The sequence below is a fragment of the Larus michahellis genome, chromosome 5, assembly GCF_964199755.1.
Source record: "Larus michahellis chromosome 5, bLarMic1.1, whole genome shotgun sequence".
Taxonomy (NCBI): Eukaryota; Metazoa; Chordata; class Aves; order Charadriiformes; family Laridae; genus Larus; species Larus michahellis.
In genome coordinates, this window is record NC_133900.1 from 61385879 (window position 1) to 61457967 (window position 72089).

Here is a 72089-nt window from a genome sequence, read left to right on the forward strand (position 1 = left end):
GTTTGCTTAGGAAAAAAAATTACGCGTGCATCTGCTTCTATAGTATACTAAGCCTGGTAAATGGTTAGGTCCTTTCCCTACTGTTTATATACCTAAAATATAAGCACCTGTAACCATTTAAAGACACTAATCAGGTAAAGCTTATAGATACGGCTCCAACCAAATACATTTGTAAAAACCAGTTCCACAGCAATACACAGCAAAATTAAAGGATAATAAAATATTGCAACTCAGATTTTTGGCAAACATTTTATAATTTTTATATAAAAATCTCAGTAAGAAACCAAGCAGAATATCTGACGGAAACATCTGCCTTACAACAAGTTCAAAAAAACCTCACAAAAGAAAAAGTGAAAAAAAAGAAAAAAAAAAGTAAAATCCCCCCCAAATCTTTTTTAATTATAAAGCAGAATATCAACAAAACACTTAAAATAATCTCAGATTGTTTGGCAACTCATCACATCATAACAAGAGACACATTTGATCATAAGAAAAGTTTAACTTTATATACAACTTCACTTGAACATTTGCTCTTACCAGAGTTAATATACATTAAAAAAAGATTCTGGCAACAATACCAGGTTCTATTTTTAATACCTGCGTATAAAATGTAACATAAAATGCTGAAGCTCTATAGTTAGGAGAAGTGACATTTGCTTTCAATGGGTCCCTCTGCTGAAAAAGACAAATACTGAAAGAACAGGTGTTTAGTTGCAAAATGAAACTGTCTCATTTCAGGGTAGTGTTGGCGGACTGTGAATAAATCTAACCTAATACTATTTATTTCTTGAGGTTGGTAGTAAATTCACAAGTGAAAATATAATCTAGGAAGATTACATTTTAAATTTTATACTTTGTCACAAATGTGAACAGAAAGGAGCCAAGTCCCTTTCACTATGCTAAACTACTTTAACGCATGCGAGAAAATATACTTTACCAACTGTCTGAGCATATTTTAGAGAACTTCAGGTTTTAAGACAGCCCTGGGGGAGCGGAGGGGAAGTTTCCTACTGACATCTGCATAGAATGTAAAATATATAATTAAAAAAACCTAAGGTATATACTAAAGTTTACAGAACAATGCTTTCCATATAATAAATAAAATGTCCATCATTGATTAGATTCATACACAGAGTAAAATACAACCTATTTTTACAAGTTTATATACAAAGTGTATTAGTAGGCCCAGGGGTGCCTCATGGGTTGGAAGCATCTGCATTAGCATGTCACATTGGGAAACCCCAACTTTCCAAGTCAGTGATAAAATATATAACTACTTTGTTTTTCATTCAGATACAAAGTAAACTTATATTTCATCTGAAATAAATGTACATAATATTCTGTATAAACAATAGTTTATAAAGCTGTTTAAAATGTAACTTAAAAGTACTGCATTGTTTAACTTAGACCTCTGAAACAAGCACGTGCAAATCCCTTTGCTTTAAAAAAAATAGAAGCACAGATGTTTTTTTTCTTTTTTTTTTTCCTTTTGACTCTTCCATGAACAGTACTAGCTGGTAAAGATTATCGTTTTGCTTTCTTCACTGGTGTCTCCTCTGTTTTCTGCTGGCCTTTCCTCCGTACCACTGTCGGGCTGTCTTCCCTTTTACGCTTGGTACACTGCACCTTTAACCTGAAAAACATTATTAATAATTATTTAACAATGGTAGGACCTGTAAAACAAAAAGGGTGGTCAGTCACAACCCTGGTCAGAGGATGCAATTGTCCATCTCTGATGAATTACCTGGATATATTATCTAAAAGCTTATACTAAAACATTATATACCAGCAGAGACCATAGGGAGACCCTGCACTCTCCCATCATGTCTTAGCAGGGTACCACATCCTAATTCTGTATGTTGGAGAGTGCTCCAGATGTAGACTCTGAGGCTAGAGCTCTCCTCCTTCCTCCTCTTTCTCTTGGAAAGACTTGTGGATTCTTAACAGAATATAATGAACTACATTATCTTGTACTCTGTCTCACAAAGACAGAACAGCAGCAACAGTGGCTTGTCTCACATACGCAAGAGGGAGTAAAGGGCAGCCATCATGTACCCTTATCTCTAAGCATCCGTATATAAACCCACCATGTTTCAGCTGCAATCAATTAGAAGTGTGGCTTCAACTCTTGGCCATTCATAACCATGTGAAGAAATTAACATGAGGGGAACTGTGACAGCTGATCAGTGCACGATACACATGTTCCTGAGGTTCAGTTTGAAGACACTGCCACTTTCCAGAGTGGATGACAACTAAACGTACTTGGCACATAGCCTATTTTACAGGTAAACTACAAGATGAACAGCAACCGTGCCTCACATTTATTACTCCCTTGGCATTTTATACTGGGATCTCAACTTTGGAAAGTGTACAAGGGAAGGACGGAAAGGGAAATATTTTCAAAACTCGATACAGGGACTTTCAGAGCTTCTCCTCTTTTATCAGCTGATCTTAGAAAGATCTGACACATTAGAATCATGTCATCGTATGTTGCTTTAACCTGAATTACAGCTGCTCTTCCTGCCATTCAGGAAAGAGTCACAGCTCAAGTTAAAATACTGTATAACAGCATTTTCAGATTCTCCCAAGAGGTTTTTGAGGACTGAGAGAAAAAAATTCTAGTCTTCAAAATGTTAGGAAGTGAAGAAAAAGAAAAAACGTAAACAGAAGAAAATCCTTTAAAAGCTTTTATATATCACAAGAGGAGAGAACAGCGCGAAGCTAGACTGCTGTTCAGATTGAGGCAGTATATCGCATATAAGGAAAGGATCAATGTAGTGGTTTCCAAAACAAATAACAGAAGTGGATTCAACTTTAATACTTACTGTGTCAATGGAGGAGATTTATTAATTTTTGTATCACTTGGTGATCTTTTTTTTGCTGCTAGGTTCTGTCGTTTTCTAGGAGAAACTGAACTTGGACTGCTGCCTTTAGAAGTTGCACGTGTGGTTGGCTTGCTGGGCTGCTTTCTGTAATACAAAAGAATGATGAATGTATATATAACAAAATGCTTTTACCAAGTCACTTTCTTCTTGCATTCCAAGTGCAGAAAATTAAGACTGCACAGTATTTGCAACACATAAATCAAAGTTGCCAAAAGAAACAGTGAAGAAAAAAATTTGCATGCTTCGAGACACAAACTGCAATGCCAAGCTGTGTATTTTCAAATCAAATGCAGAATCAAAAGGCTACTTTACTGACTACAGTCAGTCTTTAACTAAATAAAAATCTTAGCTCCAAATCTGCAATAATTCTGGTACATAAGTGCCCATGTTTGAAAAGAATAGCTTGTAGCAGCAGCAGCAGAACAAAAGAAGCAAAGGCAAACAGGCTGCAGAAGAAAAGAGAATTTGCTTATCCAGCATAAAGAACTCGTCTTAGCTTCAGTATCCACCAGTTCAGAAACATGAAAAACTGGTTACTGGTGATCAACTTCATAGTTTGGAAAACAGGTTACTTAAGTCAGAAAAACTGATAATCCAACAATACTGCAGATGAAGAAGCAGCCTCTTCCACAGAATTATTCCCAAATGATACTTATAAAATGCAGACTGTTTGCAGCACCTTAAGATAGAGATGCTTTGTTACAGTCAGAGCTAAAAGATAGCACTGGAAAGCTGAGACACAAAACAAACGCACACATCTGTAAGTCAAAAAGCAGATGCTTCCACAAGCAATTAGAATGAAAACACTAGTTTCTAAAATTTCATTACAATTTAGTGGTAAACCTTCACAATTTTTATTTAAATAAAGACTACGTAACTATTTTCTGATTCAGCTCTGAAATTATGAATTCAAGAGCATACTGTGAATAGTGCTTCCAATAAGCCCCAAAGGCTAACATATAATATTATATCCTTAGGAACGAAGTAAATCCAGTGATTTCACAGAAATCTCACGACGAACATAAAAACCAAAGCCCGGACTCCAAATCTGTTATGAAAGGCAGCAACATAAATTAAAACTTCCCAAAGCTGCTATCTTTCTTTCTTTCCATAACAGAGTCAAGAGGATGAGCTCTATTACAATTCAGTTTGCCTACAAAAAGGCAGACCTAGGCTAAGGGAGACGAACGGCTTCTTGAAAACAGAACTCTCGCTATCACACTAGTCTTTTGCAGCAAGATTGCCTTCTGGGCTTGCAGATCACCATACTGGAAACGAAATCCTCCAGTGCTGCAGATTCAGATATTAACTTGGATAATATTTGGAAAAAGAAACGGTCATTGAAAATTACACTTTCACCTTGTTCCAACTCCAAATATCAAATGGTCAACTGCACAGTCAAGTCAGAGGTCCTTTTTTGCCTAACAGAACCGAGTGCCCTTAGACACAACTTCTGAGAAATCACTAGGATGAAGACTGCCAACAGGACCAGTTCTTACCTTCTGACATATTCAAGTACATCTTTTGAGACCCTAACAGTTTCCTGCCTCCCCTTTTGTCTCTATATCCCTAGAAGAATGGTACTAGAACCAAAATTATTTGGGAAGCTCTCATCAATTTAAAAATAAAATAAAAAGAACAACCCAAAAACACACATCAAAACCCCCACAAGAAACAAAAAACCCCAAACAAACCCCACAACAACTGAGAACAATGTAGAAACCCCCCTGCTATTGGTGTCTCTACACGCAGTTACCTTTGAGCCTCTAATCTTGTGGCTGATCTAGTTGTGGCCCCAGAATGTGCTTCATCGTCTTCCTCACCATCTTCTTCCTCACCTTCCTCCTGCTCTTTTAGTTCATCTTCAGAAGACGTTAATTTCCGACGTTTTCTTTCTGGCTCCAGTGTTTCTGTCCATGTAAAATTTTACACATGTGCTATAATTTTCCAAAAGCCCTCCAAAAGGATATGGACACTTAGTTTAGAAAAGGTATTCTATTCACAAATCCCATTTTAAGTAAGTAATTTTCCATTTCCTTTATCCTTCAACATTTTTAATTCACACTTGTTTGACTTAATCTTGCTAACACATTCACCATGGTTTACTTATGCAGCTCATAGCCAGAATTCATAGAAAATTCATGAGGCTTTATAGAAGCATCTGGGATGTAGCAATTCTGACATGAGATTACAGCAATTTACACATATTTACATAATATTTATACTAGCTGTAACTCAATGATTTTTCCTCAAGAAAGGAAAATTGAATAAAGCTTATCTTGTTGCTATTAGTAAACCGAAAGGCACAGTAGTATCTTCTCATTCTGTCAGCAATAGCACAGTTTCATGTTTTTACCAGTTTCCTCTGACTGAACCAGAGAACGCCTGGGCTTTCTTCCTCTTTTACGCACAATCATTTCTGCTTTCTCAGCTTCATCTTCCTGACAAAATAAAATGGAAGCAAATAAGACAAGAACAATTTCATTTAAATAGAAGACAGTCATTTTTCATTACATACTGCTTATAAACTTACAAATGAAAATCGTTGCACTTACATTTGTTGTGTCTTTCTTATTAGATATGTCTGCACCTAAAAAGAAAGAACAAAACTTAATCCTGAACTTCAAATCTTTTGCCAATCAGTTTAAAAAGGAGTTCTTTCAAACTGCCAACTTTGCATAAACATTACAGCAGTTCAGAAAACATTTAAAGTCTATCTAATTTAGAATATGGCTTTGTTGTATTTTGTATATACAGAGACTGGGACAATGATTAATTTTTTTTTAAAGTAGTAAGGCTTTATATGACTGACATTAATTATTGCTTTGTTGCATATGCTGTTTTAATGGAAAAGCAAAAGTTACTTACCCCTTTTAACTACTGTTAACCAATTACAGAATGACAGAAAAATTTAGCTTAGAAAGGGCCTCTGAAGGTCATCTAGTCCAACCTCCTGTTCAAAGCATGGCTAAATTAATGAATCTGATCATACTGATGAAGATCACGTTCAATCCAATTTTGAAAATCTGTGAGAACACGGTCTCTCCGGGCAATCTGTTCTCGTGCTTAACTATGCCCGTGGTGAAGCACCAACATGGCTGTAGCTCAAAAAGACAATAGTTAAAACCCACCTAATACCTGGTACACAAATTACGCAACCTTCTCTGTTGAAGTACTTCTTATTTCCAATTCAGTACTTCTTACAGACCGGCCTGTGCATGTTAAAACGCATTTATAAACCTACAACCCATGTCTCTGGCCTCTCTCAGTGGTGGATGCTTACCACTTCTACCCTGACTAACTCTATGATAAGAAAGAGATTATTTTACAAAGCTTGAGCTTTGTCAAACGGAATTATCTGCAACACTGCAAGGATAAAAATCCTTAGGAACAGAAGGAGCGAAGCAACTTAAACAAAAGCAAGTTTTTATACCTTTTTTCCCTGCCATAAAATTGTTGCCTATTTTTGTTTTCTGAAAGCTACACAAGAGACAACACAAACTAAACCCATCACCAATCAGACTGATAGAACAAACAGAAGAATGTCAATGCAATGGCTCAAAAATAGACCTCAAAGAGCAGAAACATACTAAAATTCACACACAAGTTTTTTGGAGTTTCTCTGTCAAGATTATGGCGAAAAACCTTTTACACAAAAGCAAATGAAATAAAACGCAAAGATGTCTAACTATTCAATAAAGAAACGCAATCAAACACTGGACTGTCCACTGTATTAAGTGGACGTTAAGTGTATTAAGTATTTTACACAAAATACATCTAACATACAACCAACATTTACTATTTCTGTTCTGTTCAAAAGACAGATACTTCAAAATTCTGGTACTTTTTGGCAAATTTGTAGCAAAATGGCTTTTGATAGAGGAATACTCCATGTAAGTACAAGACATGCCTTTCTTAACAGACACAACCCTCTTTAGAATATGAAAATGCCTCAAGACAAGTATAAAAATAATAAGCTATAGTATTTAAATATCTTACTAACTTTACAGCAGCAACCACTGATTAGCGCAAAATAACTTTAGTTTCAAGTTCAGTGTCAGTATTACGAGAGAATGCTGCCTTCAGAAACCAGATAGATCTTAAGTGCATGAGTTGTACTGACTGAAAAGAAACTCTCTGCTGCCCACTCTATATGCGAGTCTGTCCCTGTTGCAAACCCTTGTGTGGAACACCCAGAAATTACCAGAATAAGTGAACTGCACAGAGGGATTCCACTTTGTTTTCTTTTCACTGCAGGGGTTTTCAACCCCTTTTCTCATATGAATGCTAACATAGGATGAAAAGCTTAACAGTGTATTTCATCCACTTTATACACTCTTCTTAATGTCACTATGACATCAACAGCCTTTTACCTGAAAACCAAAGTGTTACTTAACAGACTAAATCAAGCTTTAAGCACACAGGCAGGTGTCTGTCCTTTTGAATAAAAGGCAAGCCAGAATGCACTTTTACATCTTTCTCATGTTCTTGTCTGTTCTCTTTGCAGCTGATAGAAACCAAGTACCACACAGCCAGCTAACCCTCCAGCAGCAATTTTGGGGCACATGGATTAAAGCTGACATCTTAACAAATGCGGAGAAAATAGGAAATAGTCCATATGTGCAGTGCAGCCAGACTAATATCTCTGCAGAAACCTGAGCTTTTGGAAACTCCAGAAGATTTGTTTTGAAGACTTGTTTTCTCAGATTTGTTGCATGAATGTTTGTATTTGTTTACAAAGCATTTTTTAACCTGCCTTTCAGGTTCGTCCACTTCCTTTAAAGTATATTTTATGAATGCCCATAATTAAAAAGAAACATTGAAACAACCAGTGCAGTTTAGACTCCATGCATGCGAAAAATTAGCTATGTCACCTAAAATTCACCAAGGTTTGACCTCTTACAAATCACAGATGCTTGAATGGGAGAGAGAAATAGGAAAGTATCTCACTTTATTTTTTGAATAGTTTGAAGCACTAGAAGTACATTTCTGAGTAAAGTGAAGTGGTCATCTTACAGCACTTGTGAAAGGGGAAAGAAATACCCCCCAACTAAGCTCTTTGGACACATATCCACAGATAATCCAATTAACTTAACGAAGTTTGAAATTTTAAAACAGTTAATGTAATACGTATGAAAGAAAATAAGCAGAAATGGAAAACAGTCACTAAGAACGAGTTTCGTGGGGCACCTACCTACCTCTGAAGCTCTGCCATGTGCCTATGTATACAAACAAATTATTTAGTATATTTTGCAATGCATTATTCAGCACTTCACAGTGCTGCTGCATCTTTGAAATAAGTTCTGCTCTTTTTTAAAGTAAAACTCAGTAGGAATTATGGACAAGTCTTCACTGTTCTGTTTACTCCTATGTTTTCACACGTTGATAATACTGACTGCCAGAGATGATGTTTAGGAAGGACCCATGTGATTTTCTTGAAAACCGTCTTCTATTTCTTCCATCTTTTGTTTTATTTGTTAAAGTAGGTATCATTTGCTTACCTGTTTGAGGTGTTTTTCCTCTACTTGCAAAGATGGGAAACTGCAGCTGAAAAAAAAAAAAGTTGTTTTTTTAATTTAAAGAAAATCAGAAAAATCCAGGATTGTAGTACATAAACACTGAAGCTTGCTCTCATTCATAGTAGAACTTATCTGCAAATTTAGAAATCATATCAGTTCCAGTAACCTAATTGACACTAAAGTCATTGCAATAAAAGACACAAAGTTAAAAGCAGTTTCACTCAACCACACTTCTTAAAACTTAATTGTCAACAATACAAAAAAAGTTCAGTGCAGTCACTTTATGTAATCATCACACATACAGATTTGCAGAATTATAAATCGTGAGAATCTTGGATTTACTCTGAATGTAGAAAGAGCTATGTATAATTACATAATCTCCTATGATGACCGTCCAAAAAAAATCCCGTTGCTTTCATCACTGAACACCACCACTAGGACGTCTACGCTTCCTTTGAACTAGCAACATGTTCTCCAAGCAGCCTAGGGGAAACTGTCATGCAAAGATAACAGCTCACCTTACAGAACCCTTATCTCAGATGGAGGGGAGATATTCCTCCTCCTGGAGCCAGCCTGTAACTGACTGACACACCAATCAGTCAGCACTAAGAGGTACAGGACCTTTAAAATAGTCAAACTAGAACAAGATGATTCTGTTCCAGTACTAAGGGTGTCAAGGTATATCTATTTTGAGGGGGATTTTAAAATTAGACTTAATTCTTACTTAAAAAAAAAACCAACCACCACCCCACAAAAAAAATCAAAACAAAACAAAAAAACCAAACACCAAGAAACACACCAGTTCAAATTAGATTTCATTAAATTAATATTGTGGAAAGAAAAAAATTGATTAGGAAAGATTAGGAATTCTGAAACAAAACTCCAGCAGATCTGTAGAAGGGACAGGACTCAAATGGCTGCCTGAAAAGCTGCCGGGACAGAACAAGCAGGGAGGAGAACTCCTGCTATCTGTAGCCCTGGGAAATTCCCAAGACTTCTGACACCCACGCCAGCTGGCACAGCACCAGGCAAGCCGACAGAAAACATGAGTTTCAATACAACTTCATTTTTAAAATCACCTCTTTTCTATGCAATAACTCTGATTCTGACATACAGGAATTCCAAAGAGAGGAGCCTTCCACCAGAAGAAATCCAACTAGTTGTACTCCACAAGTATGCCTGATCCATTACTACCCTGTGCTGTAATCCAACTGGATTACAGAAACACTCCCAACAGGATACTTTCTTCGCGGTCCATGTACTTCATGTGGGTTAAGAAATTAAGATATTGTTGAGTTTTAAAAGACAGAGGTATGTTTCATGAGCTCTTAAGTTATTAACCAGCATGTGTCTAATCTTTTGAAGGAACCGTACACACTGTAATATAGATAATACAACTGCATTACACAATACTTTATTTTACAGATATTAAGAGTTACTATGAGCTATTATTAAGATAGGTTCAGTAGAGAAAAAATAATAATCTCAAGTTTTCAAAGCAAAGTCACACTCAATCTTCAGGCCAAAATGACTCTCAGCACAAATTAAAGACACGTGTGCACACGATCAGAATTGCACCCTGCATACAAGTATATTGCTAGCCAGTGTAACACTTAGATTTGAATTAAGTATGTTGTACTAAGATTGATTCTGTTCGGTTATTTGCAGTGTTAATAATATAGAATTAATAGTATAATTTGCTTACAAAGTTCAGTTGTATTATTAATACTATTAATACCATTAATAATTTTGATTTGCTTAGACTGAAGTCAATTATCAAGTTTTCCATAAGATGTTTCTGACATACTGCTAACTGTTAAACAGATAAATGGCTCTTGAATCACTGTGTTTAAACGCACCCAAACAAAATAAAGGCACTTACATTCCCAGTGCTCATATCAGCTTTTGACTCCCCACCTGAGGGAAGAAATACGAATTCAGAACTTGAATGTCACTATTTTCCTTGTTTTTCCACACAGGTTATTATGAACTACTTACCACCAGGCTGTACAGCTTCAAGAGGGTATTTACGAGGCCTTCCCCTTTTCCGTTTCACTATTACAGGCTGATTTTCCTATTAGAAATACAGGACAAATATACTTTTGTTACTGTAATTGACATTTAGCATTTGAGCAGTATAATACAAAGACTGCTGCTGTCTTTATAATGAGATAGTAGCAGAGGTAGCGCTTGTCAGTTTAAAAACAGAGATGAGGCAGGTTTCATAGGAAGAGACACTGCCTGTTATGAAATCCATTGATAAAGCTGAAAAGAAACAAGACAACTCCCAATTATACAAAGTTGTCCACGGCTGGCCTCAGGCACAAAGCATGCCTGAGACCGCAGTACCTTCTGTCCCCTTCCCCGCAACAACTCTCAGTTGGTCTCACAAATGCTGCTGGCTTACCCTATATATCCCACCACATCTTTTTAGTCTTAGGAAAACTCCAAACTTTGTATCTCGTGAGCCCCTTCTCCCAATGCCATACAACACGGGCTACATCTTAAAACAGTTGAGCAAGTGCTATTAAACAGTTGATATTCCAGTTATCCCGATATACAGATCGGTGACATTCTCTATATAAACAGGGCCTTTAGTAAGAAAGGCCCCTTACTTTGAAAGGCAACTTTAAGTAATGAATATGGTCAGAGGTTCAGATCACAAAGATCCCCAATCTCAGACCACAAAATCCCCACTAATAGACTTTCTCCTATTTACAAGGGAACAAGGTTAAGTGTCTCATTCAGCATTTACTGACGTCTAGCGACGTCTCCCCCCCTGCAATGGTTCTTGGTGACTCAAGCCTTGAGTGAACAAATGTAACAATTTGTTCTTTAAATTTTCTTCCACTTCCAATTAGAGACAAAAAAAGCAAACAACAAAACCTAACGTCATTATGAGAACTGTGTCCATTTCTAGGGATCAGCAACAATTTTAATCTCTATTGTTCAGACATCTGTTTACAGCCACCACTGCAGAATATCACAAGTATATGCCTAAGAGATAACATAAAGAGTTTTAAAATCGTTGAGTGATAATATTTTTCTAAAGCCGAGTCATACTTGCTAGTGACTAAACTGCCCACATCTTAATTACCAGGTTTTCAGAAAACATGATTTCTATACAATGCAACTCCATAGAATTGCTTTCTATACAATTTATAAGTTCTATTAAATGCAGGAAGGGGAATTATTTCTAATTCAATAATTAGCCATTGATGTCTTCTGGTCTACGAGTATATACTTTGTGACGCAGAAGAACTACGCGAGTCTTTGGCACTTTACAGTACCAAATAAATTTTCACACCCAATTCTGTGTTGGTGAAGTCAAAGCTTTAGTACTTATTTTCAGTCTGAACCTGCATTATCTCAGTTAGTTAACATGAATAAGACCACTCACCTCTGGAGAATTTTCATTTGATTCTAGACCGTGCTTTTCCTTTTCAGGAATGTCCAGAGATATTTCCTGTTCGATGGTAAATTCATCTTCATACATACAAAAAAAAAAAGCAAGAAGAGAAAAACTGTACACCTTTATTTTATTAGGCAAAGAAAAAGGTACAAGCCCCAACCTCTGCACTGAAAGCATTATTTAATTCCGTAGCTCAAAATTCCCTAAAAACATCCATCAGAAATTAGTGCTATTTGCCTTGTAGCGACAATATATTGGTCTGCCAGAATGCTTCCCTAACACAAGATGAGTTAGACAGATCTTCTAATTTAAGGTAAAAACAAAAGCTCAAGAGTGTGACCCACTGTAAAATGGCAAGACAAATACAAGCCACTGTTGAATTTTCTCCCACGTTCCATGAAACAGGAAGCTGAGGAGACAAGCTCACTGAAGAACGGTTTCAGACTTGCCAACATGCTCATTGCAGAGACAAAACTATTAATAGGTCAAACTACCATTGGGGAAGATACACTGTTCACACAAAGATAGACTGAAGTTACATCAAAGACAACATTAGCACTGTGAACACATCATTTTTTATTATTTATTTTAGTACAATTAATAAGTCAACTATGACAGTGCAACTTGCATACTCTTTCCTGGTTGGTTTCTCTACCGAAACAAACAGGACTGATTTTGATGGCAAGTACATAATGATTTCTTTCATGGAAGGACACCTCTTATTAGTGGCCAGAGTTGGGAAAAGTTCTTGTCACATACCCAGATTGAGCTATTTCCCTATCCACCCGTTTATTTGCAATTAGCTTTCCTACCCAAGATACATACTGAACCAATAATGGAGCAGATGGGTGACAGCACAGCAGAAACATCAAATCTGCTCTCACTATTAAAGGAACGAGGATTAACGCATTATTTGATAGCAGCAATAGAACAGACAGCCACTAGAGAATATATGCAAGTATTTACTGGGATCAAAGTTGCTGGGACCAAACTGGAATCAAGTTCCTAATTTCTCTCAGAATCATTCAAATGGAAACACATAAGCATTCAGTATGGGTTCAGAAAATTGCCCAGAATGGGCAGTTTCATTACCTTTTTCTTCCATAGTCCTTTTAGGAGGTGTATGCTTTACATCAATTTCTTTGGATGCTTCTGCTGTATCACTCAAGCTAACTTCCTAAATTATTTTGAAACAATGAAGAAAAGAGCATCTTACTACAAATTAAAGATCATTGTCAGTTACTTACACTAAAAAAACCAAAACAAAATCACAAACAAAAAACCCACACCCCAATACATGAGTAGTTATTTTATTCATCAAGATTTTGTAAAAATCTTAAAAAATGTGATGCTGAGAAGTTTCATCAAAATCAATGGGTGAGATAGTACCAAATATTCTGTGTGTGCTGTTAAAAGGAACATCTATTTTGTCCTGAATTTCGGTTTTGACTTAGAAGGGCTCAGTGCAAACCCAGAACTCGGATAAAGTCTGATACCCTCTTGCAGATCTCAGACCAGTATGACCATGAAGATGCTCAACTGACTGGACAGCTGGGCTCCAGCAATGCTCCGTGCAATCCCAGGCTCCTTAACTATTACACAGATTGGTCCGCCACAGCTCAAAGGGATTCAGGTGCTGTGCCCAACACCACAGACCCCCGCCTTTTCATTTTTTTTTAATTGTCTGCCCCTTGAAAAGTGGGTAGCATTCGATAGTTGGTTACTTTGCATTCAAGACAATGCAAAAGTAGTTTACAGTCAATAATGAAAATACCTCCCAAAATAAACTGCTACAGAAATAATAACTTAAGACTCCCATCTTATTTACATTACAATCGTAGAACATTAAAAAGAATGTTCTTGAAAATACCTTGATGTTATCAGGTTTTGTGTTGGAATTTTGCTCCTCATCTTTCCTCACATCCTGAGCAATCAGCTGGCTGCCTGCAAAAACAAACAACAGTTCAAGTGCTACAGAAGAGCCTTCTGCATTCATCAGATTTTGATGCGACTTTTATATCAGCTCATCATTAGTGTGACTCAAAAGATTCTGACAAGTAGCATCTTCTTTACAAAAATATGAAACGAAAATTATGCTAACCCCGCTTTGAAAAGGGAAGACAAAACAATTACAAAAAAGAACTCCATGTTACTTGTTATGTTATAGATGGGGTTTAGGTTTTTTTTGGTGTTTATTTTTAAAGATAAGCTAAACATTGAAATTTGACAGGTACCACACCAAGAAACAGAACATCAACCTTAATTTAACTTACCCAGAGACAGAGAAAGCAGTTAATGCTAGAGTGGGACACTATAATGAATACAGCATGGCTTCTAATTACCCACTTCATCAAATCAAAATTTTAACAAGCAGAATAAAAACTGCTATTAAAAAAATGACATTATTAATTATCCTAATGGTTCTTTTTTAATTGTTCTGATGCTGAAAAGACAAAAGCAGTTGACAGCAGAGCTTGGATATTACGTAGTCAAGTCTCATTATGTCAACAAAATGTCTAACTTTTCTAAGTTAATTTTATCTATACTTTAACTTAGAAATGTTTATACCATTCAATGGACTGACTTCCTTCTCACTTTTTGCTTCTAAACAGATAAAAGGTTACACTAGAACTTGGTTCTTTCCAATCTAATAGAAGGAAGAATCCAGCCTCACTACTGAATGGCTAGATTTTCCTCTGATGATCAGCTTTCCTCAGCTTTATATTCCTTCCTTCTGTTTTATTTAAAAAGGACAAAATTTATAATTATTTTGGAGACTAAACAAAAAAGTTTGTTCACTTACAATCAAAAAGATTATTATAATACACTTCCACGCAGTATTAAATTTGTTACCATGTTTTTATAACATTAGTATTAAAAGTTGTTTTGAGAAGAACAATTGCTTTGGAGTTCGGAATTCCCCATGTTCCATTCTGTCCTCCAAAATACCATTTTATGGCCTAATTGCAGTAGAACTTTGTTTTGCAGCAGCAAAGCTTTACACCAGTTTGTGTCGTTCTCTATCACTTACATTTTTCTTTATCCATTGTTCCTGAAGATTTACATTGTATTCCTCTAGATCTATGTTCTTCAGTTACTGTATCTGAGTTTTCCACCTACACAACAAACACAAAGAAAGATAACTCCTTACCTTCTTTTTTCCATAAACTTTATAAACACAGAAGGGAGACAGCTTTTCCTACCTGCTACTTTCAAGTAGAACATGCATGAAAATGGAAAGCAGCAGTATTACAAAAGCAAGGTATTCCTAGAGCTCAAGCAATGCTACTACTGTAGGATAGCACCATGAAGGAACTTCTGACTCGTAGTATTTTCAGAATTTCTAATTGATGTTTTCAATGAAAAAAAAGTCTCAGTTTTAATGAAGCACTTAACGTGCTTTAAAAGCAGTTTATCATGGCAATTCACACAAAATATTTTGGATTTAAAAGGATACTCTCCTACATAGAGAAACAGAAGTATCTCATTAGCACTAGAAATGTGGCCAACCAGCGTTACAACATAGCAATAAACAAGCTTACTACTCAAGTTTAAGAACCACAAACACATTTTTAGCTTGTCATCTGTATTAAATGTCTTGTTTCTGCTCCATAAGAAACACTTTACATTTGCAACTTTCCCAGTCATTGCTTTTATACTTATAAGCTCCAAGTTCTTGTGAAATCACAGTAGCCTGCATTAAAAAAAGCAGGTTTCTAGTCCTGATCAAAAGCCCCAAGAATAATCCCTATTTTTGTCCTCTGTTCTCAAGGAGGACAATTAAGCTTCTCTCTTCTGCCAGTTAGCAACAGTCTTGAAATAGTCATAGACTGTGGAACAACAATACAAGAAGATTTATTTACTGGCAAATTTGAAAGAATAATTAGACATCAACCTACACAGCTGCACAGTCTCAATATACATAGGCTCTGCATATACAAAAATAATATTTTCCTTTAGAGAATATTTAATGTAAATAGAAGTAAATGCAAGTAAGGAAAAAAAAAAGAGGCAGCACAGACTTGGAGAGTAAATTTAAAACCCAAGAACTTACATGTAAAGTTTCTCTTTCCAAAGCAATTTTCCTCTGCAGCAAATCTATTAAAAATAATTACAAAAATAATCAGAAAAGCTAAGCAAGAGCAAAGTATCATAGTATCCTCTACTTCACCTCTCTGAAAGGATTCCAGACTGCCTGAGACTCTATAGAACTTACTTTCATGCTGGATCATAGGATGAAGTAAACTGTCATGAAAACTATAGTGTAACATTATGCTTCCACAGACCTAAAGTTCGCCTAATTGTACTAGTGGGACCTGTAGCTCACACAGTGCACATACGGAAATTGCCCAATTGCTAGACTCTACTGTACTCTAATTCTGTCTCTGATATGGAACGCTAAGGCTCTAGTTTATCACAAAAATGGGGAAAATAATTATGAATTATAGGAGCTGATGAGTGCTCTGCACTTTTGAAAAAAATTCCCTAACTTTCAAAGCCATTTCATATAGATACATGAAGAGAATCATAAAGAAGCTGCTCCATGGAGCGTTCTACAAAACCCTTGAAGTCTGATTCATAAAGGCACTGGATTAATATTTTAATTAAAAAAAAAAGCTGCCAAAACATTCCAAGCAGTTTTCCTTTCAGCTACAATAAGAACATAAACCTACGATCCAATAAACCCACTTTATTCTACATAGAATTTTACATAAGTTGTAGCTCATTTCTTAAATATACACGTTTTAGCAACAATTCTTCCACAGCTATACTGTTTAGTTGCACAACATCTTTCAATTTTTAAAGCAGTGTCAAATGAAGAGCTAGATCCTACCCACTCAAACAGCAATGATTTGTTTACATTCCAAGGAATCTTGGACTACTAAACTACTGTGTCTGTTGTTCATACTCATGACAGGACACACATTTGTCTTTTAAACAACTTCCTTTTACGTACGTTGAGCTATATGTATATATGCATGAATATATATATATATATATATATATATATATATATATATAAAGAGAGATTATTGTGTGGTGGGGGAGAAAAAGAAAAAAAACCCTCTACCAAGAGCTATAAAGCATTATTCTTCAGTGTGCGTCATATCCAACATGATTTACACAACAAATGGATTTTTGTTAAACATTTTACATGGAACAAGATTATCACAGCTAGTTCAATCTGCACATTTTAAGTTTTAAGTACTGTCTGTCTGGGTGACTGAGTGTTGTGAAGTGGCACAGTTTTTCAGGCACTTCAAAGAAACCTCACAATAAAGAAAAACTGGTTACAGTTTTGGATCTGCTGTCCTGAAGACCGCATTTTTCTAACCCATTCTGAGGGTTTACATTTTCTTTCTTATGAGCAAAGCATTCCTCTTATTACTTAGATGAATACACATCACCATTAAACCAGGTATGTGAATTTGACCTAGCACAAGAATAAAAAGGAATCTGAACTTTTATACCAATGCTCATATCTCACCTTACTCCTAGTTTTGCCTTCTATTTAGTAAACAGTTATTTTGGTATGCATGTCTAAAAATTTGCAGGTGAGCTTTACAGTGCGTCCTTTTATAGCATTTAGGTTTTTATCTGCAACTTTCCATAAGAGGAAATGCATCTTTAACCTCTTTGGACTCTATATACAGCAGTATCACTGGTACCTCTTGCAATTCACTTTGGCTTTGCTTGTTACTCCATTAACTGAGGATTAACTCTCAGCTGGTAGTATTATAAACATCTTTGTAATGCATCTGGAGCACAAAATCCATCAAAATGGGAACAAAGCAGGGGTTTGTTTCTGCTTTAATAGGAAAGCCAAACAATTGCAACATTTTTAAAAATAATGTGGTTTTGGGAAACATATTTTTTTTTTCTTCTGTTTAAGATCAGTTTAATACTTGGAAAAGGAATTACTAAGCACAGATACAAGTTGACTAATTGAGATTTCTAGCTATGTGATTACCTACTTATAAGTGCTCTTCAAATTTCAGTGGTGAACAAAAAAGAAAATTAAAAATCTTTCTGTAAAGCCTCTGTGACTTCAAGTCATGCACTATTTACTGTTGTCATGTCCTCAAAGGGCCTGTCACAACATCCGAAATAAGGATGTTCTAAGTTTAGAGGGAAGAAAGCCATTCTTTGGCGAAGTTTCTGTATCTTTCCCAAGCAAACTTTTTTCTGTATTTATTGCTTTTAAACAGAACATTAGCAGCTTGCTACTTTGAAATTCTAAATGCTTTCCACCTTGCTTTCAGCATAACATATTGGAGGAGAAAGCTGATGCCCCCCCACCCCCTGCCCTTTCTCACAGACCAAATGCAAAGCCACATGAGCTCCTAGAAACATTTCAAGAAGATTTCTGCAGGCTTTGCTTCAACCTCTTTGCACGTACCAAATCTACAACCCCCACATCGTAAATAATAGTCACATCAGTATGAAAAGTAAACTGCTGTCAGTATAAAAGTCACCTTTTTGAAACTCTTTAGTAGGAACATCCGCACATCCCTCTTCGCTTCTTGGAGTTTCAGGCTGCTGTGGCTAAACACAAAATCAAAGGAAACAAAAATATCGCAGACATCCAGAACAAGTATGTCTCATTTTTCCTCCCCCTCATGTCATGATGAACATCGTCTTATGATCTATAAACTCATGGTTTTTTCTTTTTTTTTTTAATTTAAGTTGCAGATCAGCTATATGTTACCAATGCATAGATAAGTACACTCAGATACACTGCCATGTGAACATGGCTACACTGACTCTAGGATCATCGTATGCTGGCAAACAGTACAGCTGTTTGCAGGTGGAACTCAAATCAATAAAACCCACTACACACTGAAGCTGACTTGGATTTTCCTGAAGTGCATCCCAGGCATCCAAACCATGTTTCAGAAATACTCAACTGGTCTGCCCTGGAGCTGAAACCAGTAACCCTGTGCAGATCCATCCTTTCAGAGATGTTTGGGAGCCTCTGAACCATGTTCTCGCTCAAAATGCTTATCATCAGAGTTTGGCAAGATGCGAATACATAGATTCAGTCCTGCGTTTCAATGAAGAATTAACCCATCTGGAATCCTGGCTAGGATGGGCCACAGCACAGACATACAGAGAGGTTCAACTTTGGTCTTAGACAAGCTATAAGGGACCATGAGCCCCAATATCCTGGATTATCCAGGATGCGCTACTCTTCTGTTACAGCAGATAACGTGCTGTAGTTAGCACAGCACAGAACGGCAGCAAGTGTTCCTCAAACACATAGTCTAAAGACTGGCACAGAAGTGACAGAATGAAAGAAACAGCAGCGTACCTTCATAATCTCAAAACACAGCACATTAACAATTGCCAACTGTAAGTGCTAAGGCATGTATGACTATTTTACGAGTACTATCACAAGAAACATGCATACAGTATGACCACTTCTAAAAAAAGCAAACTTGGATGTTATGGTCACGGGAGGAACACGGCTGGGCAGGGAGGAAGGGGCAGGGATTGGTTTTACCACAGAATAACACGGACAGCCCACAATTTAAATGCCAGCTGCTTAGAAAAGCACAGCCGAATAATCTGAAAAATGACCCTTTGAAAGTTTTCAAGTTCAAATGCCATTTTTCTGCACAAAAATAAAAAGGTATAGTAAGAAACCCTAGCAAGATATAATTATACAAGAAATAGTATAGTCAAAATTTTCAAAATAACATAAATACCTCTTCAGTTCTCAAGTTAGTTTCAAATTCTAGTTCTTCTGCCAACTTTGGTAAAGCTGCATTATTGCCTAATGAAATACAAATATGTTAAGATTATTAGATTACATTATGCTGTATTTATCTCATGCTACAGCAGGATGCTATTTCTCAGTACCACCTCATGAACACAGCACAGGAATTTAATCCCTTCTTGTAGGCAACGGAAACAATAGCAAGTCTGTCTGCAGCAAACCAGATCAAAAAAAATAGCTTGGCATCTGCAAGAATACAAGTAATTCTATGCTTTCCTTAAGTACGAAAGGATTGGAAAATATGGGCTACCAGGATTTACCATAGCTTATTTACAAATTCTGACTTCAGATTTTTTTTTTCCCCTTTAAAAAAATATCAGATTTTCAAACCAAATTCCAAACAGCAAACCTCTGTATTAATTAACACAGAGCGAAGAGTTAATACTATGGATAATATTTTTCTTAAAGCGACAATAAGACATAAATCCGTAAGTTCTAAAACTGTAACCACTGAAATTATCCCATTTTCATACAGACTGAAAGCGCAGGAGCCCCTTTTGTGTCAAACCCCCGCCCATTTCATTCCCCACAGGAACAACTGTATGCGTGTAACATCTGAAAAACACGCCACGCAGATAGCATCTTCATATGACTTCTACAGCCTTTTGGGGCACCTATTTCAAAAGGCTGTTTATACAGCTTTTCCTAAACAAAAAGAAATAGTTACGATAATTCATCGATGATGCACGTGAAGTGATTAAATTGTGGTCGTGGTCCACAGAACAAGACCACCATTACTACTGGTACTTACAGAGGCTACGTAATGGACAACAGGGATCGAGCAAAGGACCAAGACAGGAATACTCAAGTGCAGCAGTTTACATTTTCATGGCTCATGTTTGCTTCTGTTCTATAAATACTGAATATTTATATAACTACATAGTTATATAGTTTATATAGTATTTATATAACTAGATCCCAAAACCTGCAGAGTAAGCTTTCTCACCCCAAATATCGATACAACTAGAGAACAAAGCCAACCTCTGAGAAACTGGACCTATGCTCACGTTATAAAATGTTAGCGTATTTTTTTGAAATAACAGCAAAAACAGATATGAGAAGGAAAAAGTTTTAAAAGCAGTACTTGATCGGCATCATTCACTCTGCTTCCTTTGGTATACAGATAGATAAGCAGATTTCTTTACCATTTTTCTACAGTTTAATTTCTCCAAAATTTAAAATTAAGTAGTAATCTTGACTTGATTATGCCATCCACAGAATTTATTAATTTTCATAAACTTGGTGCTTCAACTACTCTGAAGGGTCAAAGAGGAGAATGGCTGAAAAATAGCAGGACGTTCAATTTCAAAACACTTTCATAACAAAACCCATCTGCAGCTCCACGATAATTACCCCTTGCAAACTACTTCATATATTAGCTCATAATTTCAAATCAATGTATTTTAATAACTTTTTTGCACTCTAATAACATTTTTTTCCAACATACCTCAGATAAATCTGTTCAGTCACTCCTATACTCTCAGAATCACATGCCTATTTAAATGTGTCACCAATTCTTAAATATATTATTAATAGTTATTTTTCAACCAACACAGAAATCAGGTATATTTGAACAGCGTTAAGTTATTTCTAATTACAATCATGGTAAAATGCATCTATTTTTGACAGCTTACAAACTGAAGTGTTAAAACAAACAAACAAACAAGAAATCCTCACCTGAATTAAAGGTTGAGTTACTTTTTTGAAAAGTAACTGCAATTCCAATATCATCTATTTTGACCAAGTTTGTTTTGTCATCACTGCTGCATAGCTCTTCTACATGCAACACAGGGAAGTCACTTTTTTCCCCCAATTCTGTTTCTATTGTCACTTCACCATGGTTGGTATTTACAGTCACTTCATTTGCAGAAACTAAGGAAAGAGCCTGCGCCCTAGGCAGGGGAGTCCTTATTTCAGAAAAGTCATTTTCTACAAGTAAGCTGGAGTTAAATTTATAGTTTACGTTCCTTAGGTTTTCACTCTCTACTGCTGCCTCTGAAATCATACAAGACAGTTCTGATGTAACATCCTCATGCAAAACATCTTCTGCTTGCTCATCATCCTCACTTGCCTCTGAGGAAGGACTTGGACTCGCGGCAGTCTCTGTACTGATCTCCACGCAAAGGGCTTCATCTACGCTCATGAGGTTCACTGAATTTTCATCTGTTTCTGTGATTTCACTGTCTACTGTGGTCTGAGATGCTGCTGATTCTTCCCTTACACCACTCTCATGGGTCTCGTTCTCTCTACCAATGACAAGCAAAGAATTACTGCTTTTTTCTGGGTCTGTAGTCGATAGGATGCATTCAATCTGGTTAGCAGTATTAAAAATTTCCTCACTTTTGTCTTTTACTTCTGTACTCTCAGCTGCAAGTTGACTTTCTTCTATGACTGTAAAGGTGAAGAGGCTATCACATTCTTCCATTGTGCTCAAAGTGATCACTGCCCCCTCCTCCTTATCTCCTATACTTGAAGCGGCATGTTGGTCTTCACTGTTGGTGGCAACCCTCAGCACAGGCGCTCCACATTCTCCCACAAAAATCACAGAACCTTTGCTTTTTGCATCTGCATTGAAAGCAGCTAGTCCAAACTGTTCATCTGCAGTGGTCTCCACAATCTTACATTCTTCTGATGCATTTGGAGAGATAATGGCTTCTTCATCTCCTTCTGCTACAATGAGCTGACTTTCAGCTTGCGGTGCTGCACTGATCAGGACTATCTCACATTCTTCTGTCATGCTTGTAGTGATCATAGCAGCTTCGTATCTTCCTTCTGTTTCTGAAGCAGGGAGTTTGTTTTCATCTTGCATAGCTACACTAGACATAGGAGCTTCAAAACATTCTGCTGTACTGGTAGAGATCATTACCGTTTCATTTTTTGACTCTATGTCTGACACATGTTGAATTGCCTCTTCTGTGACTTCACCTGACATTAGGATTACTTGTTCTTCCACGACACTTGTGGAAATCATAGCACACTCATCTTTTTCTTCCTTACTGCTAGCAGTTGGGTGACTTTCATCATCATTGTTATCATCTCCTCCTGCACTGGATTCACTAGGCATGGGAACCTCATATATTTCCATATCTATAGAAACCATAGCATTCTCATTTAATTCTTCTGTTTTCACAGAGGGGAGCTGACCATCATATTCAATAGCCGCACTTGACATAGGAGCCTCAAATTCTTCCACAATACTGGTGGAAATCATGGTGCACTCATCTTTCTCCTGCTTACTGCTAAAAGTATGCACACAGTCTTTAAACTCTGTAGCTGTACTGGGCATAGGCACCTCCGTGTCTTCAGTATCTATTAAGATCACAGAGCTTTCCCCACTTTCATTTGCCCTTGCAACAGCAAGTGGACCTTCCTCAGCATCCATGGCTGAATGTAAGGGAGCATCACTTTCTTCCACTGTACTGGTAGAGATGACATCACCTTTTACTTTTTCTTCTCCATCAGCAGGAATAAGAGAATTCTCATCTGTTGGAACCGCACTACTTATAGAGGCATCAAATTCTCTGCTGTCAAAGGAAGTCATGGCATTCTCATGTTCGTCTTCAGTGTCAGACTGACCCTTATCTTCCACTGCCATAGCACTAGTCATGGGACCCTCACATTCCTCGGCATCTAAGGGAATCAAGGCACCTTCGTGCTTCCCTATAAGCACGTTCAAGGCACCTTCATCTGCAGCACTTGCGCTGGTTACACTGCTTTCAACAATCCCTTTTGCATTTTTGCAGTTTGTGCCACAATTACTTTCTTTCTCTGCACTCGTCATGCTGTCAACAGTAAGCGTATTTATATTTGTGCCAGCCACTCCTGACTCAGCTTCCATTTGTTCAGCAACTATGCAGATAACGGAACTTTCACCTTCTTCTGCACCTATACAAATAAGTGCATTTTCACTTTCCATTCCTGTACAAGTAGAAGCATGCTCATTTTCTTCGTTTCCTCTTCCTGTACTGGTCACAATGCCCTCACCTTCTTCATCCTCTTCTTTTGAGCCTGTACTAGTCACAAAACCTTCATCATCACATGGACCTACACTGACCGTAGTGATACCAGCTTCTTCCTTTGCCCTTGTACTGTCCATTAGACTTTCACACTTTTCAGCTTCTAAACAAACTGCAAACCCTTCATTGCTGTCTTCTAGCCCTGTGCAGACTACTGAAATTTCAGCATCATCTTCTGGGGTTATGCCTGTGCTGGTCACTGTGCTTTCACCGTTTACAGTATCCTCAGATTTGTCACCACTGGTTCCAGTTGTGGCACTGTTGTTTGTGACCACTGTAATAGATGCACCAGTTACAGTGCTTTCTCCTTGGGCATCTGTGCCAGTCACTGAGCAGATGATGAAGTTATGACCTCTTTCTTCTGCACCTGTGCAAGTCACGGTGCCTTCATGTTCTTTTACTTGGCCAGCTCTCACACTGCCCCTGAATTCACCTGAATTGTCACCACTTGTCGACCCTTCACCTGTTTCTGTCCCTGCACTAGTTACAGCACCATCACTCTCCACTTCACCTACGCAGGACACAGAACTTTCCAATTTGCCTGTATCTACACAAATTGAAGTCTTTCGCTTTTCTTCAGAGCCTGCACTAGTCACAGCATCATCTTTTTCTTCTGCCCCGGCACTATTCACACTGTCTTCAATTTCTACTCCGCTTGCATTGACTGAATCCTTACCACTTTCTTCTGCATCAACCATGGTACAGTCACCATTTTCTTCTCCTTCTGTACTTGTTAGGAAACTTTCACTTTCTGCTAGTCCTTCAGTGACAACACTGACACCACCTTCTTCAGCTGCTGCAACAGTACACTCACCAATATCTGCTCCTGTGATGAAACTGCCGCCCTCACTACTTTTTACCCATATGCCTGTTGTGAAACCTTCATCAGCTTCTATGCTTGTGCAGATTAATGTCACCTCGCTTTCTTCTTCTGAGCAAGTTGTTGTAGCATCGCTGTCCTTTTCAGAATGTGATGCACCCTCAGCTCCTTCTTCTCCTGTACTAGTAGCCATGACAGTGCTCTCAATGATCTTTTCTGTGCTAGTTCCTATCACAGTGGCTGGAGTTGTTTGTAGGCTGCTGTACAACAAACTAAGTTTACTACTTTCTGCACTGGTACCTACTGCATTGCTTTCATTTTTATCTTCCATGCCTATCACACTATTCCCTTCTTGCCCACTGGCTACACCAGAGCCTTTGACTATTTCCTCAGGAACCCTTTCAGGCACTAACACAGAGGAAGACTGTATCATATCATCAATATCATGCACTTCATGCTTTTCGACATTATCCATCATTGTGCTTCTTTCTCCCTTTGTGGAAGGATCCGTATTCGTGCACTCTCTCTCTTTTCTTTTTAGGAGAAGTTCTTTTGTTGCTACATCTCCACAATCTTCCGTTAGCTCAGTCATCAAGTTTTCCTTTTTTATTTTCAACTCGCTTCCCCGAGTGCTTTCTGACTTTGCTGCTTCATCACAATCTTCTTCCCTAGGTAACCCAGCTGTACTGTCTTCCATTGCCTGTTCATCAGGCCGGGGCACCTCATTATCTTTTTCTATACTGTTTGTCGTAGTGGTGCTGTCATCATCATCTTTCTTGACAGAACTGAGCACTGCGCTATCTTGTTCTGCGTATACAACCTGTGCCGCATCATTCCTCAAAATGAAAGTCTCTTCAAATAACAAAGTACCATCTGAATTATGGCATTCTTTAGACATACTACCCAAGGAATCTGTGAAATCAGAGATATCCATATCCATGGACTTTGTATCAGCAGCATCTTCCCTGGAAGAATTGATTGCTAAAGGAACATCATCTGAATTAGAATTTATCACAGTTTTTAAATTCTTTGGTCTTCTGCTATCTTCTGAAGCTTGATCCTTACTGGGAACATTCAGTAAGATTCTACCACTTGTTTCATATACAACGCTCATCTTATAGGTCCCTTGTTTATTGGGTCTTTGATCCATGGAAGCTTGTTCGGACAAAGCGTCTAAGGCACCGACTTGTTTATTAGGGATATCTTCTTGTTTAACAGTTTTTTCAGCTGCAGGCAGAAACTGCAATTCACAAGCTTCAGGATCTGACGAGTTGTGTTTTAATTCCTTATTTGAAATAGAGGGAGATATTTTTTCTTTTGCTGCGTACTTGGCATTTGTGGCTTGGAGTAAGTTTTGAATGCTTTTTCCTTCGATGTTAGATGCTTCCTGTACTTTTGTTTGTTCCAAATCAAGTTCCATCAGCTCTTCCTCATGACCACAACGCGAGTCATCATTATTCATACTTGACTTTTGAGGAGCTGGAGCATGGCTGCTTTCAGTTGTGTTAACTGATTGCTTTTCCCCTCCAAGTAAATCCTGGTTTGATACACTGCCTTTTCTATTTTCACAGGAGATCATCTTACTTTGTTTTTTATCCATTGCCACTGTGTTGCTCAATACTTTTTCATGCCCACTATCTATTTCTTTAATATCTTTATCTTCCAATTTGGTACTCTCTTCCTTCTTCTTTATTTCCTTGTTGCTGTGCTTTAAGTTTCTGCTTTTGTGACCTTCAGCAGAGAACCTTCTTTCTAATTTGGAATTGCTTAAATCTTTATCACCTCTATGTTTCTCTTTTACGGATCCTTTTTCTCCAGAATGTAACTTAACTCTGTGACTGAAGTCTTTTTGTGATCCCTGAGTTGATTGCGTGCCACTCACAAGCTCAAACTCAGCACCACTCTCCTCAAAAACTTTGTCTTCATTCTTGGATTTGCGTTGCTTATCTGAATCATTCTCTTCCATGCTCTTATCTTTGTCTAGTTTCTGACCAGTCTCTTGCTTTGTTAAATTATCCTGTAATTCTGTTTCGGATGCTTTGAATTGTTTACTATGACCCTTTGACTTAGACTTTAACAAAATCTTGTCTTCTACAAGGCTCTTAGATCTTCGTCTGTCTTTATGAACACCATCTTCTTGTTTCAAATTACAATCGGAGTTAGCTGATTCTATTTCATGTTTGTCTTCTGAGTAGCTTTCACTCCTTTTGTGTGATGCAGAAGAAAGTTGCTTTGAGGCACTTAGTGAATCCTTTTGTGGCCTAGAATCACTCAGGGACCTTTTGGACTTGTATTCTGCTCTTGATTTTTCTGTCGAGAGATGTCTCTCTTTTTTATTTTCCTTACGCAGCAATTCTTCGGCTTTTAAGGTAGATTCAGAAATACTTTTTCCCTCTTTTCCTGTTATTGATATTTTCCGTTCACTTCGGTGTTTACTTTTTCTTTCAGATTTGTCATCTGAGGAAACCTTTATTTGTTGATTATGTTTCTGACCACCATCCTCTCCTTTCAAACTCCTCTCAAATGAATGGAGTTCAGCATCTTCACTTGACTTGTGAATACCATCTCCTTTATATTTGTGTTTTAAAGAAAGTTTGTCTTCTAAAGTTGTTCTTTCCTTTTCACTTTTATCTCGGTAAGACTTGGCTTCTTTTTTGGCAGCATTTCTCATGTGTTGAATTTCTGTGTCACTATCTTTTTTGGCCTGTTTTTCATTTTTAAATTTCTGCTTCTGTAGTTCTTCAGTATTGACTTCTGCTCTATCCAGTTGTCTTTTTGGATCCCTGGTTTCACTGTCCTGCTGGGCTCCTTCAGCCTGAAGGGAGGTGGAGGTTCTTCTTTTATGTTCTTTTTCTGGTTTAGAATCACTTTTGCTTTCCTCAGTTGAATGCACTGATTCTGAAAGTCTCCTAAGCTGTTTGGAGATTTCATTTTTCCCATGATTATGCTTCAATTCTTTGGAAGAATTTTTTTCACAGGTCTACAAAAGAAAGTTTTTATACATATAAGCAAGTGTTACACAGTTCCTTCACTACGTGACCGAACAGAATTGTTAAAGGCAAACTCTCCGTAAAAACAATACCAGAGAACACTTAACATTGTAATAAAGATTCACCTAAAATATAGTTAGCAAGAAAATGAAACTTGCCATTTTCATTGCAACTATCTGCCATTGTGGAAAAATCCAGAGAAACAGAAGTTAACCTTAAGCAGTCCATTTGAACTTGAACATCTTTTCTTTATAAGTGATTTTTCTTTCTAAAATGATTTAAATGGATTTTTAAATGGACAATCACAATTTCAAATACTCCACAAGTTATTTTAAACAGCCATTACGCTGTTTAAAAAAAAAAAAAAACCAGCCAAAAAACCAAAATCCACAAAAGATAAATCTAGACTTCCAACTGAACTTCCAGCTACCACTTTTCTTTTTTGTTACTAATGTTGTTAGTAAAAAGTCTCACCATAAAAATTCTCTTTCATTTAACTTCCCAGTGAGAAGCTTAAATAAATCAAGTTCCTCAACTCTGCATATAAGACACACTTTGCTCTTTTTAAAAACTCGACATGCCTCACAGAGTCAGGCTTTAATTATATGGTGTGTTCTACTACAACATGCACGGGCACCAAACATATAGACTGTATATTCTAGCAGCCACTAGAATTCAGAAAAAATTACTACAGCCATCTCAGATCACTAACCCAACCAAACTAGCAGTAAAAAACTAATTCATGAGAACAAATGCAACATTATGCAGTTTGGTATGGACACATGAACAAGTACTATTACAATTAAAAAGGAAGATAATGAGGTTTATATTTAAGAGACGCATACCTCATTTGTCTTTTGCATTTCTTTAGAATCTTCTTCAGATGGCTCATACTTCTTTTTGCATCCATCTTCAGCATGCCTGAAACAGGTATTTGGACAATTGAAAAAGGAAAATCAGTATCAGTCTAACATTAGTTTGTAAACTTTCTGCTTTTAAAGCTGAAGGAGAGAGAGAAATGCACATTACAAATATTGAAACAGAACACAGTCACACAAGTTTTGACTAGTCAATTTGTCCAAGCTTTTTTCTCTTGGAAAATTACATACACCAACTTCACAGATATCCTCTGGACATCCCTGCTTTACTACAGTCGTCCCTGTAAAATGGATAAGAAATCTCCTTGCCATAGAGAAAAATCCACTCTCCCCTTACTTAGGGGAAGAGAACTTTAAAGATACTGGTTTTATCTTACAGAAACTTGGCTCATTTAACCCGTATGTAGACAGGTATCTACACGTATACATACCTATGTAAAACATCAATTTAAAGACCAAGCCAAGCTGACTGACATATTAGATGCACAAACATCTAAAAGCTGTCCATCCTCATGCCTTTATTACCGTTCGTCATGTGAAAAGCCACATAAAAGCTGCTACTTCAGTCTGAGCTGCTGTATATTTAAGCAGCTGTAATTTCATTTTCTGCCTGAACTTCATGCTTCTTAGTAATAGAATTATGTGAATATTTTAAGAGGAAATTGTTAAAGTGGGTAAGGCTAACTGCAAAGGGAAGCGAACCTTTTCAATCTGCAAAACTGAATATTCAAAAGCTTTATTTCTTTTGACCAAATACATGAATACCTTGAATCTCTTTTTCTTTTTCTGCTCAAGGCTACTTTTTTTTCTAAAAATTTCTGTTCTTTAAGCACATCCTTAATGCTGGTACCAGTAGCTTTTGACTCAAGACTTCTTGATGAAGGTTCTTCTAAGTTCAAGCCACTTTTTCCTAAAATAATACACAAATGGTGAAACACATAAGCATGTCATCATATTACTGTTTCAGCTATTAATGTGACTGAAAGCAGTACAGAGAGTACTACAGTTTAGCAGAGAGTACTAGTTTATATAGGTATTTATTGTGTTAAAGCAATGTAATGATACATGAAAGACTATATGAAAAAATGAACACATGGAATTTTGTATAAATAATTTGCATTACAAGTTTTTCCTGTTACATCACTGTTGAAATGTTGCATTTTTGAGGGAAATGACTAGAGACTTATTACCAATATTTTATCTTGAATGTTTTTTTTCCAGAGAGAGAAAGCGAGAGAGGTGGGGGGTAATGTTATACTTCTCATACCTTTAGCATTTTGATTTCCAGTTTTCAGGGATTTTGTTTTTTCTGCAGCCTTCTGTTTACGTTTTTCTTCAAGTCTCTCTCTGTTAATTTGTCTTCTTAGGAGTCTCTCTTCTTTTTCTTTGGCCTGGAGATACAAAAACAAGGAAAACAATTTAACATTAGGTCAAAGAGTATTCTTTGACTACAAATGTATGTCTAAAACACAGAGAAAACAGAACATTGTAGCTTGAGGCAAACTGAAAAACAAACAGTCCTTAGAAATCATTATATGAAAGTTAATGGAATCCTCTAATACTTCTGTGAAGTGAAACTAGATGAGTTCCAAAGAGTTCCATTGTTGCTTAACACTGCAGACTGAGACTATGCGAACTTCTCAAAGAATGTATCTTCTTTTTATTTTATTTATATATAATATGTATATATAACATATAAATAGTGTATATATATTAGATATATAAAATTAAAAAATAAATATATTTAGCCAAAAGAAAAGGATCTAAAAGCACTACTGTTCTCTCTTGTGTGTGCTGATCCTTCTTCAATATAGTGAACATGTCTCTTTCTATTCTCACTGGCCACAGACATGCTATGAACTACCAATTTCATGGACAGCAATAACTACATTTGCAAAGAGATGATGTAATGAAGTAGCCTGCAGTAGTCAACACAAGCCCAAACTACACAAAACCACACTGAAGGCAGGCTGCGGGTAGACATGGGCTAATTTTTCTACCCAAATTGTCATTATATACTTTAAATCTACTGAAGAACAGGTTTTTCATATGTGCAGCAGTCCTCACTCTCCATATCAAATCACTCAGTTGAGAGAGAATCCACCTATTGCTGCGATTCTGCGAAGAAACGGCATGTAATTAGTAAATCCTCTGTCAACACCAAAAGACCATTCTAGAGCAGGGGAAAAAGGTGGCAAAGCGTGTCATTACTTTCACCACCAGAAGACTTCAAACTATAACCACCAGAGTGCTTCCCTGGAGAGCAGATCATGAAATATTGGTGGAAGTTTGAAGGAGGGGCAGTTGTAACACAAGGGGGGCGGGGAAGAAAAATGAAGTGAGAAGAAACAGAAGACTCCCCCTCACAAACCACCACCAAACAAGAAGTAGAATCTCTGTGCTGAAAAGTTTAAGGAGCTAGAATGTGAGCATTAACAAAATTCACACTTACAATAGACTGACGGCGTTGTTCTACAGTTCGTTCATCATCAGAATCACTGAAATATTTGGAGTACAGGAAAGGCTTACGAACATAAGCGTGACGAACAGGCTTGGCTTTCCCATCACTCAGCTCATTAGCATGAGGCTTTGTCTTACTTTGACTGCTTTTCTCCTCTTCATCTGAAGAAAGGTTAATGAAGCGTAGAGATATATTGATAAATTAGGGCAGTGCTTTCAAAGTAACTTTTGAGGAGCGAAAGCCACTCAAAATGTATTAACAATCACTTATTCTAAAAACAAAAACAGTTAAAAAATTAGATCCTTTAACAACAAAAAAAATCACTAGATTATGAAAACCTGAAAGGTATATTCATATGTTTGTGCACACCATTCAGCCAAAAAACTGCAATATACAAACCCCAAAATAAGCTGGGATACAACAACTGGGCTTACCCCCTTGCCTGTAATCACGTTGCCTTATTTACATATACTGTTAAGTAGTTAATACCAGATAAGAAGTCAGAATATAATTTATGTTATGTATTAAATTAAGCTTCTTCCCTAGATCAAAAAAACTTGTACAGTATTTGAGAATGTAAAAACTATATAGGCTTACTGAAATATACACACAAAACACGTTGTTTATACTCATGTAAGTATTATTCAAGTAAAATTAAATAAACCTATTTCAATTTTAGGAGGGTTATTAGAAATACAGCAAAAACATTGTGCTCCATACTGTACAAATAATTTGTAACCCTGAAATATACTTAAGGCTTGTTTTCATTTCACAAATATTTAGTCAGAACTGAATGCAATCTGTCATGTGTAAAGGTAAAACCAAAGCCAGAGAATATGCAAGTAATTCAGTGCTTCTAAATAATATGCCTAGAGCAGAAAAGATAAGTTCACAGCATATTAGAGACAACATACTCAGGTACTAAGGCACTCCGTATTATGAAGTGGAAAGTCTTATTAACTGCAAAAGCCACATATCCGCAGAAAACAGAGTCTGAGGTCTGCTCTGGACAAGCACAAATAGGTAACCCAGTCAGTGAAAAGATTTGGTGTTTGCAAACCCTTAAAGCTGCATCCATTCCTGATCCTCCTACTGTGGCCAGGTAGAATTGGGAAATCCCTGCAATCCTAAAGCTCTAAGACTGACCTGATCTGCAGAGTCAGCTACAACCACTACCATGGGGTCACAAATAAAGCACTGCAGTGTTAAACCAAATTCATTGCAGAAGGGAGGGGCAAAAAACCCATAGGAAAGTGACACATTCATCACCATCAAGTTTTTTGTCGGCTATGAAATACGGTAGTACAAATAAGATTTACAATGTTTAGAGTGTATGAAGCTATTAAAAACAATATTCAAAGTATGTCCACTACTTGCCTTTTGTAATTGCACAAATACTATCCGTTCCACATTCAGACTCCTTCTCGTAACTAAGTACAATAAAACACACCTCAAAGCCTCCAATTTATATGATGCACTCAACGAAAGCATTGCACATTCTTTCTTTCTACTTAACAATCTAATTATTTTACCATCTGATGTGATCTCCCCCTCTTCAGTACTGTCAGAAATTACAGGCTCCTCTTCACTCTCCTCTTCAAAGGAAGAAAGGTCACTGGTGTGGACAGAGCTGACAGTGATGTCACTGAGTACATCCATATCTGAATCTACTGACATATGTTCTTGCAAAGGAAAAAATAGAAAGAAAGGGCTGTAATGCAGCACACTGTATTTGAGAAACTTTTCTTATCAAAACGATGATTTTTCCACTGAAAACAAAATTATCTTAAGAACAAGAAATAGGGAAAAAAAATCATAACGCCTTAAAGAAACGTTCTTAGGCTGACTGCGGTTTACTCAAAACAAAATTCACCCTGGGGTACAAATAGAAACTTAGAAACTTTAAACGAACACTGGAATCGTTGAGAGAACTTGCCAGAGTAAGGCAGATGACCAATCACACACTTGAGCAGTCAAAGCTCATCCGATTCCTAATGTGAGTACCTCAATTAAGGGAGATGAACCAAGACCTAGCGGTGGCTAGCTAGACAAATTTACCAGAACTAGCAAAGAAGCTACATTCCAAATACAATTCAAATTCACCTCTTAAATACGCTTAACCGCCGCCCACCACCCCATATCCATATTTTAAGGAAGAGCATTGTCCACACCATACCTTCTTTAGTTTCTTTAGTGCTTTCAGTTGGTCTGTGTTTATTGCTATTTTTTTCTGGAACTAAATGTTTCACTGGTTCCGACTCTCTTGCTTGTTTTTCTTCTTTTGACTTTGTAGAATCATCACTTTTCTTTGAATGGTCAGACTTTTTGTCAAGTTTTTCCTTCTTTTCTTTTCTTCTTTCACCTTTTTCACTGCTGTCTGGTTTCTTGTCACATTTATCTAATAATTTATTCTTTTGATCTTCACTTTCCTGTTGAATTTCTTTACTTGTTTCTTTACTTGTAAAAGTCAAATTATTTGTATCCTTTGCTGAATTTTTTATTTCTTCACTTTGGCAGGGAAGCTCATTTAAATCTTCACACTTTGCAAGTGTTTCAGACCCTTCTCCAGGAAGATCACAAACTGCTCTCTCTCTGTCTGGCAAGTCCTCCACGTTTCTCTCTCTCTCTGTGCTACCATCCACACTCTGCTGAGATGAGAGTCTTTTTGCAACTCTGTCATTGTTTTTGGGATTTGAGTTCTCTGTTGAAGCCCTGGCAGCACTTGCTTCTTGATTAAGAGAAGTTATTGTTTCCAAAATGGACATTGCATCACTAGCTACATTGCCACTAGGAGCTGTAGCAGAGACACCTTGAACAGTAAGAAAGAAAATAGTTCACCTTAGTTTCCGTAATTCTGTTCAGACAGAATTTTAAGCAAGTGAAAGGAAAAAGAATAATTATTTAAAATAAGTAAAAGTAACTGAAAGGTTTGATTGATTTAGCATCTAGAGATTTTGGTTTAAAGAGAGAAAAAAAAAAAAGGAACAAGAAGTTGCATTCCTGCAGTGATTGTAATCAGATTACCAGAGATTCATTTTACTGTGACATACTACTGTTCCTGAAATCAGCTAAAAAAACCCCAGGGGTTGTCTATGGGAAGGATGTTCTCAACACAATCCTTGAGCAACTTTACCATTTGGATGATGACTCTGGCAAAGCACAATATAAAACACTGTAGTTGAAAGTCTGTATTTTGTACCTCTGGTATCTCCATAAATGACACAGAAAATGGACTCAGCATATTAATTGTGTAACAACAAGACTATAAGAAATACCCTGTCACTTTCCCATCTCCTTAGAAGCAACTTTGAAGATGGATGGGAAAGAGTTAACTGGACTAGCACTAAGAACTGCAGCTGGCTTGTTAACCCATGTACTTTAAAGGAAGTGGGCCTCACAGGAAAAGGGCTAGGATTTAAATAAAGGGTCTGGTTACAAATAGATGGACTGCTGTGGAGTCTCTTAGAAAGGGAAAGAATGGACAATTACCTGTAGGAGTGTTTACAAGTTGATACCAGGCAACATAAACGAAAATCATAAAGCAAAAGAGCTGTATTTATAAACAAACTAAAGATTGGCTGATTTACAGCAGAACTTAAGTTCCTGAGAGGACCTTAGCCATTCACATTTTATGGCACACAGCAACTGCATGAAGTCAGCTGTCTCATAGATAATTTTTTCCCCGATCTACCAACGCATAAAAAAAACATGGATCGTTCTCTTACAGCTATGTCTTATCTGATCCTATAATACGTAGATAGCCAAACCCCAAGACCAACTTTTTTCCCCTGTAGTAAACTGATCCCTTCTAATCTCAAGTGGAAGTGACCAAGTGACATGGTGGTACATGAAGACATCGCTCTTGCCTTCTACCTTTATACATACAGTAAGAGACACATATTATGGTATGCTGCCTGGCGCTCAGCTTGTTAATACTGATGCTAACAATCTTGTGCTGGCAGCAAACCTAATGAGTGTTTCCTCTATCTTGATAAACAAACTTTTGTTAATAGACTGCTCAGAGAAATGGCAGAGTACCTTGCACTGTAACAGAAGCATCTGTTTTCTCCTCACTTGGAGCTGTACTGGGGCCTGCCTCCTCTTTGTGATTCAATGTGGCTAAAAATTCATGGACAGCTTTTTCCACCTGAGGTCTGAATGTGTGGTTGATCTTTGGGTCCACAACCTGAGAAATAATTCTGTCAATTCCAGATTCCAACATTCCAGACCTGAAACAAAGTTACATGAATACGTAATAAGAAAAATTACTTTTCAAGAATATCTTAATGAAATATGCTCATTTAGATGTCACGTAAACACTCTTAAGAACCTCCAAGGAAGCATTAACATTTTCTGAGCATGACTTCAGGTATGTGTTTAGCCAGCTGCCTGTATTTCAACAGCTCCAACACCTTATGAACTCAGAAAAAAAAATAGAGAAAAAAAGCAATCCAACTGCATGGAATCAGCAGAACAAACAGCCTGTTATATCACTACTGGTCATGCTTAGAAATGTTATCTAACTGTCAAAGCGACATTTGTGGAAAAGAATTAAGAAGTAACCTGATGTTATCAATTCCCATGGCATAAAACAGACAAATTATAGATGGCACGAGGGAAAACTACTAGACCAGTTATTATCACTCAAAGTTCCCCAATACAGTGTGACACCTCAAAGTTCTGCAGCTTTATAGAACACACCTAATCTTCAGTAAAATAAAAAAAAAAGCAAGAGAGAGCTTCGTACCTCTGGGTTCTCTCTAGATTCCTGTAATCTTTTGTGGAACATATATTGCCTCTTGTCTTCATTGTTTCTTTAAAAAGAACCAAAACCCCCCAAACAACAATCGTTCCCCTCCCCCCCAAACAAAACAGCTCCTCAGTACCAGTTATCAATGGCATCACTACAGCATAACTGAGTAAGTTTGTTCCCAAATCCCTTGTTTGAATCAAATCAGTGACCAAACTCATGCTACTTTGAAGAAATTTCCTAATGTTTCTTATGACTCTAATTTTTTAGAAGAAAAACTAGAGGAACCCTCATGAAATAACATAACATCGGGTAAGTGTCTGACATCATTTCAACATAACAGCAGCTCTGAAAAACCTCTTCTCTGTCTAGCTAGATTTACATCCAGCTTTTTGTTTTGTGAGCTTAGCTTTGTACTTCACCGAGCCTAGTTTGTCAAACCCTTTTAATTTTACTTAATTGAAAACTTGATGATAATAGCAAAGATAGACTTTAGCTACGGTTTTACATCCCAAGCCAGAAACAAGCTTTCTACCCCTGCATCAACTTGGATCAGAAGAAATAATATATGCAGTCTAATTCTGACTAATACTGATGTTGAGTTGCTATCTGAAATAATATCACATTTTAAATGGTAAAAAAAAAAAAAAAAAGCTTCTTCAGAAATTTCTGTGAAGAAAGCACACACTTGACAATTGACCTAGAGCCCCTGTCACCTCTCAGGGTACGTGAGCACGTTCGCTGTCACTTACTTGAGAACCTGCTGCCTAATGTTATTTCTCAGCTGGTTCTTGTTGAGATGAGGACTCCAGGTATGAGTTGCCAAATGATTGGAAACAAAGTTGTCAACGCGCTGCCTCAAATTCTGGTAGGCGGGCTAGAAAGCAACAACAGAGAGGTTGGACGGGAGGGTTTGGATAAGCCGTCAGCCTCCCGGAGGCCGGGCTGGAGGCACCGGGAGCCCGTCGGACCCCACCAACCCAGGGAAGGCGCCGCCGCTCCCTGGCGGCGACGGCAGCGTGTTCAACACGCCCGTATAGCTAGGAGCACTCCCCCAAACCCGCCGTGTCTCCACCGCCGGCCGGCCCACGCTCCCCCCTGCAGACGGGCCCTCCAGCTTCGCCCCCGGGGCCGCCGAGCGCAGCCCGGCTTCCGCGGGCCCGGCCGCAGCCCCGCACGGGCCCAGGCGGCCGCTCCCCCAGCACCGAGCGCCGGGCGCACTCCGCCGCCACCCCCGGGCCGGGCCCGGCCCGGCCTGCCCCCGACCTGCCGGAGCACCAGGAGGAACCCGCCGGCGGGGCGCCCGGACTCCCCCCTCAACCGCCGGGGCGCCGGGCCCGTCCGCCCCCACCTTGGTGTCCACGTCGGCCAGGCAGTCGCGGCGGAACTGGTCGAAGAGCCCCTGGCTCTTGAGGTGGTTGACGATCATGGAGACCAGCTCGGGCTCGGCCGCGCCGACCCCCACGGCCGCCCCGGCCCCCGGCAGCGGCGGTGGCTGCTGAGGGGGCGGCGGCGGGGGCGGCGGCGGCGGGGGCTGCGGCTGGGGGTTGCTGGCCATGGGGGCGGCGCGGGGCGGCCTGCGCGGGGCGCGGCTGCCGGCTCTGCCGGCCGGAGCCCGCGACGGGGCTGGTTACCGAGCAGCGGCGGTGGCGGCAGACCTGACCCCGGAAGCGAAAGGGAACGGAGGGAGGAAGCGGCGGGCGACGGGAAGGGAAAGGAAGCAGGGGGGACGCCGCCGCTGCCGAGAGCGGCGCCATCGGCGCGAGGCGAGCACTGGCGGCGCGGCGCGCAGCCGCCGCGGGCCCTTTAAGGAGACGGCGGGGGGCGGGGCCGCTCGCGGCCCGCGCCTGTGGGGCCCCGAACCGGCGGCGGCGGGGAGGGGGGTGGCGGGGAGCGGGGAGGGCGGCGGCCGCGGCGGCCCTCAGCCCCCGCCCGCCTCGCCGGTTTCCCCCCCCCAACCGGCCCCCGCATCGGTCGGCGGCGGTGCGGGGCGGTGCGCTGCGGGCAGGGGGGTGTGGGGGGTGCCCCGCCGCGCCGTCCGCCCCCTCCGCCCGGCGCCGCGCTGCTGCCGCCGCCGCCGCACTGCCCGGCGGTGCCCCCGCCGCCCCGCCCCGCGCCCCGCCCCGCCCCTTCCTGCGCTGGCCGCCATCATGGTGGGGGCAGTGCCGCGCGCTTCCTCCCTGGGGCGGCGGGAGGGCGGGGTCTCCGCGCGGGGCGGGGCGGGGCGGCAGCGCGCGGGGCGGGGGTGAGGGAGCCGGGGGCGGGGGGTGACTCCCCTCAGGGCGGCCGGTCGTTGTTACCGGCCGCTGGTCGCTGTTACCGGCCGCTGAAGGCCGCGTCCCCCCGGCCCTCCCTCCTCTGCTTCGGGGGAGGTGCCTGCCGCCACCCCAAGGCTGGCGGAAGGCCTAGGTCGTTACGTGGGGTCCTGTGTGTTGCCTCGGGCTCTCCGTGAGAGGCCTGGGTTGAAGCAGCGGGGTGATGATGCTGAAAATAACTTGAGTTTTAAGCGTGTTTCCTTTAGATTTCAATGTATTCCCACGTGCTTTTCTAATACAAGTGTTTTCAGGCCGTGTCTTGTTTGGCTCTTAGTAGATTAATCCCTTCCTTCATTTATCCCAGTGTTAACGGTCACAACTATTTAATATGCCACCCTGAAGTCTCCTCAGCAGCTCTTCTGAGTACCTTCCCTGCCAGCTGGTCGTTCCCAGGCTGACCTGTTACGACTAAAACAGGACCTCAGAGGCAGTAAGCAAAAAAAAAATCTGGAAAAAGATAAATCAATTTCATTATAGTTGGGACAATAAGTGAGGGGTAGTGCTGTGTCACTGGGTATGGTTTGGCTCTCCAGTCTCTTGCCCAGGTGACTTGAGCTGCTGTCCTAAACACGATGGGTAAGGATGAAAGGAAGTATAAAAATGTACTTAAAAATAGAAAGAATGAGTGGTTTACAGCAAAAGAAAAGGGACTTTGCAGTAATAGTGTTTCGGTCACACAAATTTTCTGGCACTGTGAGTGGAGATCTTGTCCAGCTACAAATGTTAGAAATTGCCCTCTGCAGTAATCATTAAAAATCAGTTTGATCATAAGGGCAAGAGCATCGGGATTGTTACTGCAGGCTTAAAAGCAGGTTAGAAGCGTAAAGAGGTGTAAAGCTTAAGCTTGCCCCTGGTTTTCCTGCTGTAAAGTTAATTACTCCTAGACTATTTAGAGCTCTGCAGAAGGAAACAAATATGACAAGTATTTAAAAGTATTGTGAGATTTTTATCTCTGGGTATCAGAATAATTTTAAAAATCTGGCCTCTATTTGTGTAGTATTTTCTACATGGATATCTAGAAGGATTAAAGTACCGAAGTTTAAGAGGGGTGGGGAACCTGCTGCTCAGAGCCTGGTACAGCCACTACTGTGGGGGCTGCAGACTCTGTGACATCTCAATACAGAAAAGTTTCTTCACTGCTGACTAAAGATCATGTAGCACTACGCAAGAAACGGCAGAAGCGAAGGGTGTCGGTAAATGTATCTTTAGATTTTCAGAAATTGTACGTGACTTACTGTGCTAGCGAACAAAAATTTCAGACTTTACTGGGAAGTTAACATTTTCAGAATTTTGTGTTAGGAAAAGACACTGCAGTGTCATGGGGTTTTTGTTAGGGTTTTGTTTTGTTTTGTTTTGTTTTTGTCTCCCCCTGCTCAATCAAGGGTGGTGCAGAAAATAATGAAAAAAATTCTTCTTTATTTTAACAGCATGAGCAAGGTAGTCGCCTCACAGAATAATATACTGTTCACATACAAGATGTCACGGACAACCTGGAATAACTGTGGCCTTTGTCTCAGACTGTGTCAGTGAAGGAAGCATACTAGGGAGCAGGAATCCATTAATGAGATTTGGGAATTTAAGGGCTACTAGGGATCAGTTATGGTCAGTGGTCTGAAAGTATTGCAAGAAGCAGTCCATACATAATTGATTCAACAGCTCAATGTGAAAGGTTGTTCTGTGTTCTGAATTATGTACCATCCCATGTTTCATGCAACTTTCTGAGTGTTGCAGGCTCGTTGGATATCTTATTTATCAAATAAAATATCTTTATCCTAAATACTGACAGAAAATGGCTTTTTTTGTCATCCGGGTCCAACTGAACATTGTCTTATGGGGAGATGCTCTAAAGGAAACTGGAAGCCTCCTGAAAATAAACAAAACATGAATCTGAATGATATCAGCCCTTTGTTGTCTGGTTTAAGGATGCTTTGCAGTCTTATGTTAGCTAAGATATGGTTACATGAAGTCTTGTATGCTAATAAAAAGATACATTATCTGTTTGCACTATACTCATAGAATCATTTTGTTGAAAGGGACCTTTAAAGACCATCTAGTCCAACCTCAAAAATAATATACAGCTATACAAAGTATTATGAATGTACGACTGAGTATTAAGCCATCTTGCTGTTTTCAGTGAACTCACAAAGGAAGTTATGTATTTAAAAGTAACTGTTTCAGTTGTTCTAGAACTATTCAGTACTTGTTTATTTTTTACTCACTATTTATCCTTGCAGTTTACTGTAATTACTGTCATTTGGTGTAGTTACTTAGTGATGCCTGATACCCAGTGCTAGTAAAATGTTTTTATTTGTGAGATAATAGATTGAAAAAGACTTCTCAGATAATTAAGAGAAACAGCTTGGTGTGAATGCAAAAGGTTTGTTTTTTTCAGTATTTTGTCTTTCTGAGTTGAGTAATCTCCTTGTTTACCTTCATAGCCCCAGTTAATTTTCCTAACGTAAATTTCTCTTATCACTTGAATTTGCATATGTTTCATATCTTCCCTTTTGCTTGGAACAGTTCTTTTTCCAGACAGTCCTAAGAGTACTTCTCCTTAACTTTTGCTTTTTCCATATTCACCTAATTCCTTACATTTTCACTTATGTAAACAGTTGAATTACATATAGTATCCGTTTGGCTTATGTCTTGCACTGCAAATGTACCTGCACTGTGTGCTGCTGGGGCTGGGAGAATATTTCATTCTCTTTCTATCTCTTTCATGGGAGACTATTTAATTCTCTGTCTAGCTTCCTAGCTTGCTTTTGGTCCTGGAATCAGACACAGGGCCGTAGGGCTGGACAGACCCATTTCAGCCATTGCTGTTACGGCAGCAAGGCATGTGACTTCTGATTTCAGGTTAACATCTTTTTGTCTTGGGTTATGGTTGAATAATTGGGGTCATAAATGGAATAATTATGCCACCTTCGAAGCAGAAAATCTGCTTCTAAATAGTAATAAAATAACATGTTGAATTTGGAAATACTGGTAGTAATGTAAGTCAAAATAAAGCACCTGCAATAGTTCTTTCTTTTTCAGACGGTGTCGCAGAAATCTTATTCTGTGAGCGCTTACCACAAGCATCAAATCCAGTGGCCAACACCCCCAACTAATTTCATGGGTGTTAATAAAATTAAATTCTCTTGAAGTCAGTTCATACTGTAGCTGATAAAAGAACTTGTCAGGTTAGCTGATGTTGTCTGTTTTTTCCAGTAAAACACTTTTTTTGTGCATTTTTTCCCCTCTATCCCAAAACCTGTTTATTCAGTGTACGCTGATAACGAGTCTAAATTTATGAAGTATCTGAAATCCAGGTGACTGCGGGATTAAGGAGGTAAAAAGAAGGCAAGAAGGTAAAAATTCTTCACACTGCATAGGCATGAAGTACTGATCTGAACAAGTTTGTTTTTGAAACGAGACGCCCGTTCTCCATGGTGAGGTCTCTGTTCAAAGTTCTGCCCTCTCTAAAGACAAAGTGTTGCTGGCAGTGTTGAGTTACAGGGCTGAAAATTTTATTTAGACAACGTTCCTCTTAAATCTCTGTAGTTTTTTGCAAACGAGGGTGAACAGAAAGGGGAGCTGTTTAGAAGCAATTTGAGTTTTCTGGGAAAAAACAAAGACTTCACCAGGACTGATTGAAATGCCTGAGCAGATCCTTGCGTAGTAAAAGCTCTAAAGCTACCCAACACCAGCTAGAGATCTGCCCTGAATGAATTGCTCGTTTCTTCCTCTACATATGTGGTAAATCCTGTGCCTTGCACCATCTGTCTTACCACGGTTGCTCCACTCTCCAAGGCTTATGTTCTTTTGGTGTGTAGCTTATGTATTGTTTATTGTGGTACAATAAAACGCATAACCATCAACAGTGAATTGGTTTGTTGTCTAAACGTGCATCTCCTGATGTGTATTTCGCATTTGCTTGCCGCTGTGCATAAACAGTGTATTTTATGATTGTCTCTAGTTTAAGAAAGTCTCACATTTTCTGATGTTTGCTGATACCGGATTTTTTCCAAAAATGGCAAAATTATTATGCCTAGGAGAAATGTCAGTAATCACAATCTAGTCCACCCTGTTTTGAAACAGCAGAGAAGTGGTGCCAGCATTGCTGAGGTTTTATGCTTCGTCGATAACAGCAAATGTGGCTTCAGCTGGGCTGCGGCATGAAATGCTCTGGTTGCAAGACTAAAATGCAGCCGAGAGAGTGGCTGTACCTTCAGTTGGGATGGGATCGGAGCCATGTCCATATCTTTACGTGGCACCAGTTGCGGTGGGTGAAATGCTCTTGGATTTCCAAGGCTGGAAGATAGGATTTTATTGTCTTTTCTGAATAAATGAAGAACATTTGGCTAAACTGTTTGTTGCTTAATAAGTGCTTAGGAAGTGCTCTTCCTGGCTTTACAACCATGTTTCTTTCCAGGTGTTACTAGTGTTTTTATTTGTTCAAGCACGTATATACATACATATATTATTTTTTTTTTCATTTGGCACTGGCAAGTAGGCCCTATGTAAAAGGTGATGCTTCATGGATTCAGTGTATTACCCAGTGGTGGAACAGCAAATGTATTTTCATTCAGTAGGAGGCTGCCTGTCCTAAGTGTTTTCCACAGGCGAGCCTTTGGCAAGCAAAAGGCTTGGCAGAAATGAAAACAGTGACTGGACAACAGGTTTTAAAGTGATGAAAGGAAAGCTTTTATTTAAACTGGCCTGTCATGACCTTGTGCTGACACCTCTAATATTTTTTGGTCCCTTCAAAAGAGATTCCTGGAGCAAAACTAGAAAGTGCTGTGAGATCCTGGTTCTCCCACCGGAGCTGAGCAGGGTGATGCTTGCTTTAGTACAACGGAGACAGCACATGGTAGGTAGCTCCATTGGGTGGCTAGTTAGAGATACACTGAAGTGCTCTTTAAAAACACTAAAGTTTTCATGTTCAGCAGCCAATACTTTTGGTTGTATTTGCTGGGAAGATTGACTGGTTAAAGTTCGGAAAGTCTTCTAAGTCTCTTTTCAATAAACTGCGTTTTCTAAATATTTTTCATTGATGTGCAGAGAAATGAACTCATCTTTATTTATCTATCTTCTACATGTAAAAGTGTAACTTTATCTGAAAGGTTAGGATTATTTTTTGCAGTTTCAGAACTTCAATGTGATACCCCGTTTGCAGATGATGCTTTTAAAGTACATTATTTTGAAGGTACAGCTATGCCTCTTTTCCCTTTTTTCTCATTTTTTATTTCTGTCAAGGCCAAAGAATGAGTTCCTGGATCGACAAGTTTTGCAAGAAGATGAGCAGAGCGTGCTTAGTGAAGGACATTTGAGAGCAAAAAAAGATTACTGTCACAAATAGCTTTAATCCATAGACTGGCTTGATTTTTTTTTTTTTTCTGTAACCAGAAAGAAATTTTCAATGGCAGGTGGAGCCTTGACCTGCCTGTGAGAGGAAAGTCCATCCATGTGGCCATGGCTGTGACTCCAGGTACAGCTCTTTGGGCTGCAATCTTGTCCCTTTTCCATGGTAATGAGGGAAGGGAGAGAGGCACTACAGCTTTTTTACCTCTTCACAAGCAATCAATGACTAATTGATGCAATATGGTTGGGATTGTTATTGGCATCTAAGGGTTCAGACATGTAATTCCTGCTAATGTGATTGATGATCTCAGCATATCCTTTTTTTTTTTTTTCTTTTTTGAAATGTAGGTTAGGTTCCTGCGTGCTAGAGAAATACCACTTTATTTCTCCATTCAGATGAAAAATGTCCGAATGAGTGACTGTCCTCCCTGTAATAGACTTTTTACTTTGCTGTTTGTTTTTGACTGGAAAATACATGTTTTTGCTATTTGTGTACAGGGAGACAGAGGAAAACTTAATGGAGGCTTGTTTTCCAGAAAGAGCACAAGAGATTATACACTCTTTCACTTTTGCTTAAATGTAGTTTTAATGGTAAGGTAAAATGGTACAGCTTAAACATGAAAGCAGAGTGAGCGGATACACGAAAGCACGACACCTTTTATATCAGCATTCTTTGCTGACTGCAGCAAGGTGAAATCAAGGTGGAGGCATTGCTTAAATGGGATGCATGAAGCCTAAAGTAGAGCTGATGGACTGAATTTTGCTTTAATTTATACCTAGTGTAGTTCCATTGAAGTCAGCAGGGAGATGGATCAAAGCAGGACTTTGCTGCTAAATAACAGGGTGCTCAAAATTGCTCATGCCATGATTTTTGCAACCTTGGTTGTAATCTTCAGGTGAAAATTAGAGTTATTGTATCTAGTACAAAAGTAGTATTTTCTGTGGAAAATTTTGAAAACGTGGTTTAGGAAAATAAAATCAAAAACAGGAAAAAGATAATTTGGGCTTTTGACTTGTGCTTTTGTGTTGAGGGTGCCACACGTTCAGAGGAAAAGGGACGCTGAGTCACCTTCCAACAGCATTCTTTTAGGAGAGGTGGGGTGGAGGGAGGGAGCAAGGTGGGTCATTTTGTTGCTGTTGACCTACTTTCTGTGCTTGGTTCCCCATACCACTGGGCAATTACAGAACGCTGCCCAAAGACGTTGGTAAGGCATGAGTGTGCAGAGAAAGGGCTGGTCTGAAGGAGGTGTAGGTGGAACGCACCACCCTGCTGGGTCCGGCTGGGAATCGAGGCTGTGGGTTGGGTGCAGTCAAGGGTGTTCCCCCATTCCCAGTCCACTGCGGATCCCACTGGATACCCAAGCAGCGTGCCTGGGATCCTTGCCTGGATCTTCATCGAGCATGGAGAGAGGAGGAGAGTATTCTACACCTGAGGCTGGTCCCACTGTAAATCCAGGTGGCATGCCTAAAAGGGAGCTCGGAGATTCCCTACCTACCCCAAACTATTGCACTTCAAGGCCAAGGGCAGCCCTTGGGGCTCCTTTGGAAGGTGGGACACGGGGAAAACGGTCTTCAGTGAAACAGCAGAAATAATAATGCTCGTTCAAAATCTTTCCTCCTCACCTATTGATTTGCACAAAGATGATAGGATTTTAATGTCTTTAAGATTTGTGCTTTTCTGCCAGATTTCATTAAAATTGGCCAACCGTTTCAACAGTTATGGGGCAAGGGCTGGAGAAAGACTGACAAATGGCTAAATAATTGTTTCCTGGCAAAAAAAAAAAAAAAAAAAGAATAGAAGCCTGGATCTGCTAGGATAAATTGTATATGGAGATAACCAGCTCTGAATATATTCGGAGACCAGCTGCTCTCTGAATAGGAACTGATGTAGGAGTCAGACAAGGGGAAACAATCCCAGACTAGTGCACCCGCTCACTCATGGTAGGGAGTGTGAGAAATGCAGAGTTTTCTATTTCATTTGTTTAACTGGAGGAAAATGGAAAGTCAGGGAAAAGTATTAACAGTATTAACTATGTCAGTCCCACACACTCAAGCATCCCGAGTTTGATCCTACAGTAGGAAGAGAGCATTTTTAAATGTGTACGAGAGTAAGCAATCTGAATGTATCAGTACTTTTAGCTTTTATTTGCTCCTAGCAAGGTTTGAAACCTTCCTGAAATGGAGAAGTGTGATGTTTGCCCCAGCAATGGGATTTGTAAAAAAACATCGAACATTTTTTGTGCTCAGTGAAAAGGAGCTATTGAGGCTGTAAAGGAGGAAAACAGCTTTGCAAGAGCCTTTTCCTCCTGTTTTGGGCTGGCTGGAAGGAGGACGAGTGGCCAGAGCACAGCGCTGCTGTCACACAGCTGCTGGACCCATCTGAGCATGGAGGGGAAGACTGCTTTGTCTGCAGCCTTTTCTCCAGACATTGCCTCAGGTATCACAAACCTGTCCTTTTTTTATTTTATCCCGTGGTCTTTGTTGCTGTGTGTTAATGATCATCACCTCACTGGCTTTGTTAATGTCATGCAGCTTGTTTTTTAAAAGTAGTTCTTAGGAGAGCAGCGTTGCACTTCGGTGGATTTATTTTGTAGTTAGAAATTTCTTAAAGCTATCTCTATTTGCTGAAGGGTCTTTTAACCAGCTGTATGGTATGCTTTACATAAAAGCAGTTCTCATTTCTTTCTCATTATACACTGAGTTAAAAGGCATATTCTTCACTTTTATCAGTAAGGTGCTGGGAAAATTTTGGGCAATGACCCTCTCTCCTGTAGGTCGTTGTGTGGTGGTGGATCAACAAAAGGAAACGTCATCATCCAAAGTACCTGCTTGCTCAGGGTTCTCCGAACTGTCTTAGCAGTTGAAACTTCAAGAAAGCAGGTTTAGAAAGACAATGAAAGGTTTAGAGAATTAAATATAAACTGTATGCCAGTAACCCTCTGCTCTCCTCCCCAGCCTGAGCTCTACTTGCTTCCTTCTCCTAAGGACTCTTGGGCAAGAACCTGCTCTCCATCTCTGTCTTTCACCATTGCAGGAACACCCCTGTTCCCAGCTAGTGCCAGTAGATGTTTCTGTAGAGGGAAGGAAGTGCTTCTGCATGTGGCAGGGGTCAAGGTGTTTTTTGGCCTGCTGAAAGCACGTGTGTGAGGTTCAGAGGCTGGTAGCTGGGTTGCCTCGCCTGAGAAACGAGGACAACTCTCCATGGCCCTCAGACTGCTGCCCTCAAGTGATACACACAGTGGGATGTTTTGCGGTGTTTGTTACTGATAACAAAATATTCCAGTCCTGCCAAGGCTGCTGGCATCAAAGGAAATGATCTAAAGTGGTTACGGTTTTCGCAGACTGAACGTCGAGTACAGATGGAAATTTATTTCTTTGACTCTCCTAAAGTCTGAAGTCCTTTCCCAGGACTGTTTGATTTCTCTTGTGAGAAAGCAGAGTCTGAAGTTTTCCAGAGTTTTGATTGTATCTACTTCTGTCCATTAATGAAAAAAGCACCGGCTTCCAGCTCTCCCTCCACTGAGACAGAATAAGTAATTGCCCACGCTGGAGAAGGATACTGTAGTCTCTTTTTTCTTGCTTTCTAAAGTAACAAGGAGGGAGACCATAAAGCTGTGTAGCTGTTGAGAGTGCTAAAGGGGAAAGGAGCTGGTGCTACAAAGTCCTGCCTCCGAGCCAATCTGTTAGATCGTCCCACAGTCTGTCTGTGCATACAAACAGAACAACTCTCTGTGTCCTGCTCTGTGGCTCTCTCCTGGCATGACCTTGGGAGGTATTTTTTTCATCTTTGATTACTAAATGATTGTTAAAATCAGCTTTATTTAAAAACTAATACGAAAACCTCCCTGGCAAGATCTAGAAATGTTCCTTTGTCATTTAAAATATCCTTCTGTACTTGCTTGTTTCAGCCAAATTTGTGATTTACTGCTCTGCTTTTCAACAGAAAAGAGTCTGAAGGGACAAGATTATTGCAAATACGATGTACGCAAACTCCCCATAAACTAAAATCCTATACAGCATAACAGAACTTTCTTTACAAGCCTGCAATAAAATATCTCAAGAGAGGAAGGGAATCAGGAGAGAGATACATGAACTTTCAGAACTCAATAAAGGCTGGTAATAGTGAGTCTGTGAAATCTACTATTCCCGAAAAACATCTATAGCACTAGATTATGCCTTGACTTTCCCTGCCGCAGTTCCATTAATTGTAGTGGTAGAGTACTGCGTGTAAATCGGGGGGGGGGATTTTACCTTCCATATAGCAGAAGAAGGAAGGACAGAGTTGCCATATGCCAAATTTCTCACTTTGCCTGAGGGACGGATTAAAATAATTTATTAGACAAGTAATCCAAACCTCTGGGGCAGGTGAAAGTATTTCTAGATTCTCCTGGTATGTATATTATAGATTACTTCTCTGATATTAAAACAGTCAGAGTAACTGGGCCGGGGTGGGGGGGGGCGGGCTTCCCACATCTGTTTCCTCTGCAGAGCTATTGTCAGATTCTCTTCCTTTCACAAAATAGCAAAAAGTCTTCTGACTTGTAATTTCAAAGATAGATCCTTCCTTCCTTCCTTCCTTCCTTCCTTCCTTCCTTCCTTCCTTCCTTCCTTCCTTCCTTCCTTCCTTCCTTCCTTCCTTCCTTCCTTCCTTCCTTCCTTCCTTCCTTCCTTCCTTCCTTCCTTCCTTCCTTCCTTCCTTTCTTCCTTCCTTCCTTCCTTCCTTCCCTACTTCCTTCCCTCCTTCCCTCCTTCCCTCCTTCCCTCCTTCCTTCCTTCCTTCCTTCCTTCCTTCCTTCCTTCCTTCCTTCCTTCCTTCCCTCCCTCCTTCCCTCCCTCCTTCCCTCCTTCCCTCCCTCCTTCCCTCCTTCCCTCCTTCCCTCCTTCCCTCCTTCCCTCCTTCCCTCCTTCCTTCCTTCCTTCCTTCCTTCCTTCCTTCCTTCCTTCCTTCCTTCCTTCCTTCCTTCCTTCCTTCCTTCCTTCCTTCCTTCCTTCCTTCCTTCCTTCCTTCCTTCCTTCCCTCCATCTTGTTTAACTCTGGTTTAACTGCAGTTAGAACTTGCTTCTCACAATTGCATTTTATTGAAATACTGCTCTGTGTAATTTCGATGCTATTTGGGATGGCTATTTGCACTAGCATATGAGCAAGCTAGGAAAATGTAAATAGTACATTAAATGAACAGGGATTTTGGATAATTTAAAAATATTAATTTTATGCTTTTTTTGGATCCTTTTGCTCATGGGCAGACAAAGGAAACTTAAATTATGGATACTAAATTTATTCCATATACTCATCTAGGCTTATTCTTCCATTCTTCAAACCAGCTCCCTGCAGACACATTTGTATAAACAGAAGCATGCTAATTAAAATTGCCAGGGAGACATGATCTATTTAAAGTCTCAAAGCACAATTTTACTTTTAGGCTTCATATTGTGATAGTGTAAAAGAGCAAAGTTTCTCTTCAAGGTTTAAATATAATGAAGTGAAAATTTTTGTTAAGTATGTGCTATTTGGCTGCATGCTGCTCTTATCTCTGCTAACATGCACCTGATTTCCTTTTCTATCTTGCCTTTGTTCGTTGTTAAATCTCCAGCGGTCTTTCATGTTTTTTAAAGGACTGCAAAACTCATTAAAACTTTGCAATTGTTTATTTCCTTGTGCTTTCTCATTTAACCCTCCTTTCACAGTTCCCTCAGTTTGACGTAGAGTAACAAACTTTAAACAGTTCAGATGTACTAGTGTCTCTACTGATAGTATTTACATGTCTATTTATTATAAGTCTATTTATTTCTTCTGGCAACATACAGGCTTAGATTTGATATATATATATTCGTTTCAATCTAATACCTAAATTTTCCAAACAAGGACCACATAATTCCATTTCTTCTGGTCTGTAACAGTGGTCATCACTTTTTTCCCCAGGATAACAGTTCCTTTATGGTTTTTCTCCTTATGTCTTCTCCAAGATGCTGTGTCAAAAAAGTCTTACCACGAGGATGCTTGATGCTACTCAGTAGCTATGTATATTTGAACCTAATTTCTTAGGTCTTCAGAGGAAGAAGCTCTCCAGTATTTATATAAGGGGCACATTCCCTCCTGTAGCCTGAATATTTTGAGCCAGAAACCTGAAATTTGTTGTTGAGGGAAGTGTTCCCACATTCCCTGTGACAAGAGGCAGGCAGTAATCCACAGAGCTCATCCAACCTTCCTCAGGCCCAAACTCACCTCCACGACAAAGCTCTCCGTTTGTGCAGTGGTGTGTGACTTGCGCGTTTTAGCTAGTCTCTGAAGCGGGCAGAATTTTTAGGCCCTCTTCAAAACCATGTATAATAGCCAATTTGTGATTTGGTTGCCACTTGCTCCAAAATGGCAATCCCAAGACAAGAATCAACAGCTTGTTTAGTGGGTGATAAGTCTGTTCGCTGGTGGGGCAGGAGGAAGCAAGAGAGTAAATGAATAATTCAGTGCATACACTTGTGCCTTCAGCACAGAAAAGTTCTTTTCACTTGTAGCATTATTGCAGCAATGTTTTTTTTTACAAGAATAAATTGTTTTCTGACAATTTGGGAGCTCCTGTTTTTGCTTAATGTGTGTGAAGCTCATGGCATTGCAATGCCTAGTTCACATCCCTTTGGATTTGAGGTGTGTTTGTTCATGTAACTGATGCAAACTTGATCCAATTTACTTTATATGCAGCCTAAAAGCATTTTGCTGAAATAATTTGTTAGTAGCCTCTACCTAAGTGCACTCCTGATCGAAGTATGGGGCAAATCTCTTCGTGTTGCTCCACATTAGCAGACATCAGCCACAATTTTTTGATCCTGTAATTCCATGATATTCTGACTGTGGTACTGAAGCTGACTTAAGCAATTTAAGGAATCCCTGCCAACACAGGTTGCTCGTTCCCACATCGGCGTCACTGTTTTACCTGCCATCACATAACTATTAGTGGGTCTTTGGTGTAGGCCAAATTACTGAACTGAGCTAGGTGAAAAAAGTCTTCCCTCCTTCTGCAGGAAAGAAGCCTCGATCAGTTTATTGATTTGATTTGCAGTATGGATCTGCACCAGGCAAAACTGCGTTGGTGCTGCAGGCACAGGAGTGGGAACATACGGCTGAGAGGTGGGAGAAAAGGAGGGACTCCTTAGGAGAGTTAGGAGTTCGGCATAGTTTCTGCAGCATGGTTTAATGCAGAGGTTAGGTGCTAATGACACGGTGCTAGTCCCACACAAGGTCTTTTGGGGCCGTACAAAAGTAATTTCCCTCCAGATGTGCTCTAACTTTCTTTGTGTGGCTTTGGCGGTGTGCTAGGAGCCAGGCAAACTCATATGGCCCCAGTCCTGTGTCCAGTGGCCTCTTGCAGTAACTCCTGAGTACATCAGGCTGGATTTTCAGTTGTGTGGAAAACTGTGACATTTTGCTTTTGATTCAAGCCTGAATGAAAAATACATTTCCGAAATCTGAAAAGAAGAGCATGCTGAAATTTATATTTTAGCGTTTATATTTTTACATGTATCTAGTAGTGTGTGCCATGCGTGCCGTGTTGAAATAGACTGTCGTGTTTCAGAAAGAAAACAAGGCAGGTATTTCCTTGATTATTTATTCTCTCTTGTCAATATGGAAAGGAATTAGCAATATAGCATAATGGTGCCTGCTCCCCCTGGTAAAGTAAGAAATTGTTCTCATGCACTACTTGGATATAGTCTGCTTTCCTATAGATTTACCCATAAATGGTTAGCTTTGGTGTTTAAGAAGATGTGAGCTCTGGTGTGAAGCTTCTTCTGTGGTTGAGGCATTTATAAGGTCTCCATTCTATGTAGATCTGGTAGCTCATAAGGGGTGACAAGCTGCAACTCCTCTTAGAGCACAAAGCGGGTCCTCTCCCCTCTCTGGCCCTCTATTCATTGGGAAATGCGGTGCAGCCCAGGCCTTGCGTTTCCTGGTGGCTATGGCTGCGCTGGCTGCCTTTGCAGCCCTCTCTCTGGTGTGGTGAGGAGCCTCCACTCTCGCCTGAGATGGAGCAGTGGTGTGCCCCTGGCTGTGGTCCAGCACTGCCTCCTGTCTCCACCAGCCACCTCATATGAGGCCCTCACACCACTGCGGGACCTCATTGATCAGATATTCCATCTCACTTGGTCAATTAGTGGATGAAAAATTGGATGTGAGCCAGCAGTGTGCGCTTGTATCCTGGGCTGCACAGAAAGAAGCATGGCCAGCAGGTCAAGGGAGGTGATTCTCCCCCTCTGCTCTCATGAGACCCCACCAGGAGTACTGTGTCCAGCTTTGGGTCCCCACCACAAGAAAGACAGGGGCCTGTTAAGAGAGGTCTAGAAGAGGCCCACAAAAATGGTCAGAGGGCTGGAGCATCTCTCCTGTCAGGACAGGCTGAGTGTGTTGGGGTTGAGATCTTATTGTGGCTTTTCTATATAGAGAGGGGGCTTATAAGAAAGATGGAGAAAGACTTTTTACAAAGGTGTGTAGTGACAGGACAAGGGGCAATGATTTTAAACTAAAAGAGGGTAGGTTTAGATTGGATATAAGGAAGAAATTCTTTACTGTCAGGGTGGTGAGACACTGGAACAGGTTGTCCAGGGAAGCTGTGGATGCCCCATCCCTGGAAGTGTTCTAAGTCAGGTTAGATGGGGCTTTGAGCAGCCTGGTCTAGTGGGAGGTGTCCCTGCCCATGGCAGGAGGGTTGGAATTAGATGATATTTATAGATCCTTTCCAACTCACACCATTCTACGATTTTATGATAATATGAGCTCATCATCAGCTGAAGCCGACAGAAAGGGGACCTGCTGGCTGAGTATGTTTCTTGATCAGTCAGCTGCTTTCATCCGCAGATAAAGTAGGCAGCTTTGGGGTTTTATGAGTCTTGGTTTGGCTGGTGAGGCAAGTTAAGAGCAAGGGTGGGATCCGGACTCTGCTGAAGTCAGTGGCAAAATCCCCGTTGATTTCGGCAGAGCCTGGATTTCACTGCAAGTGCTTCTTTTTCCCATTCCCGTTGCTACCCTCCGTTTTGTCAGCAGGTGGCAATCTCTACTTTTCGTCTGAACTTCAGAAAAGTTCTGTGTGCACAACACAAACTCTTCTTTTTATTCAAATGGCTGTTTCTGCTTTGCATCGGTTATTGTGACTGGGAGCTGGGTGAGATCTCATTCCAAATCTCTCTTAACGTTTAAACGCTTACTTAGTCATCACAGTATTTTTAAAAGCAGAACTTAGAAAGCCTATTGCTTTACAAGTCACAGTGATTCCTTTCCCATCCCCAGCTTTCAATTACAGACAGAAACTCCTACAACTCAAAACTGAGCTCTATAAATGGAGTGTTGTGTATCATATCTTTTGCTGTGAACCATACACATTAATTAATGTGCCAGTACTCAGACCTCATAAACTTGCATGTTCCTGCATCCGGATTTAATGTCACTTATTAATATTTCAAATGAATCTTGTAAACAGATGATGGGATAAGAAAAAAATACAGGTATTTTCATGCCTGTTGTTAAGTGTTTGCCTCGCGTATTAGGTCCAAGCAATCTAACATCCTTTCCTTGTGGAACAATTGGCCAATAACATACCCAAGGTCAGCAAGTCCTTGGGCTCTCTGCTGTGTGAGTGCCACTCTTGCAAAGCAGCTGTGTCTAAGGCTATTTCAGTACTGACATCCCCTCTCCCTGCCCCATTCCGAGACCTCTTTTGCATACCAAAATGTATGGCAGTGCAAGGTTTCATATGAAAAGGAATGAATACTGATTTGTTTGCCTAAGCTTTGTGGGAAATTTGAAATCTCTTTGAAATCAAAGATACATATGTAAGTCTTTTCACAACAGGTATTTTGGTTTTAGCCTTGCTCCCTGAGAGACACAGGCAAGCTAAAATACCTTGTTGGTTGCTTGTCTATTGGTAGTGGCAAGAAAAAAATAAGTTTTTAATTGTCTAACTGCCATTTGCTCTGGACTATAATACCTAGAATCTGCAATTTAAATACGGTCTGTGTTCTGACAGCTTGAGGAAATTTGATCAGTATTATTAGGAAATTAAGTTAAGTTACAGCTAAGTTAAACAATTATGCTAAGGGCATGCAGTCCACCAGAACAAATGAACCTGCACAGATTTATTGTCTGTTGGTCGAAAGCAGAGTATGAAACATCATTTTTGTTCAGTTTAAGAAGTACAGTGATGGTTTTGTGGAATTGGGGTAGTTACAGTAACAGATAAAGAAAAAAGTGCAGGTCATTACATTTGCAAGTGTACCTTTCAAAGAGAGTTGCTGTTTTTAAGACCCTCATCTACTTTGTTTATGACCTGCCTATGCCCAGGTGTATTTCTGCGCTGCTCATGATGATACCCGAGCATCCACCGGGTAGCGGCCATCTGCTTTCACCACAGGCAGGCAGCTGGAGGTTTCACGCTGGAGCAGAGTCACCCAGGTTTAGGGTGAAATAAGAGTGCCATTATCCCCTGGCAGCCTGCAGAGGCACTGGGCATTGCGTTGCCCTTGAGTCTTCTTAGCTGTGATGGGAGCTGCCTTCCAATTTCCATATTATCCCTTAGGTAATTGTTCCAGGTGCTTAGGTGCCATGGTGACGACTTCTGTCAAGACAGATAAGTAGGAACGGTTGCTGACTTAAAACCAGTGAGCTACTCAGGCCTGGAAAACGTGCTGTTCTGAGGCAGCACTTGAACAACAGATGTTTTAAGATACACATTTTGGCTGGAGAGGTTGTGCAGTCTCCATCTTCGGAGGTTTTCAAGACCCAACTAGATAAAGCCCTGAGCAACCTGGTCTGATCTCACAGCTGACCCAGCTGTTAAGGATAAGCTGATAAGGAGGTTGGACCTGAGCCCTCTGGAGGTCCCCTCCAGCCTGCGTGGTTGTGATTGTGCACATGGACTGCTGCATTGCCTCAAGGCTTGAACCTGGTCAAGCCCTGTTGTGCCTCTACAAGTCCTGGCCCTAAGACTTACACCTCTGCAAGTACTATTCACTTCCAAGGTGTGCTTCAAACAACAGCTATCCTTCAGTAGTTCTGTGAGCTGTTATCTCATATTACTGCTGGGGAAACCATGGAAAAGGCGGCCCTGGGTGAAGCCCCAGGAAGCCCTCCAGGAGGGCTGAGATCGGGATTTGGTAATGCAGCTGGAGAAGGACCTGTTTTCCCACCCCGCATTCCTTTCCTGTTTTGTACTAGGGTGAAACCAGGACATTTCAAAGGAAAGATAAAGAGAAAAACCTTTTTTTCAGAATCAAGAATAACCAGCTGGGAAGGGTGATCGTGGCACATGTAAGAGACAAGGTTAACATCTCTGGGCCAATGACGCACACCACAGATCTTTTGACCTTTAGGTATTCTAGAGTTGCCTAGCCTTTTTCTAGTGGTTACCAGAAGTTTTAACAGCTTCTACCAACTTCTTTGGGTTTCTCCCCCCAACACAATATAGTCCGATTAAAACTTTTCCTTGTTGTTAATCTGTTTTTTTATCAGAACGTGCCATAACCTCATCTAGTTGGAAAACACCAGCTCCTAATCTCGAGCTGAAAGCATTAGGCAACATAGTCTCTTTCTTTTGGGAATGGCATTGTCTGAACTGTGTGGCTGATGTAGGTGGATATCACAGTTCACTTGAACTAGCAACTTTGGTTATCAGTGAATGGAATCCAGACACCACAGAGTCTAGCAGATTTTGCATTCAGTTGAATTAACATCCCTTAAATGCAAGTCTTGCTCTATTTCTGGTTCGCCTACAGACATTTAATGCTGTAATCATTTCCTTTAAGAGTAAAAAGACAAAACATCCCTTTTCTTGTTGGAACGATTTGCCTGTAATGCAAAGCATAACAATCCCAAAAACCTGCCCTTGTTTTATACACATTTTTTTTAATATATTTTCCTTTTGAATATACTCCTTGGTGCAAGAACATTAAATAAAATAACAATAATAATCTAGTAATCTTTTTTTCCAGTAGTTTGTTCATGCAGTTTTGCTGTCTAACTAGTAGATCAGATTCAAAATCTATTTAACTGCAGTGTTTCACTTTTGAGATAGCATCAGGTTCCTCAAAGGTGTTTTAGGATGTTGTGACCTCCAACTAAATATGCAGTAAATGGCCACAGATTTTTCTCTGATATTTGGACCTAAGAAAGGCAAAGTGGGAGGTAATAAAACAGGCTCAGGCAGACTAGATTCTGCTGGACTTCTCTGGTGTCACTCCTCGTAAGAGCAAACATTTAGTATGGTCCCAAAGTGGAAGCTGCTGGAGTAGAGCCCCCCTGAGGGAGCCGGAAGGTAGAGAATATGACAACAGTCATCAGTGCTGGGAAAGGAAGTATCAGAGAGAGAATCAAATATTGTTCATGAGGCTTTTCCTATTTCATACCTTCATTAATACTTTTTTTGGAACATAGGGGAGCATGCTGGCTGACTGGAGTTGGGAGGCACTGTTCATCCAAAAAGATAAAAGAGGATATAAGATGGAAATGAGGACTGGAGTAAGAGGAGTGGGATGAAATTCAGTAGTTCAAAATGCAATATTATGTAATTCTTCTGTACTCAAGGTAGTTATCATGAGGAAATGCCTGAAGAAGAGATCTAGGCATACGACCTGAATTAGAAGACTCCAGTCTTCTAATATGAAGAATCTGTGAAAAAATGGTATGTAGTACGTCAAAAGAGGTGCTTCCAGTGGAGGCAGGGAATTCTCTAGAAGAATTAAAGCCTGGAAGGGATTATGATTGTTCTGTATAGCTACATGGTTGTAATACTTCTGTGACTGGTTCAAAACATTGCTGTAGTTTTCCTTTAGAAATTACGCCATTGAGAACTCAAGCCCCATGTTTTTGCAGAAAGCTTATTAGAGCCAGTTGCCTGTGAAAAGGGAACAGATTTGCTCCATGACTTACTAACTATTCCTTTTTTGGAGCAAGTTCAGGAAACTTTGCAAGATGAGCCTTGCAGAATTTCATGAAAATTTCTGTCCCACAGGAGAAGAGCAGTTTGGCTAAGCATGAGGTTCATTAACTTTTGGGTGACCTTTTCACAGGAGATACATGGCTGTTGCAGAAGCAGGTAATGAAATGCTGATAATTTTGCAAAACCCAGAAAACATTCCATAAATGTGGCTAGAGGCAACAATGTGAAATCCGAAGAAATAGATTTCCTGCTTCTAACTTGTAGTTAAAAAATAAAGCTGAATTCAAAGACAAATCAAATTGTGCAAGATTATGAATATGATTTAAGGAGAACCAGTGTTGTTGGAGGTTTGGTTTTGTTCTTAGCATGGAGACACAGTATTTTCATTAAATGGATGAATAATAAATGGATTAACCTGTCAGGGAGGAAAATGGCATACTCTGCTCAAATTCTGCAGCTATTTTGGGGAAGGTGACAAATGTGTGAATGGAGATTAGGCTGTTTTTCTTTTAACCCTTTCTTCCCCCTCCAGAAAATGCCCTGTAACTGCAAGCAGAAGAGGCAAGGCAGGTGCCTACAGAAGGATGGGGATAACTGTGCATGTGTGGGTTTTCTTTTAGTGGGAGCACTTGCCTGTAAACAGGAGGTGATATACCAAGTAACCCGGGATTCCCGGAGCACAGGAACAGAGCACGCAGTGCTAGGGCACATTTGATTATGTCCTCCTTGAGAAGAGCCTCACAGAACTCATCTTTTGGTGGGGTTTGCCAATGACGTGTCTAGTAATGCAGCCCAATGGTTAGTTAAAAATCCAAAAGAATGTCGGTTAGTTGCTGTGACCAGTACCATCAGCAAAGTTGCATTTTCCATCTGAGCTCAAATGAACCAGAAATCATTAAAATATACCAAATGTGATACAAGGTGTATTTTTTTTAGTGCCACTGTTTTTAAGTAGAATGGTTATTACAACTTGAAGAAGTGAGACCTCCAGCCTATTTTTTTTTTTTTTTTTAATGGGATTGGGAAAGGGCTGAGAATTTCCAGTCTGACTCATGAACATTTTTGTAAACAGCTTCTTGGGAATTAAGGCAAAGAAACACGTTTGTCATTCTCTAGCCCAACAACAAGTTTTGAAGAGCTATCTTCCATCAGTGAAATTCCATTAAGGGCATCGTAGGTAAGTGTGAAGGCTTTGTGGGTTTCAGGTTGTCCTGTAGAGTTCAGATGTCTGCTCTCTACACAGGTCCTTGGGGGATGGATCTTTCTCTGTAAATTCCACAGAATTATCATAATAGAAGCTTCGTGTTTCCACTACCATAAAATGAAAAGCCGACGGCCTGATTATAATCAGTCAAATGATTATCATCAAAATACTGATATCTACTTTTAAAAGTTAGTCTAAAATATATAGCCAATAATCAGAGGTGGGGCTGAGCCGTTGTCCCTCACCTCTGGAGAGAATTGGGCTGAAGCTCTGTGCATCAGCCTCCTCAACAGGTGTTTTCAAGCATGAAAACAATGCATTTAAGGTGGGGGAGAGAGGCAAAGGGATTATGAAAATCATAGTGAGCCATCCTATCTTCACATTAGTTATTTGGTTTACTTTTCCTGAGTGTTTCTGTGGGGAAAATGGCTAAGAAGCATTCCACGTGTCATCTTCTGTCACCAGAGCATTTCTGGGTTTTATTTGTAACTTGAATTAATTTTGGAATTGGTTATATAGCAGTAATTGGCCCTTTATAACATTTTCCCTGACTTGCTACTCTCCTAGGAGCGTTTTGGGTTGAATTGGTTACAAAGTGTTAGCAGCCTTACAGAGGGGAGCTTGCAACTTCCACTATCTCCTTCACAAGTGTTTTTCTTGTTATATTGAAGACTCATAAATTTTATAACCTCCTAATTCAGAGTTCTAAATTGCCATCTCAGAATATTGAAAACAAACCTAACCGTATCCAGTCCCTGTGTAAATGCCCTCAGCCACAATTTGAGTGACTTGAATTTTCTTGGCAAAGCACAGCAAGGGCAAGTCTATATAGACAAATTCGGTAAATCTGAGCCTCTCTGCCCTCACAAGTGGGCTGTATGGCAATGTTAGTAGCCTGGGCATTGATGGCAGTGCTTTAAGCTTAGTGAAGGCGCTCTGTAGATCAGAGCTAGTTCATGTTCACACAATCCAAAGCTTTGCCAGTGAATTTCAGGGACTGTAAGGTAAACATGGGCCAACCATTTACTTTGGGCTGTGTTTGTACCATGTGTTAAGCCTCAGTTTGGGCCCTGGACTTTGGTCCAGCAACGGTGTTTTAACATCCTCAGATACAGGTCTCAGCTGGGAGGGAATAGGTACCTAATGTGTATGATGCAGATGTAGCTTTTAATGTGCTAGAAAACTAGCTCTATCCTGACTGTTGATGCATGTTTATAGGTATGAAAGGTGTTGTTTGCTTTCATTTCTTTTTTCTTTATATCAAAAACCAATTCTGCCTTGCAACCAAGGAGAGTATTTAATGAAACTAAACTGAATACTGCCTGTATTGAGTCACTCGCCAGATTAGACCACAGGGCAAGGGCATTGTCTCTAGACCAACGATATGTAGGCTTCCAATTTTCCAATAGAAATAATTCCCAGTATCTACCAGAATGAGAAATACATATTAACTGTCTTCCTTAAAAGTTAAGAAAAAGACATACAGAAGATGATAATATGATGAGTACTATGAGAGTATTTTATAAATGCTTTGTGATGATAAATCAAATGTCATTTGTGCATAGTGGCTGATACTGTCTCCTTCATTTTTAGGATACAGGTGGAGATGATCACAGTCCCCTTAATGTGCCTGAGCAGGGACTTGGAATTGAACTAGGAGTCGATGAGTGAATGGAGAATAGAAACTCATCAAATGCTGTGATGTCCTAATGGACAGGAGTTGTAGAAGACAGAAGAAAGCAGTGAATGACTGTAAAAACCAAAGTTCTAGTTGGAAAAGGATGGTGGAGCTCTGCTGTGTGTAAAGGGTGGGGGGAGACTTTTATAGGTCTTGATTTATAGCAAAGAATGAGGGGAATTTTCTTTTTACTATCTCGTTACTCATGGTAGGAACAGAGAAAGTAAAGTTCATTTTCCTTTTGGAAGTTGTGTCTTCACAGCTGAGAATCCACCCTATGGCTGCCTGCTTTCTTTCCATGCCCTCTGATTCTCGTGCTCCAGATTGCAGCCTAGTTGCCTGGCTGAAACTGGAATTAGTCCTCTAACCACAAATAATGTCAGAGAGAATGGGGTTTTGCAGTGTAGTAAACTTACACAGGCAGTGCCAGATGGTTTTTTACAGTCCAGTTTGGCCCATGAGCGTTTGCTCGTGTGAGTGCATGTGTGTATTAAAAAAAACAAAACCAAAATCTAGTAGCTGCTGGTAACCGGACCATCTGGTAGCTGTTCCATCCAGTATAATGTCATTTACTTTTTTTGCTTTTCAAGCAGGTCTGTTTTTAAATGGCTTATTTTAATCACCAGAAACCACATATGTGCCAGTCAGTCGTCTAGTAGTTCCCAGCACTCTTCCCTCTATGCAGCCTCCTTCTGTCAGCTGGGGTTTTCCCCAAGATGCCACTCACACTGATATCAACTTTGTCTTTTCCCCTAGGCATCTTCCAATTTTGCATATGTGGTGCGTTTTTTCCAGCAGAAAGCAGTTTCTGTCTGTATCTTTTCCTCTTTGTAAGGAAGAAGTCTATTATTGCTAAATACTCATATCTTTTAGCAACCATTGTTTGGTCTCGTTCTCTCTTAGGATGAGATCTGATCTCACCTACCCCGATGAATGCTTTAAAATTTTAAACAATGAAACCCAAGTTTCTCACAGCCTTCCCCCTGCGCAGCTGAACTGGTTACAGAGCTGCGCAAGTCCCCAAAGCAGGTGCATGGAAAATCATGGCTAACTGCCTTCATCAGTGGGGAAAAACATTTCAGTACGTTCAGTCGATCAGGAGGAAGGCATAAATGGCCGTTGGCTAGATAGTTTCTCCCATATCACCCTCAAGCATGCTGAGCACCCGAGGCGTCAGTAGGTGCCATTGTTTAACTATTTGTGCTCTTACCTAATGTTTTGAAGAGGATTCAGGGTCATGCAGGGAGTGGCTAAACTCAGTATGCTTTCCTAACTAATTGAACTATTTCCTCTAGCTTCTTCACATCTCGTATGTGCGTTTAGTGTCCATGAGATAGTGTTGTGACATCCTTCCTTCTGGTGGGAAAAGCTTCCAAAATGGGGCTTCTACTGTGAACACTTATGTTTGTCTTTCCCAGATACAGGTAGGGAAAAGGACTCCCAAATTAGCTACCTGTTTTATGTGTGCAGATGCCCTAGCTCTTTCTCCTTGTCTTTAAAAAGCACGGCAGATTTCAGATTCTGCGTATCCTTGAAAAAACACACTGCTGTTGTTAATATGGCACAGGGTGATCTCTATTTTCTTTTTCCTTTCCATCTAACTGTAATTTTTATTCGCGAAGTACCGTGAAAGGGCTTGTAAACAGGGCTGCACCTTTGGTGTGCTCTCACCCTGCAGTATCCCTGCAGTCGGGGCGCTGGGCTGTGCGATGCAGAGGTTGTAATGCGCAGCGTTGCTGCGAAGGTCTGCTCGCTTGATTTAACAACTCCGCATTACTGGCTCACCCATAGGCGTGCGCAGGCTGTATCGGCCGCCCCAGTGTAGCTTTCTCAAACTATGCGATTTCTAAAAGTGAACAGGACGGATGGTGGGTTGAAGTAGAAAAACAAGAAAATGGAAGCCTTCATTTTTAGACAGTCTCTGTAGGATAGCAGGTAATAATAATCTGAATTCGATACTCGGCTAATATTTTCTCTCTTGTGATCTCTATAGTTTCATTTTAATATATTAAATGAGTTCTTTAGCTTAGTCAAGGGGTGAAACCGTGTACCGTTTTGGCATTTGTTCACATGAAATGCATTTCATAACACGCATTTTTAATGTGTGCTTCCTCTCAAAAGCTAGCACGACTGTGTGTACTCTAGCATTGCACGCAAAACTAAAATACATGGTTGCAGTTCCATTCTTATTTTAAACTGTATAATATTGTATCTTTTCATGTGAAGACAAAGTTCATGTTGAATGAATGCATGATTAGATAATTATAACTTGAAAAACGTATCCTAGGATGGAACTGTATGAAGTCAGTTTTAGAAGCAGGCTTCTCAGCAACAATCTTCGCTGTCATTAAAGAACCATGGCATTACTATGAAACAGAAATGCTTTGCTTTCTTACTACTCACAGCATTGTCCAAGACAGTCAACTGTGATCAAGAAATTGGATTGGCAACATATTGTATCTATGACACCATACCACTATTGAGGCTGAAAATTATAGCTGATTGATTTACAGACAGGATTCATGGTTATTTTAATTTATGAAAAATATTATAGCAGTAACTCTAAAAAAAATACACATAGACTGGCGCATTTACTGACATCTGGAAGAAATCTATGGGCACAGGTCCACTGCTTTGTACACTTGTGAGCCCTTGTCAAGCAATTGCATAAGTACATCCTTTTCATCAGAATTTAGTCCCAGTTTTAGAAGAGAAAATCAGTGGTGTGAGAAGCCACCTGTTTAAGAAATGTGCTCTCCTGTTTTTGTTGTATTCACGAGCACACTACCAGTGGTGTGTGGCCTTAATGTGTTGTCAATAACAGTTTCAACAGATGAAACCAAATCTTCAATATCCACTTTAATAGGGAAAACTTAAAGGAAAAATATGAGGTTCTCACTATGTCTTTTCGGAAAACACGGTTGCATGCAGAAAAAAAGCAGAGTCAAATATGGATCTTAAATACATGCTCATGTAAGCTTGCAGCTCTCAAATGAAATAAAAGATCCTGAAGCAATAATCATGTCAATATTTGTTCATCAAATACAACTTTTTCCAGAACTCGGAGAAGAAAACACTGGCTGACATATGTTGCTTCCTTGGTGCTGATGGTTTCATTTACATACAGGCACTCCAGAATAAATGCAGCGCTGTGTAGCAGGATGTTATCTCTGAGAAATATGTAGGAAGCGACACCAATTGCCAAAAAGGGATAATAAACTATATGCGTTTCGGTCCTCCTTAAAAAACCACAGTGTGAGCATGTATCGTGTAGAAAATTTAACAGCGTAAGCCCTGGGGACTATATGTGGGACCTGTCAGTGTTCGCCATGACACTCTTTCAGTTGTAGAGTTCCTGGAGGATTAATTCTTTTTTTCTGCCTTGTTTAACTTGTATTTGTAACCAATAGACAAGAGGTTACACAATAGGCACCCGAGTGCTAGCCAAATACACAGATTTCGAACAAGCTCTTGCGTAGCAGTGTAGTGGTATGCAATGCTTCCTACCATCTCCAACTATCCCGAGGACCCTGCCTCAGCCTCAGAAACATCAACACATTCCCGTGACTCTGTTTTCCTGCAGGCAGTGCCAATCCCCTAAACCTGCATGGAAAGGCTTGGCGCTCCAGAAAACAAGAACAGGAGCCCACACAACCTATATCTTTTCCCCAAACCAACCTGCAGAGCTCCAAAGAAAATTAAAGGCTTTGGACCTTGTGCTTCAGACCTCCGATGGCTGGGTTTCAGTTTACATGTAGTGTTAGTTAAAGCTTTGTGATAAAGACTATGCTCAAGGTTTTTATGTCTCCAGCATAACAGAACTTCCTACAGATAAAGGTTACGTTTGACTGTGTTGGGAATAGAGATTTCTTGACAGACTGTCTAAGATTAGACCGAACACCCACAGGAGATGACAATAATCCCAAACCTACTATCTTCCTCCTCAAGTGCAAATCTTTGTACTTTTCTAAGCGGCATAATAACAATTAGAGAAGATATATAAAGTCCTACCAAGACTGAACATGGAACATATATACATGTATGCATATACAGTATCCCAGGGGCTGTGTGACTGCCATCTGTCATGTCACCCAGGCACTTCTGGACCTTATCTAGAACAGCTGGAGAAATACTGGCCCAGCCCAGCTGGAAGCAGGACTAGAGGGTGTTCGCAAAGAACACTGTGAGTAATAAACAGCGTAAGAAAAATCTCTAAAGAAGAGAGACTGTAGGAATTGACTGTACTTTAAAAAAATAAGACAAGATATTAAGAGACATAATGCATGGTCTAGAAAAGAACACAGAGCAAGTGAGGTGGAAAACTCACCTGCATTCCCCAGTGAGTTCTTGTTCCTTTCCCACAACAGACCAAACGCCCACCATTTTGAAAAATACTGATTGAATGTAACAAGAGCAGGGCCAGCAGAAATAACAGTATGAGTGGGGTATACAAGGCAAACGTGTGGGCAGGTTAATAAAGACTTACCAGTGTGAAACAGCAGTGGAACTGACACTTGGAACTGTCTCTTTCAGTAATGACATTCGGTAGCGAAATTTTGTTTTATTTTGCAAGCAGCTAATCCCCATGCTGCAGGTGTCCATTAGCATTGCAGTGCGTTGCTGGTGGCTGCATCCCTGCTCTCTCCTGTATCTGTGGCAGATTCCTTCTCTTTCATCCCAGACCTCCTACCTCTCAGATGCTCTGTGCACAATCCCATTTTCCCACTGAACTCCCATGTTTGCACAGCTCCATGTTTCCAGACTTGGCTTTCCTCCCCCGGGACCCCACGCTCATCCCTCTCCCTGCTGTCATGTTCCTCCCAGTCTGGCTCCCACTCGGCAGCCCCAGTGCTTCTGCTTTCCCCTCCATACTCTTCAGTACCCCCCCGGCCCTCATTCCCCCCATGTCCCCAAACTGGAACCCTCCTGCTTTCCCCGTTCCCCCACTCCTCGGGGCATGTGTGTCCCTGCAGAGCCTGCAGAAACCCAGGGCATTGCTTATATCAGCAAATACATGAGAAGAACAATAAACTGTTGAAGGAAGAGGTAGAAAGTAGCACGTGTTACCTGCTCCCCAGAGCTGCCCCCATTCAGCCTCTTGGCACACCCCCAGGATAGTGGTGATTTGAAATTATTTTGTATTTACAATGGGGTTTCTAGCGTAACGTGGATTGCTAACCTGTTGTCAGCCTTTGCATCAAAGAGGTTTCATTTTCGGATGATAAAAAATGTTGGAACAATTTATGATATTTCTGTAATGAGGTATCATTCTGTTCCACGTCCTGAGGCAGTTTGAAAGAGGCAGACTATCAGTCCTCTTCTGGGAAAATCCTACAGATATTGGTTCAGGGGTTTGTGTAACCATTTTACATAGTCTTCTGAGATTTTCCCATTGCTGAATCCCTCCTTGCAGCTTCATGAAGACTGTGCTTCACCCAGTTTGCGCCTTTCTGTAGTTTTTTCATCAGCAGAAAGAAATGAAAAAAAAATTTCTAGTCCAAAAGAAATGTAAAAGGAAGCATCCTTTATCCCTTTGTGTATAAAAAAAAAATACTGTGCTTTAGAAATGTCTTAGTTTGAATCACGCAAGAAAGAGTCGTTCTACCCCAGCGGTCACATCCCTATTTCATCCATTCTGTGGATGGTTAGAACAAGGGGAGCTGAAATCAAGCATTTCTTCCAGTGAATTACGAAGAATGTCTGTTCTGAGCCAGCAAGCTATAAAAATGAGCAAAATGATATAAAAACCTATTAGAGGTAGCAAGAGATAATGACGATAATATCCATAATGTACTGTTTCTGCCACTTCATTCTGCATTAGAGACTATTGTTGAGAATGATCTGCCTCACCAGGTTCCTGTCTGTCCTGCTTCTCGCCTGGCTGCAAAGACTTGCCCGGCTCAGTGTACCGTTCACTGACCAGACACGGTAAATCAGAACTGCTCTAGTGAACCCACCGTGGCACATACTGTAGGTAGATGGTACAAACCTATTTTTTTTTTTCATACAGCATCTGCCAGACAAAGGTTCCAAGAGATGAACTGATAGCAGGGCCAGTCCACGTGCAGGCCTGCAAGGCCTTTGCATCCCCAGAAGAGAAAATGTTCTCTTAAAGCTGTAATGGCAGCATATGCACCTATTTTACCTCTTTCCTTAAGCCCTAGAATCAATTCTCTTCCTACCTGATTGTTTCGTAGTGAGCATTTGCTAAGGGGCTCGGCTCCACAGAAGCTGGGCTTCTGTTTTTCTCCTGGGCAAGGCTATGGGTATATATTCCATGTAGCATGCATGCAGTAAGTATTGCAAACAAAAAAGGTTTTATATCTGTCAGTGTGTTGAGAACAGTAACACTGCGATCCAGGTATGTGTGCAGAATGTCCAGTGCAGCAAAGGCAGTGGATATAAGCAACAAAGCCAAAAAGTGTCAAGCTTTCTGTGCAGGCACAATAAAGTCAGCCCACATAGCAAAAATCTGAATTTTCCAGGATTTCCAGATAGCTACGATTACCGGTACTGACTGAATTTGCCAGGCACTTTGTCAAACTAATTTTTTTTTTTTTTTTTTCCCCAAGTAGAATGGCCACCCCATTTATGGGTGGCCAGGCATCTCTGGAGAGGAGGAGACCATACCTAAGGTGTCACCAGACTGACAGCCCCCAAATAATCAAGGGAAGGGCAGAAATGAAGGAGAGAGTCTCCCACTGCTGCCCAACGTTCCTCAAAAGGCAAACTTTGCTGCTAACTGAAAATCAAAGATCGCCAAGCTCGCTCATTCTCTTGGCTAACCTGGTATGAAACTCCTATAGCTGTTGGGCAAAAGGCTTCAAGGACGGGACTGGTGGTACGGACATGGATGTTACCTGGGATCAAGAGCTCAGTGGCAGCACCGTACCTGTAAAATGGGCTGGATGAGGGAGCTGCACAAGTACTTCAGCTCTCTGAGGGGCCAGAAAGGTCCTAACTCACTCTGCCAAGATAAATTTGTGTTACAGAAGACAGCTTCAGGAGAATGCTTTTTATTTGCTCAGAATAGTTGGTTTTCAGCCCATATTTTATTGTTTGTTGTATGTCAGACATCCATTACTTTTATCTTATATGCTTATAAAACAAAGCACATTAGTTAAATTCCTGTTTTGCAACAGAGTAGCTATTCTAGTGCCGTTTGAAATATTTAGCAAGCATTTGTAAGTGAAAATAATGCTTTTTGATGGTGCATGTCTCCGCTCTCATCTACCCTATGTCATGCAGATAGCTCCATGCCTAAACTCATAAATCCTGCAGAAGCTTGGGACAATTCAAAAGAAGCCTGTAACAACCCGAGAATAAGTGTACTTGGTTAATAGACCAGTCTTCATCTAGTCCACCTCTTTGTGATGCTCAGTAAAGAATATAATATGCAAAATACAATTCATTTTGTGTAGGATCCCCAAAACATTAGGGTAGCATAGCGTTAAACACTTAATCGTGGCAAAGAAAGCACTACTAAAGGTACCTTAACACTGTAATATTAAATGTTACCATTTTAATGGTATGTATCTGAAGGCAGCATGTGCTTACTTCTAGTTCTGACGTAATTTCATATAATACTTCTGGAAAGTGGCACCAGTTAAGACCTTATTTTTAGAAGAGAGTAAAATGGAATGGGGAAGAAGCTTCTTTTTATCTCTGATCCAGCCAATTCGAGTTGAAAAAAAAGAAAAGTTAGAACAAATATGACCAGCTTTCTTCTTATTTTTGTAAAGTTCCCTTTATGTGTATTTTCAATTAATATGAATTAGGAATTTGAATTAAAATAAAAAATATGGTGTAATAATAAATATGCCAAAATCTGAGAAGTATTTTGGATGCTGGAAAATGTTTTCCTGTATATCTCTATTTTTTTCTTTGCAACAGAGTTATTTCAAATTCAGCAGTATACTTGTATAGAATCTCCTGTAATGTGTTAAATTTTAAAAAAAATGTAATCAGCATTAAAATGTGTTTGACATTAGCATGAGTTTAGTCTGAAAGATAGTGAGAGAGAGTGTGTTCAAGGTTTATTCTGGTGTTATTTGTTTCATAAGCGCCATTAAAAATATCTTTAAGGTATGCTTCATTAGATTCTGTATTCATCTCCCCTAATTATCTGGATAAAAGGGTCTTCACCTAAGCTATGAATCCAGGCTGTGTTTATATTACCAGATATAGCACTGCAATCCTCTCCGTGGTCCTCATCCTCAGATGTCTAGTCCAGCCGCAACCCAACTGCATTTCTTAGGGTGAAACTGGAGTTTCTGCTCTCCCTCTGTGTGTCGTGGCTGTTTCTGTAGGAAAATCTGAGCCCGTGGGCTGAGGGGGAGCCCCAGCATTTCTCCGGGCTGATGGCACAGCGACCAGGACTACAAGAGACACCATGGATTGATTGCACAGTACAGACATACTCCAAATCGCTAAGAGAAAGGGACCCCTCCAGAAAGTGAGCTGTCTGATCCTAAGGTCGGTGTCTGAGATGCATGGGATAAATTGCCCCCTGCAAGCGTCTCTCTCCTTGTCTTGACAATATCCCCTTGAACAGGCACTTCACTTTCAGGCAACTGAAATCAGACAAGTTGAAACCCACCCTGACTGAATACCTGTGTTTTTTCGGCGGCCCACTGAAAGCATAAAAGAGACAAGTGTGAAATGTGTGACTCTGCTGAGGTTTTGCCATTGATTTTTATTGTCAGTGGCTCTCCTCTGAGCATCCCGGAGCTGGATCCTGAGAGTCCTTCCCTGAGAAACGGGTTGTGTAAGCGTCAGGGGTTTGAGCATGTTTCCCTTGGCAGCCCCCGTGAATGATCCAAAGGGTACAAAGGCTGCTCTGCTTGGGGTACACACTGCCGGGGTGCGTGACCTTGTGGGGCTTCACCAGGGAGAGAGACAAGGGACCTTGCTGTGCCAGTCCTGCTGGGAATTAGGCATGAGCTCAGTGCTGAGCTCTTCATCCTGAGTGTAGTTTTTTGCCTAGAAGCAAAATATTAACATGCCTCGGGGACTTTACTATTTGTTAGCAGCTAACAGTGCCTTAGGACTAGATAAAAGCTTTGAAAATCTGTGTTTTGGGTGTATACAGCTCTCAGGGGTTGAAGCCCTCAGCTGCTTTCTGGGAAGCTCCTCCACGGCCGGTTATTCTGTCTCTTGTGTTTCTGCTCCATCCCTGCGTAACACCTAACATCACTATCTTCTCCCAGATCAGGCCTGTAGAAACTTGTTGGAGTCCTTATAATAACCTCTTTATATCTTTTGTCACCTGAAAATGAGTACTGACACTGCCTTTTACTGCTTGCAATCTGAGGCAATAAATCAAGTGCACTGTCACACACACAAATCCTCTTGGTTTTGTCATTGTCTGGCTTTTAATTCAGCCCAGACTGGATATTATTTCTGGTTTTAGACCAAGTACAGCAATTAGATGCTTGCCAAATTGCTAATATTTTAAGACTTGTAAATATCAATCACTGTTATTCTGGATAAATGTTATCCAGAATTACCAATGCACAAACGACAACCTTTTAGAGTGCAGAGTAGCTACAAGATAGAAAATACCATGTTTTATCACAGGAGAGGCCAGCTACTATGGGATGTGCAGACACACATCAGGGTCTAAAATTACCACTGGTTAAAGAGGATGATCTGATAAAACATGGATATTAGAAATGCCCTCAGTTGCTGTCCTGCTGGCTAAAGGCATTTCAAAAATCAAATCACTGTACATGTGATGTGTCAGGACTTCTGGTAGTCTGTTTCCCTGTACTATTCTGCTAATGCCTGGAAAAAGTGGCAAGATAACGCCTGCAGCTATTCTGGACAAAATCCTGCGGCAGTGGGAGCCCACGCTGTTTCCTTCGGCGCGGCACTGAGCAGCTGCAGCATTTCCAACGCGTAAGATCCTACGGAGGGGAGGCAACACCTGAAGAAAAACGCAGCCTACGTATCTGTGTTTTCTTTGTCTAACCGAATCATAGACTGGATGTGGCAGAGTATCTGTTACAGGCTGGGGGCTCCTTTCATGTGTTCTTTTCTATCAAACATCTGTGGAACAAGATTAGTATTTTTAGCTGCTCTTTTGTTTTAGTTTTGAAGACATGAATCCTTTCAACACGATTTCTGATAGAATCACATTGCCTAATTTCCCGTGTTTGAAGCGACTTTTTTCTCTGCTTCTCTCTAAATGAAATTACTGCAAATTCATTATTCATAGCATCAAGACAGAGACCCAGTTGTAGAAAGTCATGAGGTTTCTTTCTTTGAAAGTCGTTTGAAATCCTCAGACTTAGCTTGAACATACCAATATCTCATGACAGTGTCAGCAACATCATTCTAGAGAAGTACAGTGTAAGCTAACTTGGGGAGATTGGGGAAGCTTTCTGTTACGGAAATATATTTGTGACTAAGGTGATAACTTTTTTCTCTGCCACGGGAAGTTCTTGATTAAAGTTTCTGGAAGCTGCACACACTAGATAATCAACAAACGTGCAAATACTTGGCCATAAAAAATACTAGCCAAAAATAATTCTAGAGGTCAATGCTTGCTTGCTCTGTACCTGTGAAAAAAACCTAAATAGTGATTTCAGATGATGAATTATCATACTTCTCACCTAGATATAGATGTACTAGTATTCTTTAGGTTTATTAGCATTGTCAGGATCTTCAGTTTCAAACCAATATATTCAAAGCTGCTTGTTTCATACAATACACTGATGAAGAAAAGGAAATCTCACAAGTTTTGGGATTTCGCTCAGGGGTTTGGTTCAGATCAACAGCCACAGTCTTTGCATGAGGAATATGCAAGCTTGTCTTCTTTTAATTTGTTTTCATCTCAGGAAATATTGGCCATGTGATTTTGAGTCAGCCTAGTATGCCATTTCCAGTCTTCTCATAAGATGTGATAAATGGAGAGAAACCGACTTCCCTAACTTCCAAGAAATTAAAGCTGTATTCTGATGTCACATCTACAGCTTTCTGATACATATATGTGTGTATGCAGCTTGTGTTAAGCTTTTGTTGGAGAGTTTTGATGAAATGTGAAAGAAAGTCCCCCGGATTTTTCTCCAGCACTGCAAGAAAACGTGTCTTTATTCATTTTTGTAATTATGAAGTTAAGACTGTCTCATATGTGATTGTTTGTTTAGGCTACATGTTTGGGCTGTCTGAATTATTGAGGTTTTCGTTCACTTTCTAAGAAGAAAAAAAGTTCCGGTATCTCAGGCTAACTTAGATTCCCCACATCCTGGGTGAGTGATCTAACCTTGAGTTGGTTGAAGAAGGGGCACCATTCCATCAGCAGTCACTTCAGAAGTCCACTACAGTGATTTCTCTGTCTAGCAGGTCTGGATCAGTTTTGCAAATGTTTGGCAATAACTGAAGCCACAGTTGTTCGCGAATTCAATATTAGTTTGATTTTTCACTTAGTTCTGTTGCATATATATAAGTGAAGGTAATAGGATCTCTGCAACTTGTAACAAAAATGCAAAAATGATTTTTTTTTTTTAGTATTTGTTGCTTAACGTGGTGGGTCTATGATAGCTGTCACTCTTCTTACTTGTAACATACACAAAGCCAGTATTATTATAATACAAAAAGAGTTAAAAATGGTTTGTGTGCCAAAGAAGCGACTGCTCATTTTTAATAAGCCATCTGTTTCATTTAGAAATTGGCTGTTTATAAATTTCCTTTAGTCAGTAAAATATTGGCTTCTTCTAGTAATATTGAGAAAAACCCACAGGACCCAGCTAATAAACTGTATTCTCTTTCCACTGTGAAAAAAAAATAATCACAGACGAAGAAAAATTACAACGTGAGGCATGGTCTTAAATATTTGTGGCCAAGGTGAAGCAGCGTGGGGTGGGAGGAGATGGGTGAGGAAGGGAGGGCACTACCTGTCCAGCCCCGAGGACAAACCACCCCTGGCACCATGGTGCTGGGAAGCCGTCATGGTTGGGAAAGGTAACAGAAAGGAAAGGAAAAGGGAATTTAATTAATTATACTGATGGTCTGTATTTCCCATGGTGCTTCAAGGGGAGATCCAGGGCACGGTGTGTTCGTAGGATGAGGCTTAAAATAAGTCGATGTTTTTCAAAATAGTCTCACTGCAATTGCTGGAAAAGTTTATTGTTATCCTGCCATTTCAGAGGGCGGCAGAAGATCATATTTCAGAGGTTATCGTCTGAGTTTCCGTGAGAGTTTTGCTGCAGAAAGGATACCGATGGCGTGTTTGGGAGGCCCCTGGTTTGTGAGGATTGTGGCACAAATGAGAGAGGGTATGCAAGACAAAACAGGAATATTATTTAAAGGGCAGGACAGCAAGGGCTATAAAGCAAAGAGGGGCTGCAGACAAGATCCAGTGGCTGAACGTGAAGTGTCGTGACGTGAGAAGCTGTGAACAGATTGAACTCCTTATCAAAGGGAAAGTTGAGAGATGGCTTGAAGGAAGGGTGCTTAACGCATAACAAAAATGCAGGACGGTTCTTCAGCAAGGCTCTTGCTGAGGATTTTTCAATCTTGCTGAGAAAGGCATAACAAGATGGCTGCAAATTGAAGTTAGATAAAATGAATCCTGAAAGAAGATGTGGTTTCTTAGCAGGGAGAAAAGGAATAATTTATCAAGGAATGTGGTAAATTCAGCATCTCTTGATGTGTTTATGGCAAAAGTAAAGCACTTCTTTTAGAAGAGTGTTTAATCAAGCACTCAGAAGAAGTTATACAACTTGCTTGTGCAATGGGTTATGCCGGGTGGTTGCGATTATTTTTTCTTGGCTTTGGAGACGGTGAATATATGAAGTTCCCCATTTATTTTCTTCCACAGAAAGAGAATAAAAAACCCTGCATTGTCCCAGCATATTCATTGCTGCTGCTGTTCCACATTAAGAAATGCCTATAACCAAATGTCATTATTTAGAGTTTCTGACAGTTGCCTGCAGTAGTCAGAGTTTATTCCCTTTCAGTACAGATTTGCCTGGAAATACTTTGTTTGGGGCTGGGTGGGGGTGGCAATTATTTGCTCTTGGAAGTTAAAATCATTCTCAGTGGTCGGTTTGTGCGTGCTTTCCACATGCTCAGGGGTCTGCCTGATGGCCATTTTTTTGGGGTCCTCCAGAGGAGTTCTT

The 72089-nt window shown here is 40.1% G+C and overlaps 1 protein-coding gene across 3 annotated transcripts; it reads right to left on the reverse strand.

Annotated features, from left to right (window-relative positions):
• Nucleotides 1-235: 235 nt before the first annotated feature.
• On the reverse strand, nucleotides 236-37201 carry BOD1L1 (biorientation of chromosomes in cell division 1 like 1). Of its 3 annotated transcripts, none has more exons than XR_012587062.1 (25): nucleotides 36863-37201; nucleotides 36264-36388; nucleotides 34800-34990; nucleotides 32938-33570; nucleotides 32294-32443; nucleotides 30753-30922; nucleotides 29568-29691; nucleotides 29066-29210; nucleotides 28268-28343; nucleotides 21274-27412; nucleotides 19526-19593; nucleotides 18293-18362; nucleotides 15871-15914; nucleotides 14848-14932; nucleotides 13687-13760; nucleotides 12909-12993; nucleotides 11805-11890; nucleotides 10403-10478; nucleotides 10287-10321; nucleotides 8387-8432; nucleotides 5441-5475; nucleotides 5242-5326; nucleotides 4642-4841; nucleotides 2826-2969; nucleotides 236-1633 (listed from the first exon to the last, which is right to left on the reverse strand). XR_012587062.1 is itself a non-coding variant. In XM_074587612.1 (25 exons), the coding sequence occupies exons 1-25, from the start codon at nucleotides 37067-37069 to the stop codon at nucleotides 1525-1527; spliced, it is 9156 nt and encodes a 3051-aa protein (XP_074443713.1). In that variant the 5' UTR covers nucleotides 37070-37201; the 3' UTR covers nucleotides 236-1524. The 3 variants fall into 3 exon arrangements, 1 of the variants encoding a protein (XP_074443713.1); XM_074587612.1 differs by having other exon boundaries at nucleotides 4642-4795; XR_012587063.1 differs by lacking the exons at nucleotides 236-1633; nucleotides 2826-2969; nucleotides 4642-4841; ... (1 more) ...; nucleotides 5441-5475; nucleotides 19526-19593.
• Between the last annotated feature and the right edge of the window lie 34888 nt (nucleotides 37202-72089).

What these genes read in the sequence shown, in the direction of transcription:
- BOD1L1 (XM_074587612.1), bottom strand. Translation starts at nt 37,069, where the DNA reads ATGGCCAGCAACCCCCAGCCGCAGCCCCCGCCGCCGCCGCCCCCGCCG. An exon ending in CAAATGAAAATTCTCCAGAG is followed by an intron (nt 10,479 to 11,804) that starts GTGAGTGGTCTT and finishes TATTTCTAATAG; the next exon opens with GAAAATCAGCCTGTAATAGT. An exon ending in AAATCTCCTCCATTGACACA is followed by an intron (nt 1,634 to 2,825) that starts GTAAGTATTAAA and finishes AATGTTTTTCAG; the next exon opens with GTTAAAGGTGCAGTGTACCA.